The 71,430-nt window shown below is 38.0% G+C and overlaps 5 protein-coding genes across 6 annotated transcripts; 3 read left to right on the plus strand and 2 right to left on the minus strand.

Moving 5' to 3' along the window:
- The first annotated feature begins 8,406 nt into the window (after window positions 1–8,406).
- LOC145765568 (uncharacterized) lies at window positions 8,407–9,593 on the plus strand. Its single transcript, XM_082577402.1, has 2 exons — window positions 8,407–8,580; window positions 8,656–9,593. Exons 1-2 carry the CDS (start codon window positions 8,492–8,494, stop codon window positions 9,590–9,592), a joined length of 1,026 nt encoding a protein of 341 aa, XP_082433528.1. The 5' UTR covers window positions 8,407–8,491; the 3' UTR covers window position 9,593.
- Window positions 9,594–9,657: 64 nt separating this feature from the next.
- Window positions 9,658–14,230, plus strand: LOC145764389 (uncharacterized). The gene is made up of 5 exons (XM_082576006.1): window positions 9,658–9,850; window positions 9,930–10,092; window positions 10,178–10,430; window positions 11,165–11,345; window positions 11,784–14,230. Exons 1-5 carry the CDS (start codon window positions 9,658–9,660, stop codon window positions 11,984–11,986), a joined length of 993 nt encoding a protein of 330 aa, XP_082432132.1. The 3' UTR covers window positions 11,987–14,230.
- A 6,888-nt stretch (window positions 14,231–21,118) lies between these two features.
- On the minus strand, window positions 21,119–36,537 carry LOC145765321 (testicular spindle-associated protein SHCBP1L-like). Its single transcript, XM_082577123.1, has 14 exons — window positions 36,393–36,537; window positions 34,780–34,923; window positions 31,472–31,588; window positions 28,500–28,768; window positions 28,028–28,165; window positions 27,773–27,830; window positions 26,392–26,510; window positions 25,884–26,021; window positions 25,268–25,389; window positions 24,974–25,080; window positions 24,157–24,300; window positions 23,858–23,992; window positions 23,190–23,376; window positions 21,119–22,566 (listed from the first exon to the last, which is right to left on the minus strand). Exons 1-14 carry the CDS (start codon window positions 36,489–36,491, stop codon window positions 22,496–22,498), a joined length of 1,848 nt encoding a protein of 615 aa, XP_082433249.1. The 5' UTR covers window positions 36,492–36,537; the 3' UTR covers window positions 21,119–22,495.
- A 4,385-nt stretch (window positions 36,538–40,922) lies between these two features.
- On the minus strand, window positions 40,923–48,928 carry LOC145764884 (growth arrest-specific protein 2-like). 2 transcript variants are annotated; one of them, XM_082576579.1, is made up of 8 exons: window positions 48,671–48,928; window positions 47,070–47,261; window positions 45,904–46,053; window positions 45,342–45,405; window positions 44,629–44,700; window positions 44,544–44,595; window positions 43,432–43,554; window positions 40,923–42,811 (listed from the first exon to the last, which is right to left on the minus strand). In XM_082576579.1, the coding sequence occupies exons 1-8, from the start codon at window positions 48,852–48,854 to the stop codon at window positions 42,536–42,538; spliced, it is 1,113 nt and encodes a 370-aa protein (XP_082432705.1). In that variant the 5' UTR covers window positions 48,855–48,928; the 3' UTR covers window positions 40,923–42,535. The 2 variants fall into 2 exon arrangements, with proteins under 2 accessions (XP_082432705.1, XP_082432704.1); XM_082576578.1 differs by having other exon boundaries at window positions 44,544–44,700.
- A 3,228-nt stretch (window positions 48,929–52,156) lies between these two features.
- LOC145786826 (ER degradation-enhancing alpha-mannosidase-like protein 3) lies at window positions 52,157–62,738 on the plus strand. Its single transcript, XM_082598570.1, has 18 exons — window positions 52,157–52,343; window positions 52,658–52,804; window positions 53,265–53,417; window positions 53,915–54,068; window positions 54,373–54,478; window positions 55,115–55,232; window positions 55,335–55,446; window positions 56,301–56,417; window positions 56,721–56,888; window positions 57,319–57,414; window positions 57,661–57,864; window positions 58,083–58,225; window positions 58,461–58,653; window positions 59,241–59,405; window positions 60,734–60,899; window positions 61,471–61,659; window positions 61,921–61,986; window positions 62,408–62,738. Exons 1-18 carry the CDS (start codon window positions 52,213–52,215, stop codon window positions 62,596–62,598), a joined length of 2,619 nt encoding a protein of 872 aa, XP_082454696.1. The 5' UTR covers window positions 52,157–52,212; the 3' UTR covers window positions 62,599–62,738.
- Window positions 62,739–71,430: the final 8,692 nt, after the last annotated feature.

Consider the following 71,430-nt stretch of genomic DNA (forward strand, 5'->3'; position numbering starts at 1 on the left):
CCGCTCGACGAAGCTTTTTACCAAAACAATGCAAACACAAAGCGATCAGTTTCGAGTGTTCATTACAAGCCGCCCACAGTTTGAAGCGATCGGTGATAGTGCCTCCACCAAATATGCTGTAGCTTTCTCATTTCTGCTCGGATTCTAACAATTTTACTATCGTTGGATGGCATTATGCTTCATCTACCCGAATGGATTAATTGCCAATCTAAAGTATGCATTGTATTTATGTAGCATTAACTTAAACTTTACTATTTTGTACCAATTCTCCGCAACTTATTTTTTACAATAAAAATACCAAACCAACACAAATTAAAAGAGTATGTCTTGGTTTAATCATATGTTAACTTTCACATTCATATTTAATCAACAAAACGAGCAATCGTTGTTCAAACGTAACCGCTCGACGAAGCTTTTTTCCAATGCATTTTTCAAGGCGATTCGATCGTGGTTCAGTATACGCCGCCCACAGTTTGCTGTGATCGATGAATACTGCCTCCACCAAATATGCTGTAGCTTTCTCATTTCTGCTCGGATTCTAACAATTTTACTATCGTTGGATGGTATTATGCTTCATCTACCCGAATAGATTAATTGCCAATCCAAAGTAGGCATTATATGTATGTAGCGTTAACTTAAACTTTACTATTTTGTACCAACTTTCCACAATTCATTTTTTACAATAAAAATACCAAACCAACACAAATTAAAAGAGTATGTCTTGGTTTATTCATATGTTAACTTTCACATTTATATCTAATCAACAAAACGAGCAATCGTTGTTCAAACGTAACCGCTCGACGAAGCTTTTTTCCAATGCATTTTTCAAGGCGATTCGATCGTGGTTCAGTATAAGCCGCCCACAGTTTGCAGTGATCGATGAATACTGCCTCCACCAAATATGCTGTAGCTTTCTCATTTCTGCTCGGATTTTAACAATTTTCCTATCGTTGGATGGCATTATGTTTCATCTACCCGAATGGATTAATTGCCAGTCTAAAGTATGCATTATATTTATGTAGCGCTAACTTAAACTTTACTATTTTGTACCAATTCTCAGCAACTCATTTTTTACAATAAAAATACCAAATCAACACAAATTAAAAGAGTATGTCTTGCTTTATTACCCTAACAACTTTCACGTTTATATGTTATCTAAAAAACGAGAAATCGTTGTTCAAACGTAACCGCTCGACGAAGCTTTTTACCAAAACAATGCAAACACAAAGCGATCAGTTTCGAGTGTTCATTACAAGCCGCCCACAGTTTGAAGCGATCGATGAATACTGCCTCCACCAAATATGCTGTAGCTTTCTCATTTCTGCTCGGATTTTAACAATTTTCCTATCGTTGGATGGCATTATGCTTCATCTACCCGAATGGATTAATTGCCAATCTAAAGTAGGCACTATATTTATGTAGCGCTAACTTAAACTTTACTATTTTGTACCAATTCTCAGCAATTCATTTTTTACAATAAAAATACCAAACCAACACAAATTAAAAGAGTAGCCTATGTCTTGCTTTATTCAAATGTTAACTTTCACATTTATATCTAATCCACAAAACGAGAAATCGTGGTTCAAACGTAGCCGCTCGATGAAGCTTTTTTGACAATTTTACTGACGTTGGAAAGCACGATACTGCATCTACCCGAATCAATTTGCTGCATGTCCATTGTCCAAGGCAGTAGCGTAGTTAGGGGGGAGGATAAAGGGCGATGGCCTCCCCCTAATGATCAGGTAAAAAAATAAAATACAAATTTTGCAAAAAAAAAAAGTTGTAGCGCAATAATTGCTTGGATGATTCATCCTAGCGCGGGGGCGGGGTATACTTTTTGCAATGTAATTTATCAACAGTTTTTCTTCCTTTTCTTGACAATTGCATGGCACAAATTCACGATAGATTCAATGAGCACTGCTCAGCTTTTAAAGTCAGCACATTTCTGCCTTCATTGATTCATGAAGATGAGGACTGCACGATCGACGAGATTTTCGACTTCTACCATGGAATGCTGGATGTTGAACCAAGCAATTGCTTTGCAGCTACTATTGAATTGCGAAGATGGAGAGCGAATTGGCTTGCAGTTTCTGTGGATAAACGACCTGCGACTCTTGTGGATGCGTATCAAGCGGCTGAACAACTCGGCACTTATCCGATTATCCATAAATTATTACTTCGAATCTTTGCTACGCTTCCAGTTACAACTGCCTCCAATGAGCGATGTTTCAGTTCACTAAAGTACCTGAAAAATTATTACCGCACGACCATGACCGAGCCACGTTTGGATGGTCTAGCTCAGATGTATTTAAATAAGGATATTGTACTCGAGCATGATGCAGTCATTGATATATTTGCCAAGCACAGCCATCGCATTAAACTGTAAATTGTCATTGCGAATCGCAGAGAATGTTCAAAAGGTATTCGAGGTCGGGAGGACTAACTTATTGTTTATGTTCTGAAGTGTTTCATATCTTTTGTTGGTTCATTGATCGGAACAGTAACTTACTTCTGCGGATTCGCTCTTGATTTTGGACCCTCTCTCCCCTTATCTGACAGTTTCAGCTAACCCCCTCCCCCCGTTCTGACGCATCATATGACATTTTGATATACCCCACCCCTATTTAAAGGCTCAAACAAGTCTAATTTCAACCCAAGTAGAATAAATTTAAACCAATTAACTGCCATTTTCATCAAGTTTGAGCTTTCTGTGTACTACCGTTGACTACCCCGTGTGTACTACCCCCAGACCCCCATTGGACTCCAGCCGCCGATTCAGCCGCTGCGCGGCTGACTGACACAATGTCTTGGCCTCCCCCTAACAAAATTTCTAAATACGCCACTGGTCCAAGGTATACAGCACATTTATCTAACGCTAATTTAAACTTTACTATTATAACATCAATTACTCCAAAAGTGATATGACATTTGGACAACACCATGAACTCCAAACAGACTTAAGCAATGATATCCATATGCAGACAATAGGCAAAAAGTGTTTACTAATTCCTTTTAATTGAATCTTGCTTGAACATTTTTAATTATTCCAGACATGTTGGATCAATGTGCTTGGCCTACGCAGTTTTTGAAGTCAAGATTCAGTTGGTCAAGCAAAAATAGTAGGCTACACATTTAGCCAAACGCAGCAGCACCACTTTTCAAGATTAAACAATAGAAACCCGTTAATGATGCAGAAATCAGTAGTCTTAACAGCATCAAATTTTACGTCTTGAAGCAGTTTAACATCGCCTGTCGTAATACGAGAAGTAGAATGGGGTGACTTTGGTCCAGTTATGAGACACCGCTTACTTTAATTTTACAATGGTTTTGGGAGAAAACTTTAATTAACTCATATTGAGGGCTATCAAGAGCCCTTACATGTTACCAAGTTTGAAGTCATTTGGTCCATGCGTAGAGTTAGAAAAAAAAAAAAACTATAAGTGGTTTTCACTCCAGTGTTTTAAAAAAACTATAAGCAGTAATCTTTTTTCAAGACATGCTCATTGCCAACCCCAAAAAGGGGTGTCACTGGCCCCTTTCAGAGTTTTTAAAATACTTTCAACAATCAGCACTCGTGATTACGTATCAAATATCAAGTTAATCGAACGAAAATGTACCACTAGTATATGGCCTGGCACCTGGTTTCCGTTTGTATTTCCTATAGGCATGTCAATTTTTGAAATATTAATCTGCACTCCATCAAGCCAAAATTGATGAAAATGGATCACTAACACAACTAAAATCCTGTAATAAACGACAAAAAGTGGATTAACATCATACAAAAGTGGCCAAAGTCACACCATATTTTCTACATGTCAAGGGATGACTATACAAATACATAAATGACTACATAAACGACTAACGTAAACTACATAAACGACTACATAAATGTAATGCCTACTTTAGATTGGCAATTAATCCATTCGAGTAGATGAAGCATAATGCCATCCAACGATAGTAAAATTGTTAGAATCCGAGCAGAAATGAAAAAGCTACAGCATATTTGGTGGAGGCAGTATTCATCGATCACAGCAAACTGTGGGCGGCTTATACTGAACCACGATCGAATCGCCTTGAAAAATGCATTGGAAAAAAGCTTCGTCGAGCGGTTACGTTTGAACAACGATTTCTCGTTTTGTGGATAACATATAAACGTGAAAGTTGTTAGGTTAATAAAACAAGACATACTCTTTTAATTTGTGTTGATTTGGTATTTTTATTGTAAAAATTGAATTGCTGAGAATTGTTACAAAATAGTAAAATTTAAGTTAGCGCTACATAAATATAGTGCCTACTTTAGATTGGCAATTAATTCATTCGGGTAGATGAAGCATAATGCCATCCAACGATAGTAAAATTGTTAGAATCCGAGCAGAAATGAGAAAGCTACAGCATATTTGGTGGAGGCACTATTCACCGATCGCATCAAACTGTGGGCGGCTTGTAATGAACACTCGAAACTGATCGCTTTGTGTTTGCATTGTTTTGGTAAAAAGCTTCGTCGAGCGGTTACGTTTGAACAACGATTGCTCGTTTTGTGGATTAGATATAAATGTGAAAGTTAACATATGAATAAACCAAGACATACTCTTTTAATTTGTGTTGGTTTGGTATTTTTATTGTAATAAATGAATTGCTGAGAATTGGTACAAAATAGTAAAGTTTAAACCATCAGTTAATGGCTCCAGTGTTTATTTGTGAATTAGGGTTAACTGATTCGTATAGATGAAGCATAATGCCATCCAACGATAGTAAAATTGTTAGAATCCGAGCAGAAATGAGAAAGCTACAGCATATTTGGTGGAGGCACTATTCACCGATCACATCAAACTGTGGGCGGCTTATGCTGGACCACGATCGAATCGCCTTGAAAAATGCATTGGAAAAAAGCTTAGTCGAGCGGTTACGTTTGAACAACGATTGTTCGTTTTGTGGATTAGATATAAATGTGAAAGTTAACATATGAATAAACCAAGACATACTCTTTTAATTTGTGTTGGTTTGGTATTTTTATTGTAAAAAATGAATTGCGGAAAGTTGGTACATAATAGTAAAGTTTAAGTTAACGCTACATAAATGTAATGCCTACTTTAGATTGGCAATTAATCCATTCGGGTAGATGAAGCATAATACCATCCAACGATAGTAAAATTGTTAGAATCCGAGCAGAAATGAGAAAGCTACAGCATATTTGGTGGAGGCAGTATTCATCGATCACAGCAAACTGTGGGCGGCTCATACTGAACCACGATCGAATCGCCTTGAAAAATGCATTGGAAAAAAGCTTCGTTGGGCGGTTACGTTTGAACAACGATTTTTCATTTTGTAGATAACATATAAACGTGAAAGTTGTTAGGTTAATAAAGCAAGACACACTCTTTTAATTTGTGATGGTTTGGTATTTTTATTGTAAAAATTGAATTGCTGAGAATTGGTACAAAATAGTAAAGTTTAAGTTAGCGCTAGGTCAATATAATGCATACTTTAAACTTGCAACTAATTTAATCGGATAGATGCAGTATCGTGCTTTCCAACGATGGTAAAACTGTTAAAGTCCGAGCAGAAATGAGAAAGCTACAACACATTTGGTGGAGGCAGTATTCATCGATCACTGCAAACTGTGGGCGGCTTATAGGCTACTGAACCACGATCGAATCGCCTTGAAAAATGCATTGGAAAAAAGCTTCGTCGAGCGGTTACGTTTGAACAACGATTGCTCGTTTTGTGGATTAGATATAGCCTAAATGTGAAAGTTAACATATGAATAAACCAAGACATACTCTTTTAATTTGTGTTGGTTTGGTATTTTTATTGTAAAAAATGAATTGCTGAGAATTGGTACAAAATAGTAAAGTTTAAGTTAGCGCTACATAAATGTAATGCCTACTTTAGACTGACAATTAATCCATTCGGGTAGATGAGCCATTATGCTTTCCAACGACAGGAAAGTTGTTAAAATCCAAAATCCGAGCAGAAATGAGAAAGCTAGGAGGCACTGTTCCCGACAATTTTCACCAAATCAAACGTCATATAGAAACCGTTCGAGTCTACTGAATATTACGTCATGGAAGTTGCTAGAAAATGTGCCAAAATTGCACCATCGTTCATAGACTTGTGTCAAACCTGTTTGGACTTGTTTGGGCCTGTTTAAACAGGAAATATTACATCAGCTTTAAACACCTGTTGGAATGACTTCATAATTGTCTTTCATTATTGCGTCACAGTACTGCATACGTGAATTTGAGATATTGCTATCTATTCTGGTCATTCGTAAAATGATTGTTTGAAAGTTGGCCGCACATTTAACTGTTGGCTTAGTGCTTGCTAGCTGGACAAAGGTTCCGTCTTTTATCCAAGTAATCTGTTCTGTAGTGACAGTTTTCAGTGGTGTACGCGTTGCACCCCCTCGTTTTCGGTAGCCGTGGGCTAATTTTTACAGAAATACACTTTTTGAAAAGAAGTTCAAGTGTGTGTTTCTTCGGTCATTATATGCAGACGAAAGGATCCGGGAACTTTAAGTTACCATTTTCCCACGAAGAAATTATAGTTTACCGCTGTGACCAGGCACTATTCACTACAAATATTAAAAAATCAATAGCCTTTCCGCTTTTACTTCTGTTCCGCGTTTTTGCACCCTTTTTAAAAGTAGTTGCGTTTTTTTGCATGACGTCACACATTTTAATGACGTCACTGACCAAGGCGGCCGATGCTAAACCAGCACCAAATATTTTACTCTCCTACAGCTATGGTCTTCAGTGCTCTCACTTTCAAAGAAATTCACTTGTTTTTGAAATTTTAAAGACTTTTAACATTCACTAACGCCATTGGCTGTCATTTTTGTACATTATGCATATAAATGATCGTGTATTTATGATACTAGTGTTTTTTTTGTGAATCTAGTGTTTTTTTCGGTCAAATCTAGTACTTTTCCGTGACAGGGGAGTGGCAACATTGATGGTCATGTAATGTTTACTAGCTCAGGTGTTAGGTAGAATGGACCATGGTGAAGATAGTGAAGTATTAGCTGAATGTTAAGTCATTGGTTTCTGAAGAGGTTAATTTAGGGCTGTAACTACCTCTTGGGTAGGCGGAGCAATGCATCAGGGGTGCCGTAAAGTCTCGACTATTATAAATAAGACTTCTGCCTCAAGTGTCAGAATTATGGCCATCGGTTGATTATAACTTTTGAAGTGTCTGTAAGCTATACACATAGGAGCTGGTTTGCACAGTGTTACTTTATTTATATCAACTGCATCACCTGTTTAAGGGGTAGCCTAACATCATTTGTAAAAGCCACTTTTAGGTTGCATAAAGCAGATGACTATGGTACCGTATGTAAACAAGCTCATAATATCAAGCTGCTGACGTTTTCCTTCAACTTCCTCATAAATAAAAATTCCATCTAAATTTTAGTTGAACAAGCATGTCAAGGAGAAAACATGAGCATGTGTTTTACAAGCCCTACCACTTGTTAAAAAGTAGAAAACAACGCCGTATTTGGGAGAAAATCATTCTGCAAGATTCTTCAATCGGACCTGATTCTGAACCCATTTCAGAAAATTTGGAGACTGGTGATGGTGTTGATTTGATTGTATGTGACTCTGGAACACAGACAGATGAAACTGAAATGATCACTGATTCACAAGCATTTGTTGAAAATAATCATTACTCTGAGGATTATGCTTCTCAAGGTGATAGTTCCTTCATGTGTGTGAGTCACTCTGACAATCACCATCCTGGTGATAATATATCTATAAAGGATGTTTTCAAACAATGGGCCCTAACTGAAGTAAATGTACCCAAAACAGCAGTTACAAGGTTGTTGAAGAAATTAAGTGGTATACAAGGTTTAAATTTACCTAAATGTTATAAAACACTGCTTCCAGATCCAAAACTGGCTTATGTACCTATGCTTATGGGAAAATATGTTCATTTTCCAAACTGGATGCAAAGCTTAAAGAATATACTGTTGCATTTTTACAAAGACACTGAAGGGTCAGTGCCTTATACTTTGCTAATAAATATTGATGGCCTTCCGCTGTTTACTCACACACCCGACTTTAAGATTTATCCCATCCTTGTTTCGATATATAAGCTGCAAATGAGACCAGTATGTGTTGGTATTTATTCTACTGAGAAAAGTAGCAATAGGGAAATGCCAGGTACGGATATTTTTATGAAACAGTTTTTACTTGATTTAAAAACTTTGCATTGCAAGCCCATCTCTGGGGAGAAGATTACATTTATCATGGAAAATAAAGGTGTTTATATTTGTGATGCACCTGCACGTTCATCACTGAAAAATGTCAAAGGTCATTCTGGATATAGCAGCTGTGAACGATGTACCATACATGGTAAATATCATGACACCTCACATCATATTTGTTTTATTGGCAATGACTGCCAACGGCGTTCAAGTTCAGATTTTGTATCACAAACTGACAAAAAGCATCACAGAGGCTGTTCAGTTTTAACTGCATTTGGTGTTGACATGATAAGAGGCTTTGTGTTGGACTACATGCACTTGACCTGTCTTGGGGTCATGAAGCGCTTGATGATTCATTGGAAAGGAGTTCGTTGGTAAGTTGAAGGTATTTGCTGCATATTATGTTTGATATGAATTTCATTTTAAAGCAGTTTATGCTGACATTTTAGGCAACTGTCTGGGAGATGGGCAGCCAATACCATTGTGGAGTTCAACAGACAACTGAAAATCATTCAATCGTATGTTCCTAAAGAATTCAATCGGCGAATGAGACCACTCTCAGAAATAGCCTACTGGAAAGCTGCTGAATATAGGATGTTCATACTTTACTTCGGTTGTGTAATATTAAAGTTCAAAGGTGTTCCTAGAAAGAATTACAATCATTTTTTGAAGTTATGTTTGGCAATGCGAATGCTACTATCGGATTCCACCACCGATGAGTCTGTGGAGGTTTGCGATAAACTTCTCCGTGAGTTTTGTAGTGATTCTGTTCAGCTTTATGGGAAAGGTTTCTTAACTTATAATGTGCATAGCTTAATACATTTGCCTATGGATTTCAAATTTTACGGCTCCCTTGATCATGTGAGTGCATTTCCATATGAAAGCTATTTAGGGCTCTTGAAAAATAGTGTCCGTTCAGGTTTTCAACCCCTTCACCAGGTTGCTGCTTTCGCTTATCACAGCAATGAAAATCTTGTTACATATGCAGTTGTACAAAATCAGGATCAAATGTGTGGAGTTTGGGATCATCATGATAGTGATGTAGATGCTGCAAGTGCTGATCAAGAGGTTCATTACAAAAAAGCTAGGTTGTTCACTAATGGTGTGATTGTTGTGGGTTCTTTTGCAAACTCTGCAATAAAAATAAATGATGTAATTGCCAAGGTTGTTGATATTGTAAAGTGTAATGAATATTGTTATTTCGTTGTTCAGAAGTACACAAAAGTGAAAGATTTCTTTAAATACCCACTTAGTTCTTCTAAGGTCGGTATACATTTAGTTTCAAAGCTGAATGAGAACACTGAGAAAGTGGTTTTCGATGACGGTATTATCAAATGTGTAATTTTGCCATTCAAAAAGAAATTTGTTGCCATTGAAATGTTGTAACGTTATGACCAATTGTTTTTGTTTATAGGTTTTCATGTATATAAGTAAACAAGGTAAAATAAGTCATGAAAGCTTTTGTTGGTGTGAGTGGAAAACATCGGGGGAGATACTGGAATGATGTAATATCGAAAAAGTGGTTGCTAGGTGATGATAAGTGTAGATGGCCACCCAGTGGTGATGTGCAAGATCTTGTAAAACAACAAGTGGAACCTGATTTATCCTGGGAAGTCTGCGATGTTAGAATCATTTGCCAAGCACGTATGTTCTGCATTCATGTCTAGTGTGTTGATTGCTCTGGTGGATTTAAACTTACATTTACGCTACCAAATTACCACAGGAACCTACGAAAAATGCCAGAAGAAGGCGTATGAATATTGTTCTAGTTCAGGATCAAGCAGTGAGATTGAGACAGAAAGTGAGTCAGCTGCCGGAGAAAAGCAGACGTTTGTTCCTCCTCCATTGAAACGAACGGACAGCTGCCGATTAACTTCACCAAAAACGTAAGTGATATGCAGGTGTTTGGTGTGCTTGGCCAGTGGCCACTAAGCGAATTGACATAATTGCTGTATTATTCTTTTTGTGCAGGTCGTTTGTGAAGCCAGCTTCTCCAGCTCCAAAACGCTTCAGACCTATAGATCATGTTCCAGCTACTAATGCAACAGTAATGTATAAACTGTTAGAGCTACAAAACTCTTTCAACAGAGTAGAAAAAGAAGTCGCCACTGTGAAACATCTGCTCCTGGAGAACGTCGGCAAAATATTGCCAAAAAGTGACATTACATTGTTCAAACCAGCAAGGACGTTACTGGATCTAGACAAACTTCTCGATGAAGTCAAGGTAAGTGAAATATTGAGTCTGATGGAGTTAAAAAGAAAAGGTCACAAGTCATGTATTACTTTATTATTTTTAATATAAACAGGTAAATATCCGTTTGGCCTTTTTTGTATTATTTTGGCTTTAAGACCTTTTTATAGTCTGGCAACTTTGATGTCGGTAATTGTAAATGCAAAAGGATCAATTTATATGATTTTACCACTGTTTTACCAACAATGGAACTAAAAAAATATATGTAAATTAGCTTCTAAAGTCTATCTCATGGAATCAGATATCTACACAAACTACTTGTTTGTAAGGTAAAAAAAAAAAATCACGTAAAAAGTTCAGGGGAGCAATTTTCCATTATAATTTTCAATCCTTTTCTTCGGACTGAGAAAACCTTGATTGGTTATTCCTGATAGTTTCGCATACTTGTAGAGGCTCTTGATGCAGGGCCGGTTACCGAGATTGGCAGAGTGAAGTTTTCCGATTGCTGAAGTGTTGTTGCCTGGGAATTGTTTACTTTAAATGTGCAAGAACTATTTAAGCTACATTAAAATTTCTTCAAAATTTGCCGCGCATTAGCTAAAGTTACTATAGTAAGCCTGTTACTTTTTTTTAAAACCTGACGATGACCAGTTTAGGGCATAAAAGAAAAAAGTTCTCCCCTTCCCCATTTTTTCTTTCTGGCTATGCTCTTGATTATAGCTGCCTTCTACTGGTAGGTTATCTGAGTAAAAGTGCGTTTTGTGTAGGATGTGACGCTGATTGCTAGCCGAGTAAAGTGCTCCACTCTTCCACTTACAATCAAATATTTCCTGAAAACGTTTATGAGTACCGAACTGATTCGACAGTTTACTTGGACTGGAATGACCGATAAGAAAATAAAAGGGAAAGAAAGTTTTAAAGACCATGCTATTAGCACATACTTGCAAGGTGATTTTGTTTTCAGTCTAGCTTATGAGTTTAATGTAATGAGTAAAAGAGCCCTGCAGCATAATCCTTTCTTTCACTATTCTTTAATTATTATTTAGTTCATATGTGTCTGTAGAATCTGTTTGCTATCTTCTGTTTGAGATTTATGTTGCAGCAGGGCCGCCACGACAAGCAGATAGCTTAGGCCCTAACTCATTCCAGAGGCTGTCTATCACTCCACCACTGAAACGATTTAGCTGTGTCTAAGTTTCTTGCTCAACGGCAAAACAAGAGTTAACTGGCTAGACGTGGAACCACGCTCCCTTCGATCAGCAAGGTGATGCTTTCGCCACTCGTGTCGACTGTTTAATTATTAAACTACTGACAATTGCATTATAGCAAAAAGGTAATTGTAACTTGCAAGATATTAATAAAAGTTTTTTTTTTGTAATCAATCAGAAACCCTGAAGGAGATATACGGGAAAAGCTTCTCGAAAAGTGACGACATAAAACCTCACGTGCAGTCAATCATAAAGAACTCCCTCGATTGGGATGGGGGGAGAGAATCAAGGCGAATAAAGAGTAGAGACTCAGAAGATGCGGCAAGCTGCAGTAGTCCTAACAGCAGTGACACTGTGGAAGCAATCGAATCTGACGAGTAAACAGTTCATAAACAGTTGCCATGGGTCAATGCACACATCAGACAACACACATTTTGGTGCAAAGAAAGTTTTAACGGTTTTGGGTTATTTTGATGCCGCTGAATCCGAAAATAACCTTGGTTTTTGCGAATTGGCTCTAATTTTTGAGATATTCCATGGTTTTGCTCCAAAAAATGTTAAAAATATGCAAATTTTTACATTGGTATTCTCTTTATGCTATAACTTTGATGAGACCTTGTCTGTCTTTACAAGCATGTTCAATGTCCATACCTTATTCTTTCATTTTTCATGCGATTCTGTGAAATATGACAATTGTTATTGCAGAGAGCCTTCTATAGGCAAATCATGTTTTATGCAAAAATTAGACAATATAGCAGCAAAGAACAGATTTTCGTTTGCAAAAACAGGTGGCGTCAATCAAAGCACAATCACTACTTTTAGTAATAAGTTTATCGAAGTACATTTCGTAAATTGTTAAAGCACATTAATCCATCATATGCGAAAAGATTAGTCGATGTTTACAAATTTTCTTTTGTAAGACTTTCTGATTGTGATGTGGCCAAACAGTCACGTTGGAGACTCCAAAAGTAGTCAGCAATCATGTTGACATCCCACCTGCCCTGGTACCGCTTTTCCATGACCTTAATGTCCTAGTGGAACCTTTCTCCGTGCTCTTCACTAAGATCATCAAGATTTGCAGGAAAACGATCTAAGTGGCTGAAGAGATAGTGAACCTTGATACTCATCTTCACACCTAATTCTTTGAACTTGGAAAGCATATCTTCCACCAATTCTTAGTAATTTTCAGCTTTTTTGTTTCCAAGGAATTTCTGTATAAGTAAAACAAACGATTGCCATGCAGCAGACTCCTTGTCTGTCATAGACTGCACAAAACGTGCATCTTTTATGAGTTTGCGGATCTGAGAGCCATCAAAAATGCCTGCTTTCAGCTTTTTGTTGGTCAAAGCAGGAAATGCTCTGTAAATATAGTTGAAGCCGTCGCCAGTCGTAGGCAAGGCTTTCAGAAACTGCTTCATCAAACCTAGTTTGGTGTGTAGTGGTGAAATCATGATTTTTCTCTCTGGCAACTAAAGGTTCATTGATGATGTTAGCTTCACCAACTCTCGTGGAATCTCTAGATGGCCACCCTTTTTTCACCCAGTGATAATTACGAGCTCGGCTGTCCCACAAGCAGATGAAACATGGATATTTTGTATAGCCGCTTTGCTGGCCAAGCAAAAAATTTACCATTTTCAAGTCTACACAAATTAACAATTGGTGAGAGTCGTAATCCAGTTTCTGTAATACCGTTTTAATGTTAATGTACTCTTATTTTAGTTTTGTTGAATGACCAATTGGGAGAGATGCATATCTGTTACCGTTATACAACAATACACACTTTAAAGTTCTTTTCAAACTGTCTATGAACAAGCGCCACTCTTGAGTTCTATATATTGTGGTACTTCCATTTTAAGCAGAAGCCCTTTGATGTCTTTGCAGTAAACAATTCATCTTCTTGGCAAAAATATGGAAGTAATTCTTTTTCTCTCGCATGGTAAAATGTTATAGAAGCTCCGGTTCCAAGACAGTTTTTGTCTTTGAATCGGGATGCCAAAATTTCTTCTGCTTATTTCGATAGGTTGAGATCCCTTATGAGATCACTTAGCTCCTCCTGTTTGAATGTCTCTGGAATAGCTGAACTATTTTCAAATACACTTCCACCTCTGTAACTTGCGGAGCTCTCTACCTCTTCATGAAACTCATCGTATTCCATAGCTATGTCAGGTAAATCACTAAATTCAGGCACAGCAGATTCTAAATCTGGGTAATCCAAGTGCTTTTTTTGTGACGATTAAACCCCTGTACGTCTACCAAACAGAAGTAGCAGTCATTGAAATGGCTTTTTGATTAAGATTTTTAAGTGTACCTTTAGTCCACTTTCTCAGTCTTTCTACACATGCTTTGCAGACATTATGAGGTGTTCATGGCTTATCTTGGTCACCAAGTTTTACTTTAAAACTTAGCAAATGTTAAAATTAACAAACTGTCTCTAGCTAAAATTTGAAAATATCTCAAAATCTAGAGCCAATTCAAAGAAACCGGTGTTAATTTCGGATTCAGTGGCCCAAAGTTTCCCAGAAACCGTTAAAATATCTTCGGCACTCAAAAGAAAACATTTTTTTGTTGGCCAGTGAAGTGGACATTTGTTGTGTTATTTTTCATTTTCTGATTAAAAGTGTGTGTATGTAAAAAGTGAGTGGTGGCGCAGCGTCGGCTGCGAGGCGTCTGGATGAAGGTTCGGCTCATGTGTAGGAACTGGTAGGATATTGCATGGCGATTAGTAGGCTCATCCGCGCGTGAGTAGTTCGGTCACCCACTGGTGGGCCGCTGAACTTTTCCGAAAGCGACCCAATCGTTGGCCACGGATTATCGAGTGGCTGCGGGTCGGCTGCCACGGGTGGCTACGGCACGGAGCCACCCGTGCTGCGAACGTGGCCCGCCCCTAAATTTCTGTCTGGGATATGCAACAGCAAACAGTAGCTGGAAGCAGTGAAGAGACATGTATTTATTGAGTCAGCTGCTATACCGTTTCGGATGCCACGCAGGCTCACCCCTCTACCGCGCAGCTGATGATAATTGAATTTGAACTATTTTTTAATGATAGCTGCTTAGAGTAAACTTCAATTAAGCTGGTAAGCAAATATTGACTTGGTGTAAAACGGGTAAACTCGAAGTAACGAAAGCAAACATTGACTTAACACTGCATGATCGGTTTACGATTTACACTAATTATGCAAACTTGTATTACCTAGTATACAGCAAACAAAAACGTCATACGAAAATGGCGCATGTTTGTTTTATTTTACGGCTCACACTAGGAATAATTTTTGTATTTTTTTAGTAAAATAAAAAAAGCATGCTCTATTTTTCGTGCTCCTTTTTGTATATTGCATTTATGACACAATTTGTTTGTGCGGCTGGCGTAAACCGATCTTATGTTTCTTTGTTTTACTCGTCCGACGAAACAAAAACTAAACAAAAATTGAATAAAGAATTAATTGGACTTCACATGAAATATTAATTAATGTTTTAATTTTTTGCAATAAAAATTTAAGTCAAAAGCAATACCTTATGTAAGAGTAGAACGAAAATAGCGTCGAAATTAGTTTGAAATTTAAAAGGAACAATGAATGAACATGAAAGAAATCGGCCAATGGAGTTAACTGGCAGCCTAGCTAATAGCTGCGTAAACATTCATGCAAGTTATACTGAAATAAAGTACATCGTTTACACATTCACACATAGGCCTATTAGCCTACATGGCTATAATGCCATAAGTAGTTTACTGAAAGTAGCTTTTGCATTCAGTATACATACAGCAGAGTAACAACAAGCGAAGAATTCGCTCTGTCAAAACAATAATTGTTTTGACATACTATAAAGTACTATAAAGTATAAAGTAAATGTGATCATACTATAAAGAAGTCGATAGCTTGGCTTGTTTTTGCATCGAAGGTAAAGTTGTGACAGCTGGTAGTCTTGAAGCTGTCGCCCTTTGGGTAGATACTTTATTGTGTGCTCGTACTTCCATCAATCGGACACGGAAATCAGCAAAAGAACACAAGACGGCAACTATAGTTATTGTGTGCGTGTAACAGGAGCATAAAGCAAGGAAAAGAGAGCTCACTGTGCCTGGTGTGATCAGAAACGTGAAAATCATGTACGCTAAATCAACTCCAATACACACTGCTGCACTAATGACAAGACGATTAAGCGTTTTTCTCATTGAGTTGTGTTTAAATTGTTTGTTTCCAAGATGCTTAAGAATTGGATATATCATCAGTCCTAATAATGACAGTTGAAAGACCATAGAAACTACGTAAAAAATGGGAGACATTAGTTTTATTAAGCGAAAAACTGTCTTTTTGTGATTCAACTTGCATCCGTGAAGGGTGGCTCTGTACTGAGTAAATCTGATTTGAAGAGTGGTGAAAATAACTTGAAAAATCACAATCCCTACCAATGTAATACTACTGATGATCTTGATCGGAATGGTAGACAAGCCTGTTTGGGAAGATGTTTTAACATAAAATTTCTTCTGCCTGTCCCACAATATCACGTAAGGCAAGAACCTGTTCAGACAAAAACAGACATATGACCACATAACGAACAGATTACAAACTGGATCAGTGGTAGGTCTGCTTTGTAGCAGCACTTGTATTGCTATTATTCGAAACAACAGAGTGACCACTGCTAAAGAGCAAATACAATTCGTCTTCCTCATGCTTTTTGTTGAGTTTTTGAATTGGTAACAAATCGTTGCCACTGTTAAATACACTGCTACAATCACCATAATTTCACTCATAATTTTTTCCAGAACCCCTGTCTTGTTTATGGCCTTAGAGGACGTCTTTAGAGTTGTAATAGTTTCAGAGTTGTTTTCCAGTAAAGTTGTGTATCCGAATGTTGCAGCACTTGTTGCAGAATTTATAGTAAGATTGTAGCCCATCTTTTAAAACTGAGTTTAGTTTTTCAACCTTGACAATGATAATTTTCTCCCAGACAAATTGAAAGAGTTTTTGTTTTCAGTTATTTTCTGTCACAAGTAATGAAGATAAACTGACAAACCAGCATCCGCTTCTCGCAATTAAAAGGTCCAACTTCAGAAGGAAGAAAAAAGGCTTATCTTTATTTTTCTTACGGCAAAAGGGGTGACTTATTATAAACTATAATGGTGTCTATTTGTTGCGTTGCATGCGCAATATAAACTACCTTTTAACTACATCGAAAACCATACGGTGGCTAGCAACAATTAGTTTTTATGGAGGCTATAATTGTTAATAGACCTACTTGTTTAATATTTGATTACGCTCAAGAATAATCATTATGGTCATGTTAAAAATGAAGGAATGAAATTTTAAAAGTAGCTTTGTCATAAGGGCAAGTTTTGAGAAAATCGAATACAAAGGTTGATTAAAAACTTCAATAAAACTCAGTCAGTTTCCTTTCTTGCTGTAAATTTTCAAATCCATTTAGTTTGGTTGTAGGCTAGGCCTACAAATCTTTTTTTAATGTTAACTCTAAAAAATCCACCAAACTGTGTCTTCGGCGCTTTGAAAATTCATCTAGTCGTTAGTATAGCAAGAGTTGACAGCGATAGACACGTGTTTTCTCAGCACGAAAGTAAGTAGTCAGGTACCGGTAGTAGCCTACTGACGTCAGGAAGATCGCTCCTTATCAACAGCTTTTTGTATTGCCACGTTTGATGCATCATAGTCTAATAAATCAGTTCATATGCTCTTTGTAATGGGTGACGTAAAAAAGCGTTCATCACCTAAAGTTGAATAACTTTTGAAATGATATATTGAATCTTTTTATTTTTCAGATTTACCAAAAAGAATTAATGTTCCAAACGTTTAGAAAATTTCAACTTCCAGGTGCCATGAACTACCGAGCAAAGGACATTTATAATTGGGGCCTATTTTCGGCTGAATTCTGTCCAGGCGGCTCAATTGCCATCCAAAGAACGGTTTGGATGTCGTGAAGTTCCTGCCCACACAATGATCTACTGATGGTTCAACAAGTTCCGAACTCATGGGACTGTTAATAACCTCAATCGTAAAGATACCAACAGACAATCACATTCTGGACGACCGGAATCATCAAGGACAGCACAGAACGTTGATGCAGTCCGAGACTGTTGTCCGCAGCCTACGCAAGTCTGTACGTCGACGAAGTCAGGAGTATGGAATGAACCGGGTATCTGTGCGGACAATTTTGATACACCTCAAACCCTTTTACCTCCCACACCTCAAACGAATCATTGACATGGTTACAGCAGCGTTGCCCTGACCGACTGATCAGCTACAGGTGTGGCCGGGAGTGGTGGTCGCATTCACCGGACTTGAACGCTCCAGATTTTTATCTGTGAGAATACCTTAAAGACAGGCCCCCAGACTACCCGTGATCTGAAGGCAGCAACCATAGCAGCAATAAGAGCAATCCCAAGAGAAGAGTGTGGGAGGGTCATCGAGAACTTTGCCCACCAGAGCCAAAAGGGGAGCTCTTTTAGAGCATATTTTTGAGCACTAGTTTAACAAAGAGTCTTTGTGGTACAAACTTTGCAAATGTCTGCTACATAGACCCTAATGCAACTGAATTTTTGTGATCATCTAAATAAAATTTTGAAAGTTATTGGATTTGTATTGATAAATGTTTGTTTTGCGTCACCGTAGCTTATTGATCTTAGCTTTAGAGATCACTTTTTTGTCAGGTTTCAAGTTTCCGGGCTGTATGTAGCCTAACCCAACAGTTAAAAGGATAGGCTACATTGGCCATAGACTTGTTTTGAGCAAAAAAAAACATTTTAATTTAAATATTGAACTTGCTCTAATACAGAACTCTTGCCGACCAAGAGATGTTATTCTTGTTATTTCATTTTCTTTGCTTGAGTCAGTTATAATTTTTTGACTAAAGCAAATTGGTCAATTTTTTCAATAGTTATTCCATTAGGCTACTCGCTTTATATTGAGTCGGGCGCTTTGCAAAAGAGAGATTGTAAACGTTAATTAGCCTCAAATAAAAATGTAATTATTCGCCTTGATACAGTTACGGTAGTAGAATCTTATTTCGTAGAACTTGATGGGTAACTTAATTATGATTTATTGGGGTCAATAACTCGGATGCTATTGCCCAGGTGTCAAGCTGTGACGTAGGGCTATTTTGTGATGTAAGTCAACCGTCAGTCATAAATGATTAATATGAGAAGTGTGTGACACAGTGGGAGTCCAACTGCAAGGAGGTAGCCTCATGTGATTTGGTAGAAGCAGATTATTCTAATTGAATACAGGCGCGTAGCCTAGTGACGTGCCCATACTTTAAGGTTTAAAAACTCGAAAAAAACTTATTGTAAAACAATAAAAGGTGTAAAATAGTCAATTTTGCTCACTAACTTTGTAATACGGGCTAACTTTGAAGCAGTTCTGCACAAACTGGTACCACACCAATTAATCAAACGATTTATGGAACCACATGGAGATTGGGCTAATTAGGTATCTCTGAGTGTGATTCTGACAAAAACCTCTCTGTCGTTCGACCAACTGTTTTGGAAACAAATTAAATATCCTTTTATGCTAATCATTATACGCTTTTTAGGTTAATCACTTTGAAGCGAACAGTAAATGCTTCAGAATATAGCCAAACAAAGAGGTTCGTGAATTATGCACACAGCAGTGTACGTTTATGCCAGGCAATAACCGGCTAATTTAACTTGCTTGTGTTAATTTTAAAAGTATAAGGCTTTCATTCTTAAACGCATGTAAGAGGAACCAGTTAGTAGCTTATACACGATTTAATTTTCGCATCCCGTACCACACAGATGCTCCTTATATTGATGTTTAATATTGAACAAAAAAGATAAGATACGAACTTCTATCCCGATGTACTGTATTCAAACCAGCATGTCTAAACAAAACCTTACCTATGTGTTAATAAGGAGCAGTAACGTTGACAGGGAGGTCTAGGGGTACTTTTGTGCCCAGAACTGTAACCTTTAAAAGGGGCCCGGGAACTAAAAGAAACCACAGCATATTCTTTGGATATAGCGCGATATAGTGTCTTGATTTGCGGGCCAAGGTTCCCACTCGTACCAGACCTAAATCATCCTCTAAACGGGCCGAATAAAGAAGGTTACAATGAGCAAGAAAACGCTGTAAATTTACGTAAATTCAATGTTTGTCGAAGTTCAGGTTAGCACAAAGCATTTTCATCATCAGTCGTTATCTCCGCCTGCGGCAGATTGTGCATCAACATGGCTTATTTGCTTCCAAGAGTGGCGATTTTGAGCCAACTCGCCCAGTGTCGTCAAGTTGAGTCCGGTCCATGATTGAATGTTGTCTGCCACGTTTTCTTTTTCCTTCTACTTTGCCTTCTGTGCAAACTTTGCTGATTCCGAATTGTGATCTTTTAGTGTGGCCGAACAGTTTTAAAACTTTTGATTTTATTATTGCTGCAATTGGATGTAGTTTTGTCATAGTTAGAAGATCTATTTTTGTGTGATCAAGTAACCTTTTGTTGGTCATGCTTCTCATGATGTGATTTTGGAAGGTAGTGAGTTTTTTCATTGTTGATGATGTCCAATTTACGCATTCTAGACCGTACAGCACGACTGGTAAAACGTAGGTGTTGAAAATTTTTGCTTTCAGTTTGACTGGGAGTCTATTGGATGTTAGAATCTTTTTGTTCTTTTCAAATGCTGCCCAGCCTAAGCCAATTCGGTGTTGCACTGCAGTCTTTCCATCGTTGGTTGCAGATAGTCGGTGGCCAAGATATATGAATTCTGGTACTTGTTCTATTTGTTTTCCAGAGAGTGAGTGTGTTGTTAGTTTTGTCGGTTGTCATACATTTGGTTTTGGACACATTTATTTGGAGGCCGTATTTAGCAGCATTTTTTGACAGAGCATCTAGGTATTCCTGCATTTTCAGTTTAGAATTATTCAAAATGGCCATATCGTCTGCGTAGCTTAAGTTGGATATTACATGACCGCCGATGGTGAATCCAGTTGTACACTTATTTTCTGTTTCTGAGATTATTGCAGCCGCTACGATGCAAAACAGGATAGCAGACAAGACATCTCCTTGCTTAACACCTTTTATAATATCAATTCGTCTGGTTGTTCCGATGTCTGTTTTGATTAGTGCTTTCGAGTCGTCGTACGTTGCTTTCAAGAGGTTGATGTATTTTTTGTTGATGGAAGTTTTATCCAGAAGTTGCCAAAGGTAGGGTAATTTAACACTGTCAAACGCTTTTTTGAAGTCAATAGACTTTTCTATGATTTGTTCCAGCGCTAAGATTTGCTCGATTGTTCCTCTTCCTGGTTGGTAGGCTGCTTGTGTAGGGGGGAGGGATGCAAAGCCTTTTACCAGCAGGTTATAACAATCTCGGTTCTTTTGGAAAACTCTGTCCATTGTAGACATGTGTTGTTGTCAGCGCTTCACAGGAAAGAAGACACTTTCAGCCCTTCCCAGACAGCAAAATCTGTCATTTTTAGATTGATTCCATGTCTACAGACGTTGAATCAATGTCAAAATGGCGGATTTTGCTGTCTAAGTTGGGGCTAAGCTAAAGCAGACTTGGTAAAAAACCATCTTTTATTCAGCTTATAAGAATAGCAGCAACCAAAGGAACTAATGAAAACTAAGAAAACAACCTAACAAATGAAAAAAGTAACAACTGAGCGAAAACGTTACGTTATTTTGCGTCGCACTAACGCCAAAAAAACGTAAACATTTTGTTGAAACAATCGGAGATAATATAAAACGCTTCGGAATCGTCACAGTTGAGAATGAGATGCTTCGAGTTTGGGATGGCTCCAACCATGTCCTAACTAGCAAATTCCGTTCTCTTTACATTAATTCAACGTCTGCAAACGTTAAATTAATGTAAAAAGAACGGAAATTGCTGTTTGGAAGGATAACGTACCAACAGTGGCAGAGAGATGAACCTGCACTGTTAAAAACTTTAACTTCAGTGTTATCTGAATGTATTGTGGTGGCAAGATTCCACGACCGGCAAATTAGTCCTTGCATTACATTGATTTAACGTCTGTAGTCGTTCAATCAAGGTGCAAAGGACTGATTTGCAGGATAGTAAAAAACTTACCAATTATAGCTGAGGAATGAAAGTAAGAAAAAAATTCCAACAATTTTGAGTAATGTTTTCAACAGTAATGAAACAAACACCTTCTTTCAAAATTAAGAAAATACTTCGAGTATGCAACTGTGACGTCAGAGTAGCCTTGAAGCAACGAATCGGATATTTCTTTCACAAAATGGCAACACTTCATTTTCTTGAATTTAATTTTCAATCAGAGATTTGAAAAGGTCCATTTTTACTCAAAAATTCATGGAGTTGATTTTTCTTGTTTCCATCTTCATTTTCTTGAATTCAATTTTCAATATGAAAACTTACTTTGAAAAAGTCCATTTTTACTAAAAAAAATTCATGAAATTGATTATTCCTTTAACCATCTTTGAGTTGATATTAAAAAACTTTTTAATTACGAAAAACGGCAATTGAGAAGAACACACCAAAACAAAAAATATAAAAACTTTCTAACATAAGAATACCGTACAGACGGCTGTAACATATACCGTAGGTAAGTGAGCACCACAGGGACCTTCACTGTGCGTGAGTTGATACAAAAAGGTTTACAGTGATTTTATATTGTTATTTGGCCATCAATAGCACTTGAAGTCAACTACAGTGGAATAGTTCGAATTTACAAAAAATGCATCTACAGTTTACACCTAAGGCTATAGTATTTACAGTACACAGTAGCTTTCAATACAGTCAATACATGACCTTAAAATAACGAAAAAAATAAAAGCTGGAGCTTTTTCAGAAGCTAAGATGCTGGGGTGTTCTCGAAAGAAACCTCAGCTAAAAGCCCTCCCAGCGGTCACAAGCAACCAAACACTCTTGTCAGAAAGGAACGGCTCCTTGAAGAATTATCCTTCCAGTTCTTCGATGGTATTGTTACTCATCTCGACATTGATGAACTTCTTGAGGGTGTCGTCAACTGAAAAGGATAGTCAGGAAGGTTAGGACCTCAACACACTGAGAAGTCGCCACTTCTAAGAGCGAAGTACCAAACAAACACAGATTCAAATTTAAGGAAGCATTTTTGTTGATGTTGGGTGGCATTGGTCGGTCCAAAGGTGTTGTTGATAATTTCTTATAACTTTTTTTTTAAAGCTTTGGTAGAGAGTTCATTGCATTTTTGAACCAGACAAGCAAAACAAAGTAACTTTAGCGGGTTTAACATAATGTATGACATACAAAACAAAATATCTAACATAACAAAGCAAACGTTTTCGACACGTACGTGTGCTTTTCAGTCCAGAGTCTCGTTACAGTTATAGTGTAAAGTCAAATTTATCTTACGATTTTTCATTTTATGTAGGCTATATTGCAGATTTAATTCCTGATGAGGACACACGCACGTGTCGAAAACGTTTGCTTCATTATGTTAGATATTTTGTTTTGTGCGTAATACATTATGTTAAACCCGCTAAGGTTACTTCGTTTTGCTTGCACTGCACGATACTAGCAAAGGTGGCAAGATTTACTAACTTCGCAATAGTTCATGGCTGGTCGAATTGGGTAAAGATGACTAGAAGAAAAATGAAATAAACTGCCCACCTTTTTCGTTCAAGCTTCTCATAACAGAGGCATCCCCGCCAACACTTCTGTCGATGTTTTCGCCGTCGTTCGAATAGCCTCCAATGTTCGAGAATCTAGAAGCTCTCTTGCGCCCCACAGTGATCCCATAGCCGCCTTCGCTGCAGATCCGGTTCCCGTGCAACCTGACCTTTGGTGGGTCCACAACCTGAGATGAATCGCCGTTTAAGCTGTTTTTCTTTGTGTTGTGGAAGCTACAAAAAGTATACAGCGATACGCGATGTGTAGGCCACTGCGTCAACGTGTTTACAACTCTTCTAGTTAAGTTTATTGCAAAAAATAGACATGCTGAAAACGAAGTCGATGCAACTCTTTAAATAGTTAAATGGCACTTCTAAACAATTTGGAAAAATTATGTTTAATATTATTTTGGTGATTCTGTGGCAAATTTGTCGTCCTGCCTATTACAGACAAAAAAGATCTCGACGTTTCCAGCATGCAAAATCCTCACAAAGAGACAGCTGACAAAATCACTGTTTAAACTGACTCGACGTTCACAGACATTCTATTAACGACTGAACGTCTAATACGAAACTAAAGTGATCGAAACATACCCAGACAGCAAATCCACCGCTTTTCACAAACGGTGGATTTGCTGTCTGGGCAAGCCCCACAAAAACGTGAATTACATGGAGATGGACTCCTCCTTTCCCAACTGGGGGTGCCGAATCGTCGCCTTCGAACTCAATCTCGTCAGCGTAGTTGTGGATGTGGTTGTTTTTGAGGTCAGCCGAGCAACCTGGCATCAACTCCACACCTGCCCCCTGCGATTAAACGTTGAAATGATGTTATTTTAAGTTTAAGAAACTTTTTATTGCAGTCGTTAGATTGTTTGCAGCAATAGGCGGCTGCAAATGACATCTGCCAATAGATACAAAGCTGCACAGCATCATTGCTAATGAAATTCTAAAGAAATGTTTGATCATACCTTCGCCCCAGTGATGCTGCTGTCTCTCATGGTCAGTCGCGCTCTTTCTCTCACGGTGATCCCCGTTCCGTCACACTTGAATGCACAATTGATTATTTGAGCATGACCGCTTTCCACCCGGAGAATGCCTTCGGTGTTGTCAGCCTGAAAATCAATATACAGTTGAGAACTTTCCTCCTGTCGAGGCTTATTCCTGCTTGTTGAAGGCTTCAATTAAGAGCAGAAAAGAATGGAGATGTATTCCCAGACAGCAAAATCCGAGAACAGGAAAGCAAGGGAAAATAAGTGAACGGAAAAGCAAGGAAGCTCATCTTCCAGTCCACCTCACATCGTGGCATTGAATACGTTGGCAACGCACAGTAGTGTGCTTTCATCGGTGTCGAACCGACATCCTTTTGAGGGTACATTGGACGCTCTCAATAATAATAACAATAATCGTGTTTTTATTTGCGCCCATTGCGATAACATACAGTACACTGCGATCACAGATGCAATACAACAGACGACAGGAAGCAGCGAAGTGACATATAGTCTTCGAGTCAGCTGCTCCCCTTATTTTGGCTTGCCATTAAGTGTCTTTGCCGAGACACAGCCGCGTGCTCTGGAGCGGTGTCGAACCCACGTCCTTTCGAACGTCGCGCAGACGTTCTTACCACTCGGCTACGCAGCCGACATCTCACTATAGGACTACGACATAATTGGCTACTCCTACTGAACACGTCATAATTGAAATAAATTGGCCTCTTACCTTATGTTTATTTGTCAATAAAATATAATAGTGATGTTCATTCGTGATTGAAACATTTCAATATCTCACCTGAGCAAAAGTTAGATTCTCCAACGTGACGTCAGCTGCAGAAATATTGACGAATAAATCGTCGTAAGGGATGGCTTCTATGATTATCTCGCCTCGTTCGCCTTCGCCTGATAGAAAGCATATAAACAACGTTGTTTTTTGCTTATTAAACGTATATACTCCATCGCAAAACAAATGCACAAATGTTTAAACCCATCAAAAATGCTCAACCTGATAGAAGAAAACACTTAAAAAAGCTTACGGTTCAACAAAGTTACCTCTCTACCAAAATTGTAAAAAAATGATCAGAATTACCTTTAATGGTCACCGACTCGGTTAGTTCGTGAAACCCTTCTCCACTGTAAAGGCCAGGGTATATAATGATGACGTCACTTTCATAGCACTGTTGCAGGGCTGACTCCGGAGTCTTGTGTTGTCTGAAGAGGGCAAGGATTGATCAAATAAAGTCTCATAGCTTCGGAAGTACATTTTAAATAATGGGTCGTTGAAAATACGACAATGTACCACTTCACCAGCACGTGCCCTATCGATACTTTTGTAAGTGGCAAGCGGACTGGAAACTCAGCGTAATTTTATAAGGTCGTTTGCATGATCCGATGTTAGAATCGAACTCACGTCCACTAACTTCGCCAATACGCAAATGTTGCTGTTCAACCTGGTATTGAAGGCTCGGTTCCTCATTGCAATACAAACTTATACGAAAGATAATACTTTCAAAGTTTCTTTTCGACACGTTACAACTGAACGTGGAACACCACCTTCAAATAAAAACCGATGAGCTCTTGGTTTTGGGCAATAAGAGAAAGTCGTCCTTTCAACATCTCTACCACATCTGGGTACCATAAGAGGTAAAATTATTTGCTATACAGTACGGTAGCTATATGGCTGGAAGACAAAAACCAGTACTCACTGCATGATTGCGTCATCGGCAAAACTCCGCAGCATGGCAGGGGTTAGCTTGTCCGCGACGATATGGATTACTGTGGCATTGTCCTCGCGAGGGCCTTTTGTGCGACGAAGAACCCGAGGAAAACATGGTCCCTCAGCCCTGCAAAAAGGGGTGGGTGTTCATATAACGACTAAGGTCGGTAAATTTCAAAGATAAAAGTATGTGAAGATAAGTTTATCTTGTTTTAACACAAAGAGCGCAATAAAGGACAAAAACCGCACTTTCAATGTAAGGGCGTAAAAACGACTTTATCCTATTTTTGTCAACGCACAAGTTTGCTGGATAACAGAAGACCTATTCATCAATTTTTAAAATGCAAGAAAAGGTTTAAAAGAAAGAACATTTATTTTACATGAACTTTACATTTATTTTACATGAACATTTATTTTACATGAATTTTTAAAATGTAAGAAAAGGTTTAAAAGAAAGAACATATTTTACATGACTTCAATTTTTTTTTTTTTCTTACCTCAACTGCAAAGTTTCCCATATTTGTAGCAAGCCGCTGAGCATCAGCACTTCGTAGTATTTTCTCCAGCACTCTACAGCTTCTGTGTTGGTCGGTTCTCCTTCGCTCTGTATGCGAGCCTGTCATGCGAAGGATTACGTAATTGCAGGGTTGGTTGATTTAAATCAAACAATAAAAATCAAAAAAATCAATTAAAAAAATCAAATGATTTTTTATTTGCTAAAATAAAAATAAATACATCAACAAACGTTTCACTGCTTCTCTGTAATACAAAAGTTATATTTAAATACTTAAGGCTATAGGCTATGCCTGTTTTGAAAGGCAACTTAGTTTACTTGGCAGTTCACAAACAGTGTTGTTCACAAAACATAGTTTTTGAGCGAGTTTTTTCCACTTTTGGTTTGGTTCAATCAGAAGTTCGAAATCGATTGGGCACTGCAAAAGCTGGCGAGCTTGTATTTATATACAAACTTCTCAATGCAAAATAAACTGCAATTTTGTGTCATCTGAACTTTTATTGTTTTGGTATGGTACGTCGGTAACATAATTATATTACACAGTTAAACTTTCTTTGCAAAAAGTCTGGTTGTAGGCTATGCATCAGTTGAGCAAAAAAGCAAAGTGATGTGTGCTCAAACGTAAGAAAAGATCTTAGTGTAGTGAGATGACAGTCTGAGACGTACCTCAATCTCGATATGCACATTATGATTTAGTATAAAGCAACATATCACACCTACTTAAAAATATGTGCAATAGACAGGCTAGCCTACAATATGATAATCAAAATTATTAAACACTTGCAAAGCAAAGCCTTTCTATCAACCAAGGGGTTAAAAATAATTCTGCTATCTTACTAAAATGATCTCTTCCCCCAAGTAGACTCGACGCTTTTTTATATAAAAAAAAATCAAAAAAATCTGATTTAAATCAAAAAAATCCGATTTAAATCATGATTTTTTCCAACCCTGCATAGTTGTAGAGATCACAATGAAAGCTAGTAAAGTTCTCATACGCATTGTTCCAGCTTTACCAAATTGCTAGGCACGAAACGAAGGCACCTATGCCTACAACACATTCAGTACGCGCATCGCATTCGACTTAATGCAGATGCAATAACATGGTGGATTCAATGCAGAAGTTTTTACAGTCGTTGTCGCATTCTACTATTCTAGCCAAATATTGCTTATGAGTTATAGAACTAAGTGACGAGATTACACTGTACAACACGAAAAACAATTTAACGCAAAAAACAAAGCGTTTCTGGCCATTTCCGGTGCGCTCAGCACGATTATGGACTCCAGTTTTTTTGAAATTTTAGTTTTTGACTTGAGATTCAACTTTCAACCAGAAAACACATGCCACCATTTGAGATATGGCCCACCTGGTAATCAAGAAGTTCCTTTCTTCGAACGAAATACTTCGCCATCGTTCGGTTATATCTGCGAAAAGAAATTGGCATGAAAGTGGGGTTTGAAAGCTTATTATTAGACAACAAAGCAGATTACATTTACAGAAATATTGTTCATGACTCCAGTCAAAAGATCAGTCCTTTTTCACATTGATTCAACGTCTGCAGGCGTTGAATCAATGTAAAAAAGGACTGATTTTTGACCGGAACAAAACTCAAGTAGAGTACCTTGCTACAAGTGGCGCCGGGATAAGGCCACCGACTACGTCATAATAAAGCCGAAGACGCGCGCGCAGATAAGCGTCAAAGGCGTGATCGCCTTCATCTTCGTCATCCCAGTCTCGGCGCAAGTGCTCGAAGAAAAACCTGAAGTAAAAATCTTTAAGCATTTTCACATGTGCGTCATTTACTTTGTACACTCTTTAATATCTCAAGTACATGATTTTGTAAGTTGAAGGCGAACTGTACGAAGGAGTGTTGTTGTGCTAATATCTCAAAGCGGGGCTTGCCAATCAGCAAAAGGATATTGAAGCGCTTTATTTTTGGTGTGGTTAAACATCAAGGAAACTCAGGCGTCATCGTCTAAAATAAATATTTTCATCTCTTTTAATGAAATGCTTTCTTTTACGCAAAAGGATAGAAACTAACGGTTTAAAGGTTAATTATCTCACAAACGTTGAATCATTGCCCAACACCTTACCTCGCGTTGTCAACCACCAAAGCAATAAATCTTTGCTTAACTTCCTCCTTGAGCTTGTTTTCCATGAAGGAATTTTCATTTTCATTGTCGTCTTCGCTGCTGCTGTCTTGATCGTCAATAATAGTGACTGGATAAAGCTCGATGATGTCCAGGGTGTAGTCTAGTTCATCGAGTTGGGCCTCTACAACCTCCCGTGGGATGGCGGGCTCACTACAAACCAATGGATCCACCAGGGAGACGTGAGCTTGGTCAGAGCAAACATCACTGACCTACAAAAGAATATTTTCCGTATAAACTCACCGATACAAAGACAAAAATTTACTTGATTTTTTTCTAATCTATTATGTTTGGCAGAGTTTAAGGTAAGTAGCTTTAGTTGCAATAATTTAGTAAGATATCAAGATCACGCAGCTGGTAACATCAACAATTCAACAATGTATGATTTACTACTGCAATTGATTATAAAAACGAAACGCTTGGCTGACTAGTGTACTGTAATTCGAAGTGAATCTAACAGGCAAATATTGGACCATGACTAGAGATGTACCGATACCAATATTTTGGCCGATACCGATCCCGATACCGATATCACTTTTTTAGGCCGATACCGATACTGATACCGATATTTTGGCCGATACTTTGGTGTTACAAAAAGAAGCAATTTTGGTATTTGCAAGGAATTATATCAAATGCTAAGTTTTACCTTACTTGCATAAAACTATTAAAAAAAGCTTTCAATTGGCATAATTCATTAAAGATTTAAGAATCCAATCTCAACCGCATTGTTGTGTCATAATAGTAGGTTTTAGTAATGAAAGGCCACCATAATTGAGGATTGGGGTATAAGGGAAGAAACATTACATCATAATTGGGGTTTCTGAAAAAAAAGTGTTTGCGCAAACTCTCCAAATAGGCTAATCATAATTGATAATAAGATGTAAAATGTAAACCAAGTGATTTGTGTAGTCGTACAAAAACTATTCGACAAGTAATGTGCAACTTAAGGGCTCTTGTCGTTTGGTTGAAAAACTTTTGCCAGGCCAAGACTACCCAGGTAGCAAAAACACACAATTCTGCATCGCTCTCACCCCGCCAAACACTCAAAAAACCCGTGCAACTCGGCTGCCCCTAGCAAGCCGGCTCCACCAGTCGGCGATTCAACTTCCACCCTTAGCCGCAACAAACTCACCAAGCCCAAACAATGTCGTGGCAGAATAAGTAGGCCCAAAAAGAAAACAATGGGACCACAAATCTTTTAGGCGGAGCAAGTCTTTTAGGCGCAGACAGTTAGGCGCCGGTCAAATAGGTGCGCACACTGTGGCATCTAGATATTTAGGTGCGGAGCACTGTGGCGCCCGTTCATTTAGGTGCTATTCCTAGTAAAGTCTGCAGATTGTATCAGCTTGGCAGGTAAGGCAATGCTTTTCACACAAAATGTTACCACAGAGTGCGCGCCTATCTGCCCGGCGCCTAACTGTCTGCACCTAAAAGACGTGGACCCAAGATAACAACCTCATTGCGAAGAAAGGAGCGTCCCCCCGGCCACCAGCACAAGGCTGAGCAGTGAGCACTCACCAGCACAGCGAGCTGCCGCGACCCGCCAACCACAACGGTGCAGCTTCCACACTAGCCATTTCAATTCTTGTCGATGTCAATTATTGCTACAAAACGGCTGCCGAGAAACATATAGTTGATTGGATGGTCTAAATGGCTAGCATGGAAGCTACACCGTTATGGCCAGCGAATCGCAACAGCCCGTCGCACCAGTGAGCGCCCAGCCCTGTGCCGACAGCGGGGAAGGACACTCCCCCCCACAATGAGGCCGCCATCCCAGGCGCAACAAGACCACTTATTGATTAGATCAGTGAAGATTCGCAGTCCCACCGACCCCACCCACTCCGCCACGACATTGTTCAAGCCTGGTGAGTCCACCACAACGAAAGGCGGAAACCAAACCATAAACTGACAGAACCAGCCCACCAAAACAACCAAGCCACACTGGTCCATCAAACGTGCAGCAACGCAAAAACGATGCAAAACTACACATCCCGCCACCTGGGTAGTCTTGGCCTGGTTTTATCCTCTGCTGAAAGTAAAAAAGAAACACAAATGATAAATATTGGAGAAATCGAGTCTCCTTCACAACTTAAGAATCAAACAACGCAAAACTGCTGAAGCAAAACGTTTTGTTTGAATGAAAGAATCACTGTAAGCAAACAATGCTTGAAGTCATGGGAGTGTGAGGTATCAAAAATTTGAACAGGTTGTTATTTTTCTACTTCAATGTGACGTTAGTTACTACTTTAAAAAATCTATTATATATCTTTGCTTCTGCAGAAAATCCGCAGCAAACGCCTTTTTTTTACATGTTTAGTATCGGCCACAGTATCGGCCAAATTTTGCCGATACCGATGCCGATACCGATACTCAAAAAATGGCCGATATCACCGATACCGATGCCGATACCGATATATCGGTACATCTCTAACCATGACATTTAATTGCGTAAGTGTATGTCATGTATGTGACGTCATAGCGGCGTTGGGCGATTGATGCGCTATTCCGAGTAAAATTTATTTTATTTTAAACATAAATGTTACTAAAATACTAGGCCTGTCTGGTAGGCATGCTTTTTACTTGTATAGGCCTATTAATAAAACAACTGTGTCTGTCACAAGACACTCAATAAAATACACTTTACTCGGAACGGTACCTGAATCACCAAGCACCACAGTGAAGACACCCACCTGACATGCAGCTTTGTGATTGCGTGCTCCAAATAATGCGCCTTTTCAGCAAACGTTACCATTTTGCATCATGACAACGTCTAGCATCAATCATCTAGCAACGTTAAAACGATCTAAAATGGTATTTTTGCTGGCTGAAAAGCAGTAGTCTTAGAAAACAAATTCAGTCGTTTGTCCGCAGATTTAACATCGCCGCAGATTGTCAGCTAGCAGAAAAGCACTCACTTCAACTAAAATATCAACAGTTCTACGAAAGTTTCCATTGTAAGGACCTTTCCATAAAGCAAGCCACTTCTTGTTCATAAGATTTTCTTCAAGATAGCAATGTACTCGACTTAATACCTACACCAAGAAAAAATAACTTGAAAGAGGCAAACCGCAAAAGCACAGCCCAAAATGCAGCAAGAATTTTAACACACAATGTATAAATCTTTGTTGAATAAAATCTGTCAAATAATTTATTTTTTTACTTCATGGTTAATTGAGCCTACATTGCCATATCTTATTAATCAAATTAATGAGCATTTCCTGTTTACACTCTGAACAAAAATTGAAACATACAGCAGAAAAAAAAGTAGGTTTGCTCAAGTCTTAAAATAAATCCTTGTAGCTATGTATGGTAGCTCATACATACAACTAAAAGTCCTAAAACAATTAAAATTATATAGTCCAACTGTTGTCTAACCCTCGTAATACGAGAAACAAAAGACATTAAATCGTATGAATAGATAGAGATAGCATGGTTTTGCAAAGCTGGTTTTCAGAAGTAGCACTAGTACAGACACAAACAAGTTTATGAAAGGAATTTCCAGGGGTGGAACTGTATAATTGTAATATTCAAAGAAAAAAATGTCATATGGTTGTAATAGAGTTCCTTAAAAAATGCAAGTGAGTGAAAAGATGATGATTAACTCATTTAACTGATACATTTAATCATAATTGTAAGTGTAAAATTTATAATTTTTCTTTTCAAATATTTATAGGCTAGCGTTCATCTCCGTGGCCATACCCAGTGCACTGAGGAGGCCGGAAGGCCAAAACGGTGAGCACTGTCTGGCGTTTGCAGTTACGGTATATAACAATATAGTGATTCCCCTAACCACGAACAGGGATCGGAATTTGTACTTTTTTCCGGCGGTCAAGCATGTCCTACCGGACTGGCCCTTTCAGCAGACATTTAATATCTCAACTGGACATATTTTTTGCATGTAGATTTTGCACAATCACACTACAGTATTGTGTAGTCGTGTTTGTAGAAGAAGATTTTCTACAACAGAATAACTCTGCAATGGTTGATGGCTTAATTAACCGACCCTGAAGTATACTGGAGCAGATCGCTTGCAAATAAATCAGTGCATTAATGACAGTCGTGTAATGACGCAATAAACACAATTGAAAACAACAATCCAAATTTCCTTATTACAAAAGCAACTACGATCACTTATTGCGTGGCTTTCGCGTTATAGAATCGTTGTGCCAAGCGATTACTGCCTCAGACATTCAGACAAATGTGTCTAACACCCTCCCTTCTGTGCAGAAATTCTATTTCTATCAGTATCAGCGTGAATAAGGTCGCCACATTCGCCTAAGGAACCCAGCTGAGACTTGCTTCTCTGTGACGTTTCTTTTTAAGAAACGATCAATGTAATGCAATAATCCTCATTGTTGAAAAGTTCAGACAACTTTATTACAAGGCAACATTGCAAGGCGTTGAAATAATGTAAAAATGGCTACTTTTGCCATCAGCTCATTAACCAGGCCACTCGAATGTGATCTTTAAAGCAATTGCCTCATTGCCTGTACTATTATTGTTTCAGCTCCGTATTTGTTCACGTTAAACAAGCAATTGTAACAATTCAAATTTAAAATATTATATTTTTGATGCATTAGCTCTATTTTTGTCAAGAATTTTGCAGCGGTCATTTATGATCGACCAATGAGTCGGCTTCGGCAGACATTCGCGGTCATTCCGGAGGTCATGTCAGCTGGATATTTCGAGGCCTGACAAAAATTTTTTCCGAAACACGAAATATTTTTCATCACCCACTTTTTAATTCTAAATATTTTTTTGGTGGTAATCCACTTCTAGCTACTTGCGTCTACCTTACAAAAAATTTATTTCAGTCGAAAACTCCATCAACTTTGCGCATACCGACGAAAATCGTGATTGAAAGCAATAATTTTCACGGATTTGGAAAAATCCCTAATGCGTATATAAATGCGCAGTTGGGGAAATTCAAAGATACAACAAATCTTTCAATTGCACTTGTCGTTTATTTTGAAATAAATTTACTTACATGGTTACTGGTTAGCTCCTGCATATCTACTGATTATTTTCACATAGTTTCATCCGAAAAAAAATCAAACCTTGGCGTAATGGATCTCGAAAACGCTTAGGCTATTCTAATCAACAGTGCTGAATCAGCACCCTCAAACAAGGTTGCCAGGTGCTAGTTGAAAAAATATGTAAAACTGACTCTAAAAATAAAGGGATTCAAACTATTAACTATGGTGGAAAAGTTTAAGTTAGCCTACTGCTAGTGCTTAACTGCTTAATGTATAAAAATTTTATTTGTGCATATTTTGGATAAGCGTGGGCCCCATAAATTTGCCCACTCCAAAGGCTACCACACTAGCCTGTATATGTATATTATACATGTTTAAATAAGTTTCTACATTCTCTAATGCATATGATATATCTGAGTTATATATATCTGCATCCCAGGCAAAGGCTACCTACTCTTCATTACACTTCCTCACCTTTTCTATGACCAGATCAAACGCGATTATAAATGCCAAAGCATGGTTGCGTTCAGGGTTGCCAGGTGGAGTTCGAAAAAACTACCAAACTAACGCGAAAAAACTGCCAAACTGTAACTAACTGCCAAACCACCTTAAAAAGGCCAAATTTCTGAAATTTGGCAGTAAAACTGCCAACACTGGTCACGTTTTTGCGCACTGTTAAAATTTCGCCACCGCGAAACTTACTATCGCCATCTAGCGGTTGCTGTTTTGAAGCTTTATTTGCCACATGACGCTAGGCTAGAATATTATTTTCTGATTGTATTGATGTTTCATTGGTCATTCTAAGCTCACTAGAAGAGAATTTACAGCAACGTAAGTGCAGACGGTCAGAAAGTTTTCAATTTGATTTTGGAAAAGATTTTGAGCTAGGTGAAACATTTGGTGATTGCTGAAATCTGAAAAGTGGTTTTGGTCTAATTTTTAGGGCAGAAATAAGGATAGCAATCTTCTTACCTGTGCTATTTCAGTTTTTAAGTTTAAACAAACATTAGCCTGTTTATTTTGAAATTCGTGTTTCGGGTTATTTTATTAATTATGCGTGGTTAGGGAAATCACCATAACTTAAATTCCAAAACCAAAAATTTTAAAACTGTACATGTGAAGACATAGGCCTATCCTGGACAATGGACATATGAGCAGACAACTTAATACATTCATTTTGCAGTGAATGAGCACAAAGCTTAAACATATTAAATGCAAATAAAATTGATCAACCAAAATATTTCTACCTGTGCCGGACGACATTCAGCAATTTTGACTTCTTTGCAATATATATCATAGCGCTCTTGACAAGATAGTTTTGGCAGTTGAACAAGGTGTGGTGAAGGAACTACTTGACAAGCTGATGGTATCTGGTTTGATGAGCATGGGACCTAAAACCAAAAATTTACAATGAAAAGAAGTGGAGTAAAAAAAAAACACAAAAAAAATCTTTTTTTTTGTATCCTGATACACAATATTATACCCATGGAGTTCAATAATGTTCACAGCAGTTTAATATTTCAAACCAATGTACAATTGGTTCTCAACTGGTTGTCAGTGACACCAAAAGGTTGGTTGGTTCAAAACTTGAAGACAACGAAGAGAATGTGGTTCATCACTCTTTGTCATCAAAATAGAGTAGATTGAAATGCTATATATTTGCTTGAACGTTCATATATGATTTTGTTTCTGGTGGAAATCATTCAATATTTAGCTTTAATTGTTCTAATTTTCTTGATTTCTGATTCATTCCTTCAATCTATAGACAAACTTAGTCTGCTTCATCGTGATGACAAGATTTTGCAGGAAGTATGATGAAAACGTGCTATGTCACACTTGCTTCCCACAACCTCCCTAACGTTTTCATAACATTTTGTAACCTTACAAACTGACCAAACTGACGGTTTTTGTTGAACCTTGGGTCAACAAAAACAACATGTAAAATAATTCATAAAATAGTTAGCTGTAATTCTATGTCACCTATTTGAATAGATGTATGTTGTATATATATATAATAACTTGGAGAATGCATTGATTATATACTTTTCTTTTCATTGAGATCGGTAATTTACTTTTAAATATTGAGCTCGCTCTTCCAAACGCCTGCAAACCAAGTGTAATTCTTCTTATAATTTCTTCTTCTTTATCAGGTGATGTAGTTACTATTTGGCCAAGGTATGTGTGGTATATGGCCAAGGTATTTGGTCAATGCATTCTCCCAACAATGACATACGGAGCAGAAACATGGAACTTAACGAAAGCACTAACACTCAAACTACGCACTGGGCAAAGATCACATGAAAAAGTACTCTTAGGCATTACATGGAAAGACAGGAAACCAGCCAAATGGATACGACAACAAACACAAATCAAAGATATCATTCAAACAATAAAAAGTTTAAAGTGGAATTGGGCAGGACATATCATGCGAACAACTGACAACAGATGGACAAGAAAAGCTACTGACTGGATACCGCTTGACAATAAACGCAAAAGAGGGAAACAAAAAACAAGATGGCGAGACAAACTCTACCAATTCGACAAACACTGGACACAAACGTGCAAAGACAAACAAAATTATGAAGATATGGGGAAGGCCTTCATCCTGCAGTGGAACAACAATGGCTGACAATGATGATGATGATAATAACTGGAAACCATAACATGTGACATATCGTAAATTGCCACATCTTGTCTTGCACAAAAACATAAATACAGATAGCGTACTGTACTTAATTTCTTAGAGAAGATAAGCGTAAAACTGCTTGTTTATTGAGTAGCGTTCAATAAAGGAAAGATTGCGCAGTTAAAGAGATAAACTTCACCATGATTGAGTACGGTATCACACACATAAGCTTACCTGACCAAGGTCAATAGTCTCGATTCCTTCTTCAATTGACTGTTGTGCCATTGAAACACCTGTAATTTCAATTTTGGGATTGTCTTTTTTTAATGACATTGATGCGAACCAAAATGTACACCTTTGAAAGAGAAAATACCTACAAAACCTATGATAATACGCAAATTAAACAATATTTAAGCATTGCATAAACTGGGTGCAACCTAGTTCGTACCCTGAAAAGATCGAGAGAAAAAATTAAAAAAGCCGAAGTTGCTGATTGCAGTTTAATAGCACAAAGCCAAAGTCGCTGATCGAAGTTTCCGCTGATCGGAGTTTAGGGTTAGCGGAAACTGCGGAAAAATATTTGCAAAAACTTCGATCAACGAGGGTTAGGGTTAGAGAGCATCGATTACTTGATGGTTAGAGTTGGGGTAAGCGGAAACTGTGGTTAGCGATAACTGCGGAAAAATGTTTGCGGAAACTGTGATCAGCGAGGGTTAGAGCATAGATTACTCTATGGTTAGAGTTAGGGTAAAGGTTAGCGGAAACTGCAATCAGCGAGGGTTAGAGCATAGATTACTTTAAGGTTAGGGTAAGCGGAAACTGCGGTTAGCGGAAACTACAGAAATATGTTTGCGGAAACTGCGATCAGCGAGGGTTAGGGTTAGAGCATAGATTAGTCTATGGTCAGGGTTAGCGGAAAGTGCAGAAAAATGTTTGCGGAAACTGCGACCAGCGAGGGTTAGCGTTAGGGTTACGATTAGGGTTAGCGGAAACTGCAATCAGCAACTTCCTCTTTTTTTAATTTTTTTCTCTCGATCTTTTCAGGGTACGAACTGTTCAGGGTACGAACTAGGTTGCACAAAATCCACATAAAATGACGATGTGATAATAAATAATTGAAAAACCAACTTGATCAAGTTAAAAGCATTGAAATTCCAATAAACATGTAGCCTATCTTTACACCTACAAGGTAATGTACAAGTATCAATAGCCTACTTTGATAAATTTAATATGATCTATACAATAGGCTACAAGCCTAACCCACAGAAATTTTTTATCCTGGGCAAACATAAGCTCACAATTGCTCTTTCATCTACCAAAGATGCCTTAACTTAAACAACAATAGCCTAATTCTTTTATCAGCATTTGTTATTCTGTATATCTGCCTTTCATGGTGGTAAGTCAGCAGCTATCTTTGCGTTGTGAAATTAAATTGTTGGGGCATTATGATTGTTGCAACATCAGTATCAAGCTACTTCACCTTTGAAACCAAAGACGAAAACCTTAAAATCAAACAAACACTATTTAATTTTATCTTTTGAGGCCAGTCCACTGCCAACTGTCCAAGCTGAGGCCACAAAATTACCCCGCGAAGCTCAAACCTTTGCTGTAGTTTTGACCATAATTTTTTCCACTTCAGTTGCTTTCAAATTTACCGTTGATGCGTCACAAAAGATAAAATATTCATTACAAGTAGTGTTTCTTTTATAAAGAAACTTTTTTTTTCTGTAAAGGGCAGCATAAAGTTCAAAATAGTAAATTTTATTTAAAATGTTATGAATATTTTGTTTTTAAGCAAAATTAATGTAGTTGGTATGTTTTTATTTTCAAATGATTTTCTTTAATAAAAATTAAGCTTTTTTTGTTTTGTCGTTGCTCCTAGTTTGCTCCTAGTTTGTTTGTAGATTCTAGTTATGGTGCTATTTTATTTGCATTGTCTATATTTTGTACCGTATACTTTTCTCGCAACAGACAAAATAAAAGGTTTCTCTCTCTCTCTCTCTCTCTCTCCTGGCTAATAGTTCAATTCAATTTCAAATTTTTTTCTTTGTCGGAAAACAACAGCAAAGATAAAGTAACAAATAGTGAACGTGAATAAAACCAACAAAAGAAAAAAGGTGGCGAAACCACCAAAGTTTAATACGTGCATGCGATGCAGATTTCAAGGTTCAGTGGATGAAAGTAAATTAAGCACGGCCACCAAACCTGGTTGGTTGGTTTAGAATATTTATCCTCGGACTGACAAAGCCTTGGTAGGTTATTCCTGGTAATTTTGCATACTTGTAGAAGTTTTTGACGCAGGGCCGGTTACCGAGATGAACGGAGTGAAATTTCCGATTATTGAAGTTTTGTTGCCGGGGAATTGTTCAAGTCAAGTTATTTTGTTTCAACAGCGCCGTATAGGCCTAGGCTATCAACAACAAGCAGAGTAAATGTAATTGTCAAAACAATGCATTCCCCTGAATGCATTGTACAACTGTTGGTTAGATTATGGCGCAATCAGAATTGTAGCGAAAGATCATAAGCAGTCATCTAGTCAGCCACCATCCCATAACAATAGGCTAAATCTAACTACACATTCATACACACAGGTGTTCAGAGGCAGGTACACTACTTCAATGAATAAAAAGGGTTTGCCCCTGAGATTGACAAACAACTGTTGTTGGCTTGAATCTCTATTCTCAAACTGAGTAAGCCGAGGTAAATGGAGAGCAGTCCTTAGAATGCGTTGCTAAAGTGCAGACCTCGTGAGTCGAACCAGCGCCGCTTGATCTTAAAACTTCTGCGTTCACGAAGTCACGCGCTAACCAACCATGTTCAGTCGTCCACACACACCTAAAACAACTGGTGTGCCAGTTGATGAAGCCATGCGGGGACGACTAAACATGAAGTTCAGCTTAGTTTCTTTTATTTCTGACCATCACAGCAAAAACAATAGCCTACACGTCTCATTCACTCACGAGCTTGACACCACACAATCACGCACGAAATCAGCTTTGACGGCTTCCAGGCTACAGGAGAAACATCTTCTCAAAACCGGTACAAGCGTTCATTTTATCGGGACAGAGAGACCAAATTGAGAAATTACTTCCACTCGGACGGCCAACTTGTTTAGACTGCGCAGATGCTAAGGGGCTTTTTCTTTCTACGGTTGGTTGGTTTTGAATCTTTATCCACGGACTGACAAAGCCTTGATAGGTTATTACTGGTAGTTTCGCATACTTAGGGCTAGAGACTCTTGACGCAGGGCCGGTTACCGAGATTGACAGAGTGAAGTTTTGCGATTGTTGAAGTGTTGTTGCCGGGTAATTATTCAATTCACTAAGTGCCGCTGAACGGAGAACAGTCCTGAATGCGTTGCTCAAGCGCACATCCCGAGAACGGGCTTACCTGCATATCATTTAAGTGGCTGGAGACTTCTTACTGATAGCTCGAAAAGAAGCCTAAAGAGTGTCTTGCTCCATAATGGGAACAAGCATGGATCCATACTTATAGGACACCGTGTCTTCCTGAAAGAGAGTCATGCAAACATCAAAGTTGTGCTAGAAAGCTTTACATAGCCTACTGCAGTAGGCTACGAGTTGTTGATCTGGGTAGACCTTAAAATGGTTAATTTTCTATTAGGACAACAAAGAGGTCACACCATATGTTCTTGCTTTTTATGCTATCGAAATAGCAGAGCCAACGAAGAACATTGGGTAGAAAAAAATGGCCACCAAGAAATAAGATGTAATCTAGGGATTTTCCGATCCGCTGCTTGATCAGAAAAAGATCCCTCTACCACCATTGCACATCAAACTTGGTCTAATGAAGCAGTTTGTCAAAACACTTGATTGTTCTGGGGACTGTTTTGACCACGTATGGTGAATATGTCTTGGCCTTAGCTATGAGAAGAAAAAAAGCAGAGATATTTGATGGCCTTCAGATTAGAACGTTGCTTAAGGATGAGCACTTTGCGACTATCATGGCTACAGTCGAGCTTGAAATGCATCTGCTAATGTGGTTTATAACTTCCTTGGGAATAAGAAAGCTGCAAAGAGATGGATCAGGAGCTTCTCATCAGCCTGCACAAACTTGGGAGAAGGTGTAGTAGTAGTCCAGTTTTAATCCGGTGATGTCCCCGTTACCGAGGGTGACCGGATTCACCTCCAAGTGCCGCAATCGCCTTCACACCATGCCTCCACATCGATCTGTCTAACGCGTCCTCTCTTGCCAAGCCCACCTTGCTGCTTTCCTCCTCAACTTGCCTTTTTCACGCTCATACACGGTAGGATGAGCATAAAAGTTTACTACTTGCACAGCAGCTGCCTAAGCGAGTTCCCAGAAAACCTTGGGGACGTAAATGAGGAGCAGGAAAAGCGTTTCCGTCAGGGCAACAATACGATGGAAAAACCTTACCAAGGTCGATGAAACTGTAACATGATGGCAAATTACTGCTGGGGTTCGATGATAGATGTCCTTTATGCAGTTCATAAGAGATCAGCTACAAAAAGAAAATTTTTGATATCTTAACGTGATTGCGTTTGTTTGTATCAAGATATGCTCTGGATTTTTACAGCACCATACATCGTTTCTTCCGCTACCAAATACATTATTTAAAATTAGTTTGTATGTGGCAGGACAGCGAAAATAATCTCTGTTTAAAGTTTTTTTTAGTTTAAATAAAAATATGAAAGCAAAAATTTGAACACCAAGATTAATTCAAGCAAGGCTGCTTGCTTGTTTCCGTCATACCAAGGTCATAACAACAAAACAGTCAGTGTGTCGAAGGTATAGCCTTTATTCAACATACTGAAGGCTACCTACACATAAAGGCCAAAAGACACCACGACCACGAGTCCACGACCAAACCAAGTTTGGCTCACCCCAAGCAACAAATATGAATACTTGAATAGGCATTTTTTCACGCTGAAGGCTACGAAAAAAAATTTAAGTACGCAAATAGCAAACGCTTTGCATTGTCACTCCCAAATTCCCAAGTACCAATTAAGTAGGTCACAAGAGGCTGACGAAAACACAAAAGCTCTTACAATAAATGACAACATTGTTCACGTGCGGTACAAATAAACTAATAGAAAATAAAATGTATCACAGTCCACATTGAAGAATTAGTAGCTTTAAAAATCAAGTCAAGTTTGTCAAATTTCCTTTCAACACGTTGATCAAACCGCTTGAGAAGTTCGGTCAATGTTAAAAGACAAACTCTTCCAGTTAAAATTCACAGTAATAAGCGTGATATGAATAGGAGCAATCCGGTAAATGTTACATTGTTACAACATAAATTAAAACACGCACCGTCGGCGACACATGCAACTTTGAGTAAACCACATTGCAAGGAACATAGCTTTCAATGGGAATTGGGCAAATATACGACATTCACAACGCAAAGATGAAGACAGACTCAAAATAAAAAAAAAAACAATCGAAGTGCAGAATGCACAATGCATTGTATCTTTGTTAAAAAGTAAAATAACAATATCATATGCTCAAAGAATAGACAAGCTTCAACAGAAATGCATCATACAGCTCCTAGTAGCCTGCTGCTCAGCTGCTTTCCAGTCAGTAAATCAGTCCTGCTATATACTGTTCGACATATGCGAAAGTTCAATCAATAAAAAAGAAGTGATTTGCTGGCTGGGTAACGGCCTAAGATTTCACAACATAAAATTACCATCAAGCATGAAAAATGCAGCAAATTAAACCAAAACGCTTCAAACGAAAATTATGCGCAATCTTGGATTGCGTTGAGGCCGATTGTAGTTCACAGTGTAAGAGTCTATGCAGTCTATTAGCTTCTACCAATCAGCTGGTAAAAATATCGTTATTTTGACATATATTCAACGCTTGCAGACATTGAACCAATGTACAAAACACTGACTTTGATAGCTGAGCCACAAAGTTCAATTATATGTGCGATTGGATCATTTCGTTTCAATATGAAGTGTAGTAACATTTATGCCACAAAAGATGACACGTAAATAATAAAATTGTCAACAATGCTACTTTATAACAATGAAATTCCGTAATAAAATACAGCACAAACTCATTCTCACCAACGCGTCGTGCAACAACTATGGAGTGACATATCCTTATGAGACCATGGGATGCAACAAAGCAGTAAAAACCACTTTTGAAGCCTTTCCCGTAGCATGTTAAGATGTGCTTGAACGGTATGCGTTACAAATTCATTGGTTACATGGTGTGTGTCAACAGTGAGCCATGAAAGTTGCAATTTTTTAAAGATACCAAGCTTTAGAACTAAGATACTGTATGTAGAAACTCCATACAAGTTTTTTTCCAGTATCGAAAGCCCTTTTGAAATCGTATCAGACACAGAACATGCAATAAAGCAACAAGATGACTATGCTCGAAGTCTGTTAATTCATGGCTGAATGAGGCCTTCTCGCAAGAGGCACGAAGTACCCTTTGTTACTTCGAATCAATTCCAATGCCGCTCTCGAGGAAGGTCTTGCTCTTGAGCCCGAATGAGCAGATTGCCTCCTTGAAGAAGCGATGTCTTGTGACAGAGTGTCACAAATCTCTTTGGCAGTGATTTTGGGGATGAAGTGTGTAGGGTCGTGCTTGATCAAGTAGTGCTCCAGTGTGTCCCATCCTCCTCCTACTCTCACCATCACGTGGCGTCCGCGGAGCATCTGAGATGAAGAATCCATAAACGACAACAAAACAAGGTTAAAAAAAACATGAGTATGACAACTTCACTGTGATTTTAAATCTTTTTTCTACTAAAATGTGAGCCTTGTTGACATGTTAAAAATTATCTTCAGTTTTCCCTATTTTTTTTTGCTGTTGCAAGAAGAAAGTCCCAACAATGTCAACCGCTCAATGGCGTCAACAACAATTGTTTTTAACTTTTATAACTATACACAACTAAAAGTAATAACAAAGTTCTGGAATTGGCAAAAACGGAAAGGAGATTAATAACAACAGTTAGAAGGGTCCAGATGCAATTTGTAGGTCACATTCACAGACATGGAGAAATTACCACTATAGGGCATGATACAAGGAAAAAGAAGCGGAGATCGGCAAAGATTAACTTTTTTAAACAGCTTGAACCAATGGGCCACAAACACAACAATCAAAACTAACGATTTTATACGAATGTAAAATGACAGACAAGTTTGGAAGACATTGATCGTCAACGTCTGCATCAGATTAAGGACATAATCATCAATTATAATTGATACATAATTGTACACAATGTAGTGATATATCTGTAAATCGCAGAAAAATTTAAAAAACTTGTTTTTCTTACGCGCACAAAAATTAGTTTTCCCTCGATTCGGTATCTTCCTTCGCCGACCCTTTCAATCTCAACCTGTCCATCAAACGGAGGCCCGTCAACAATGCGGTGAACGGCATCATCCAGCTTTAGAACCTGCAATGTGGGGAAAGAATCGTTAAAACCAAGGCAGACACGGAAACATGAGAAGTCATGTTCTTTAACCAACAAAATGAAAATCGAAGTCCTTTGAAAAACGAAAGAACAAATAAAAAACTGACAAGGAACTGTTGAATTGACTGCTGATAGGAAATGGGTAAACTTTGCATTGATGAACATGAAATGGTGGCCTTGTACTTGATACCAAGCATCCGGAGTGAGAAGACCTCATTATTCTATGTCTTAAAGGGATAGTAAAGGAAAAACCTGACTTGGCGATTTTCCACGTTCTTTGTGTTTAACTTGCTACCATAAAACGATTTTCAATAAAATTTTGCCCCATTGCGGTCTGATCAGCATTCCGCGCGTACTTTTGTCAGAGCTTTCAAAACCAGAATGGGCCTGAGCAGCGAAGCGTGCGACTGTACAGTCTACGTAATAAAAGACGAGCAATCAGCTGATCACGCAACAGTTGTTACTGCCGGCGATTTAACTGTAGGCTATGTATGTATGTACATCAAAACATCAGATTTCAACGTCGAAACATCAGACAGTTTGCTCAAAACCTCAGATCTGATGTTAAAACATCAGATGCTGTAACGTGGCTTTTGTTATTGCTGTCTTTTGTGACGTATTCTCGAGCTGTGTTTGCACTTTTTGATCATTTTGAAAAAAAATGAAACATTGGACTTTGGGCTTTGCCAGCGCCATTGAAAACAAATTTTTTTTTAGGTAATTTTTTTGAAATGTATTCTTGAATGTTCAGTTTACGCATTTTGATGCTTAATTTCCGTTTGAAAATTTCATTTAGTATGCCTTTAAAGACTAACAGACTGGCCGGTTTCTTTCTCTTGGCCGCTTATCCCTCATCTACTACGCACACTCAGCTTATTACACCCATAGATGAGCGTTAGAGTTTCAGCAACCAGCTTAAGCCGTAAATCAACTACAAAACTATGAGTTAAGTTTGGATTTGACTAAGCAACCTTGGCTCGGGCTTTCAAGTTATTCGACAGCGGAGGCTGATGGGAGTTGTTGCTGGCAACACCGTTGGACTGCGCTTCATTCAACAATCCATATTTTCTTTCTTCCTGCTCAATCTCCTCTTCAAGCTGCACAAGTTCAGGAGCAACCACGCCATGCCTGAAACAAAGAAAGTCTGGATGAAATTGTGCGTCGAATAAAGCATTTTAAACTACTTAGTTCAGAATCGTTCTATTTTCTAAACAGGTGTATTGCAAAGAGCTGTCTTAAATGCACTGACAGATGAATTTATGAGTTGGCGTATAGCAACGGTTAATAACTTATGAGGAATACGTGTATGAGGAATACGTGTATGTGTACAGTACTTTCTAGATTATTCATAAATTGAATACCGTACAGTATATTCTTTTTAAACCAAATTTGACACTTTGTTCATTGGTCTTGTACAACACACTTAACATATTTTTCAAGTAAGGCAACTCAATCCTTTCCTTGTCTGCAGACGTTGAATCAATGTAAGAAAAATGTGATTTGATGGATGAGGGATAGGTTTGTTCAACCCCTCCCTATAAATGACTAAGACCTCAAACATGGTGCCCAGTGTCAGGTTTGCATGTTGCAAGTCATACCCACAAAGAGTAAAAACGACAAAGTTTATCCAATCACTTTTTCTGTGAAGATATTTTCTGTCAGTTTGTTATTGTGTCTCCCCGGCCAGCAAATCAGTTTTTTTTTTCATTGACTGAACGTTGAATCAATCCAAAAAACAACTGGTTTGTTGGTTGGGTCGGTTACCACACCTTGACGCTATTCTTCCAACATCCAGAAGACAAAGAACCACATTTCTTGGTTGCTTTTGTAAAACTAAAACAAACAATACAGACACAATATAACAATGGTTCATTACGCAAAGGACAACGTCTTTTATTGAAAAAGCAATGGGGAGGGATATTACAAGCAAGCAGAAAAAAATGGAACTACAAAATAATAAAACAACATGATCAAAAATATGCACCCACGATATTTTCATCTGTTATAGTTTATATAGTTATATACTTCACTGTGTAGATTCTGTGAATCTACACAGTGAAGTAAGCAACGATCATGCTGCTAAAAGCGAAACTCAATCAATTGCATAATTATATACAATTGAAGCTCAAGACACAAATTAAAATGATTCCTTGGCGAAAAAAACTGTAACCTACTTTTTAATGTAAAAAGGAATGAATTAAAGGTAAGCAATTAACTGATCATCTATGAGTTTCCTATCTAAATGGAGTTGAACAATATACATGTTTAAAGTCATTTGGCAATGACAACATAAGAAATATTTGATTGCTTCTAGTTGGCTGGCAAACTCACCTAAACATTCCGACTCAAACATGCAAGCTTCGTCCACGCCAATTTGGCGGCACCATGATATAAAGTTAGCAGCGTTGTCTCGAGCCAAAAACGAAGATGGTTGGGCAAATGGTTTGTACTTTGGAGGAGGGGGTAGTGGTTCAACATGTTCTGAATAAACATGCGTTGGTCAGAGTCAATCAAAACAACTGGTGCTGTAGAGTTTTTTAAGTTTAAAGAAACCATAATGCAGATCAAATGTTTTACTTTTACATGATGTACAACTGCAGAACACATTACTGCCAACTGATGAAATTATATAAAAGAAACTATATACCGGTACCTAAGTTTTAAACTTGTAAAAACATTATCAATTTAAAAAAAAACGTTAAGTATCGTACACTAAATATCTTTGCAGATTTATACAAAAAAAAACAAACATAAAATGGCACATCTGAAAACATACTACATTTAGTGTATATGCAGTTACTATACTATACTGTATATAATATACTGTACTTTAAAAGAGTCAGTATGACATATGACTTAGTTATACTATAATTGTGCACAGTCCAGTGTGCACACGCATTCAGATAGTTTTACTTAAATCTAGTTTTAACATATATTCAATCGCCATCTCTGCTTGAAGCAGATTGAGCACATCAATATGGGTTATGTTTCCTTGAACCACGGTTTTTAGCTAGCTTACCCAGTGTCGTCATTTTAACATACTGCTTTGCAAAAAAGGCTATATTTTTGTTGCTTCAATAGAAACCAACAAATGATGCTTTTTTTACCAAACTACAATTTACATGCAGTCTTCTTCTTGCTTATGAGGCAGCAATTCAGGCAACATCTCCCAATTGTTGCAACCAGAGTAATGTCTTCATATCAGGGTCTATGAGATCCACATGTTCTGCAGGTCGAAACACTGGACAGTGATTAATGATGTGCTGTGCTGTTTGACAGTCACCACAAACACAGGCTGGTGAGTCACACAAACTCCAGGTAAACATATTGTGCTTGAAGCGACCAACACCAGTACGGAGGCGATTCAGAATCACCCATTCGAGTCAAAAACGAAGATAGTTGGGCAAATGGATTGTACTTTGGAGGAGGGGGTAGTGGTTCAACATGTTCTGAATAAATATTCAAATGACATGCAGTGCTAAGTCATTAATACACACCTTTCCAAGAGATACTTTGTACCGAAACAGGCCTTCCTCCATGATGGTTAGCTGCAGTGACGTGTGCACTCTTAGGCCTGTTTTTATGTTTAGGGGCTTTTTCTTTTGAGTCACAAATAATGTGAGCAAGTTCACACAAAACTGCTCCAGTTTGTAAAACTTCAAACAGGTTTTTCTCGTTCATCGTTTTACCTGAAATTGGAACAAAAAATGTACTTGCTTTTGAGCTGCTGGACATTGTTACAGCCCACAGAACTAAAAACGATAAAACAATTGTAATTGACTAGATGTGCAATTGTGCATGTTATTAACATTTAACAGAAAATAGTTTTGTTGTAGGTAAGCTTCAATTCCATCTCAGCTAAGTCAATTTTGTACTTTTTTAGCCATTAATTGCATTTTAATCTTTTATATAATAGGCCTATACAATAATGTTTAAAGTGGGATAGTTTAGATTTGATATATATGATATTATAAGGCAATGAAAAGGCTATGGTATAATTCTGAAGTTTTTTAGTTCATTGTTCCAATTACATCGTTTACAATTACATTGGTTCCCAACCTTTTTAGGCTTACGGCACCCTTCAGAAGATAAAAATCTTTTGTGGTACCATAAGGCAGACCAATAATCTTCTACCTCGAATGCAGCCAGTTGTTGTAATAAACCTTAATCGTTTCATATCAAAGACTTTAAAAAGTAGTATTCATAGTTTCTCTGCTTGATTTCTGCTCTCTGTTTGACTATCATCAGTCGTTATCTCTGCCTGCGGCAGATTGCGCATCAACATGGCTTATTTGCTTCCAAGAGTGGCGATTTTGAGCCAACACGCCCAGTGTCGTCAAGTGGAGTCCGGTCCATGATTGAATGTTGTCTTGCCATCGTTTTGGTTGTCTGCCACGTTTTCTTTTTCCTTCTACTTTACCTTCTGTGCAAACTTTGCTGATTCCGAATTGTGATCTTTTAGTGTGGCCAAACAGTTTTAAAACTTTTGATTTTATTATTGCTGCAATTGTTTGACTAACATGTGTTTGTGTTAATCTCTGTTTGACTAACATGTCAAGAAATCTTCCAATTTAATAGGAAATGAAATGCTTAGAAACAACATTTTGATAAAAAAATAGAAATAAAGCCATCTTTTCGAAGTCAGTGAGTTATTATAATATACCGGTACTGCTCTTCTCGTAGCAGACAAGATGAGCAAAAACTTATCTATGAACATTGAACAGCATTCTCCCACTGAACTACAATCAGCACAACTTGTACAGACACTGACATCACAAAGCCACAACAATCTTAGAATGCCACACTATAAATTTATGAAAACAAAACAACATTATATATACGCCATATATGCCACGGTATGGCAAAAATTGTCCTTAACCTCCGTCCAGCGGCACAGGTGCATTTGTAACTGTTGCGTTTTTAAGTTGCAGTAACTTTTTTACTGGAAGCCGTTTTTGACCTGAAATTTCTGACATACCGTACCAGAATCTATATTTTTAAGTTAGATTGCTTTGAAAAACTCATACATTTAAAATTATGAACATGCTATGCACTATGCAGACATTTAAATAATAAGCTAATGCAAGATGTTACCCACCTGTCAGCTTGGAAAGCCAATCAGCCAGATCCTCTTTCAATGGAATCAGTGCTTTTCTTTGCTGTTCAATTATATTTGCGGTTATATGAGCACTTTCATCTTGAACTGGATCATTTATATCCCCTTCTTCAAATAAAGAGAAATTATATGGATTTTTATTTCCAAACATTCGGTAGTTCTCCATGATTCACCATCTACCCAAGTAAACACTTTAAACTTGAATCTCAATTCCTATCAAGTAACATTTGATCAAACATATCTACAATGAAACTATACATAGTGTTGACGTCTTGACGATACTTGATGATGCATCTTTTGAATACACATTTAATGTATGTTGTAAACAACACTTTTGAGATAATACAAACAACGGAGCTGGTATACAAGTCCCCCCCCCCCCCCCCTTGGTAACTCATGAGTCATGACAAAGAGGAATTGACCAAAACATGTGGATTGAAGTGTGTGAACAGTAAATCAAAGGTAAAGTACCGTAGTTTCACCCTTTATGTTTGGTCGAGTCCTGTCTTTGTCATGAGTTACCACCAGGGGGGGGGGGGGACGTGTATACCAGCTCCCAAACAACATTATATTGCAGTTTTTACAAATTGATTTAAAAGTATTTTCAAGCAACACCTTCAAATGTCAGAATCAGATTGACAATGATAAAATTAACATCCTAATTCGGAACAGAAAAAAATGCATTTCATTAAAGAATAGTGAACATCTAAAATTTGATTCAAAACTATTTGTTTGATCATTAGGCATGCATTCATCAGATTCTACACTAGTAACGTCTGGTCTGACACGGCTATTATCCTAATTTCTACCATTGTCCAGGCAACAGGTTACTTGAAATTGAATAAGTACTTCAAATTGAATAAGTACATTTGAAACAAAGTTTTATAAACAGGTGCCTTCCTTCCAGCAGTCAAGCATTTCTTTCTGGGTGGACTCAGGCGTAGTCTCAAAGATACGATTAATAAACTGACTGTTCTGCTTTGGTATCATGCACGTTATAACATCCGCGTTTTGTCGCTTCTACCTTTTTGTAGACCTTTGCTATGTTTGGCATATATTGTTTTTTTTTCGTTGTGATGGTCAGAAATAAAAACAAACTGAACTGAACATTAATGTTAAACAAGAAAAACACTCATTTACATTCTATTCAATTTGTTTGTCAAATTATACAGTCACATTGCGCTAGTTTCATGCAGCCTAACAGGTACCACTGAGAGTCACTCAGCCATTTCTTTTATGACAGAACAATAGGCCTAGGCTATACCTTTTTTTTAAATTGTGATTATTTTTGTATTGTAATACTGTTACTGAAAATGTTTTTACTCGTAGCCTTGAACTATTTAGGCTATTGGCTTGAACTTTTCTTGGTTGCACTGAAGTTTAAACGCCCTTGCTACAAGAGTTTATTGATTTCAAAAGTTTTTCCTATTTTTAATCACCCGGAATAAAGTTTATATTTGATTAAAACGACAGGACTTCACTTAAGGATCGCAGCAGCACATGATTTTCTTTTTTCTTTCATTAATATTACTGAAAATCAGCCTATCTTGTTTCAACGTAATTTGCCGATGCTTGACATTTGTCACATTAAGAACTGGGAAGCAGCTGACTCGATGACTGATATAGTCTTTCGCTGCTTCCTGTCTGTTGTGGTATTTAGATAGCTATGGTACTATTTTATTCGTATTGTTTATAATTGTACCGTACTATTGTCGCAACAGACGAAATAAAAGGTTTCTCTCTCTCTCTCTCTCTCTCTCTCTAACACTGGTCCAAATACAGATCTTTGCAGGGCACCACACGTGATGTTTTTATGCGGTGCGAAAAAAATCAAAATTTCTAGTAGAAAAGTTGATTTTCTTCTCACCTTGGAAGGAATCCAGTTCTGTTGAATGTGTCGAAGTTTTGTTGATTGCAGCCTACTTTGTGTTGGAGCAATTTCGTACTTTTTGAGAAAGAACAACCCTTTAAACATTTTTAAAAACATGTTTAGTCTTTACTGTCACTTTGCGGACATCATTTTCTAGAGATAAAGTCAACAGGCGTCGCTAAAAATTTGACGTAAGTTGAGTTTGACTTTGACAAAAGAAAGGGCTATGTTGCCCATATAACGAACAAAAAATAAGTTTTGGTAATATTCTCAAACATAAGTTTTGATAAATATTAAGTTTTGGTAAATATTCTCAAACATTAGTTTATTGGCACAGGTACAGACAGAGCAAATGTAATCAGGCAATTTCATAAGCGTCCGCTTAGTACAGGGGTGGGAAGTCTTATGTGGGAGAGCCATAGAACTGTTATGAAATACTTAAACACTGAATACAAGTAACATGTAGTGGTGGCTGGTGTGTTGTGAAAGTGGGCCACGTCTTCGAAGAAGAGACAGCTAGCGGGGGACCAGAAAAATTATTTGCATTTAATTACCGGTAGGTGCATTGTGAGCGTATTTTCAGCTCTAAATTGTGATGAAAGGTTGAGATAAAACTTTTAAATGTTAAAGGTTAGAATTATCGGCTAGCCAGACGCCATCATCCCTTGGCTTAGCATAGCCTATGGGATATAAGATAATTTGGAGCTGATTTTCTTATAAAATTATCAGAGCTGGAATACAAGTCTCCCCCCCCCCCTCTTGGTAACTCATGACAAAGAGGAATTGACCAAAACATGTGGATTAAAGTGTGTGGACAGTATAATAAAGTAAAGGTAAAGTAGTTTCACCCTTTATGTTTGGTCGAGTCCTGTCTTTGTCATAAGTTACTAAGGGTGGGGACTTGTATACCAGCTCCGATAATTTATAAGAAAATCTTTTACTGATATTTTCGACTGTTTTTGATAGAATTAAAGTTGTTGCTAAACTGATAAATGCTTTGGTATAAGTGCCGGTATAAACAGTAATATCATGTGGCGTGGTGTGAAATAGTCAGGTTGTACGTACATCTCCACTTAGTTAAGTGATCAGATTTCCATTTGAGAGCCGATTGGGTTATTTCTTTAGACTTGCTTTGTCAAGGCATAACTGCCTGCTCACTGGTGTACGATGCTTTGGTGCAGCCATGTTCTGTTGCAGTCAGATCGCTTTTTCTATTCATTTTTCACCTTATTGTTGAGGTCATGCCAATGTATAGACCCATACTCTTGATAGGTAGGCTATTGAGCTGACATCCTTTCTTGCATTGTGCTGATTCTGTCACCTCTTGGCCACACAGTCGACAGGTTACCTTGGGTGCAACCTATTTATATTTCAGTGGGGACAAAATAGGTTGCATCCGGTTACTTTTCATATATACAATATTATACATTATTGAAGTTATATAGGCCGATTTTTAAGTGATTGTTTCATAAAGTTTAACTTGGTATAGTGGTTTATTTTTATTTTATTTGTTTGCTTTAGACATACGCATATATACTACACATCAAATATGTCAAGGCAATAGTGAATGAAAAAATATAACAAAAAACTAAGTTTGTTCAGTGTCTTAAGCTTTGCATGCTCAAAAATAAAAGAAAGGTGCTTGACCTCTTCCATGGAGAAGATTAAACTTTTCTCTTTCTGCCTAAAATGGCAGTTTCTGTGGTGCTTTTTAACTTTGCTTACCATTTGCAATCCAGTATGGGGGCCAAAAAATATGACAGCAACAAATCGTCTGGAGCTTAGGTAAGCAAGGTGTTGTTATAATTTTGTGTGGAGGTTTTGTGTTTATTTGTTGTGAATGTTATTGTTAGCTTAAACCAATACGGTACATTAAGTTGAGTGAAAAGATCTTCGATATATATACTGGTACATTAGTTAGACTGTAAATTGTTGCATTTCTAGACCTCTGTTGTGTTTAGCGTATATTGTTTTTCATTGTGATGCTCAGAAACAAAAACTACCTAACTGAACTCACTCAATGGAGGTGGTGTCATTGATACTACAACTTTAGCAAATGCTGTATCTGCTGCTGTTCATATATGTTCATTTCTTTTCAGAGACAAAGTCTTGGAAATGTTTAACCATGCATACAGAGCATACATGGACAATGCTTACCCTGCTGATGAGCTTATGCCTATAGCTTGCAAAGGAAGGATACGGGGTGTGACCCCATCAAGAGGAGATGTTGATGATGCACTGGGAAAGTCAGTTTGTATTTTGTTGGTATACAAAATAAATCATGGCATGCTTTTGTACTGTGACAGATATACTGATTCTACTTTATTTATCTTTTTTTTTAGCAACCAAAATTGAATGTTTACATCAAATTTTAAGTTGCGTGAGAAAATAATAAAATTAGCCTATGATGTATATTGAATTTCTGACTGATATAGTAGCCTATCTTGAAACAGTCCAAATATTTACGATACTTAGTTAGTGTAGCTTAGAAAAATTATATTTTGCTTGATGTAATGACACAAACCAGTAATCTTTGGCTTTTCTTCATAAACTATTCACTTGCTTCTCTTGCTGTTTTGATTCTATCAATATACCGTACCGTACTGGTATTTTTATCTACCACCGTCCACCATATTACAAACTTTTTCAAAATACAACTTATTATGTTAAAATTTTTATCTGTTATTTAAAAAATAAAAACTGCAGCTTTTCACTTACTCTGGTGGACACCCTTGACACACTGGCAATACTTGGGCTTTATGATGAATTTGAAGAAGCTGTGAAGAAGGTTAGCCGCGACGTAACATTTGATGCTGATTTAACAGTATCAGTGTTTGAGACGAACATACGGATGCTAGGGTAAGCTGTGTTCCATGCTTTTGTTGTTATCATAAAAGAAGGTTAGAAGTATGTATGGATCTTATAATTGACAAGAAAAAAAAACGTATGCAAACGTTAGTAGTAATATAAATACCGGTGCTTCATAAATAGTTTTTAATAAGTGCTACTTTTTTACACATAATTATATAAACAATAAATACAGATTATACTACAAAAAGTGCTCGATGCCAAGCAAAAATCCAAGCAGAGCAAATTACATTAAATATAGTTACTACTCTCTAAAACCTCTACAGCCTGTATCAGTGTGTCACCCTAAAAGGAGGATCATCAGAAAGTTCTTATTCAAATAGAATTATATTGGATTAAGGATCTTCTGATTATCCCCCTTTTAGGGCGCAACAGGCTGTAGAGGTTTGAGAGACTAGTAACTATATTTGATGCAATTACATATACATTGATCAGTGCAACTACAATAAGAAACGTATTTTGACTGCTGATGTACATTTTTTGTGCAGAGGCCTTCTTGGTGGACACTCCGCAGCATTAGAATTGCAAGAAGTACATGGCCGTATGACTTGGTATAATGGATCACTCCTGCGTTTAGCCAAGGACTTGGGTGATAGGCTTTTGCCTGCATTCAATACTTCTTCAGGGATGCCTCTGAGCAGGGTAAAGTTTTAAGAACTGGTTAATACTGTATAAAACTTCCAACATGTGTGAAGTAACTGGGTTAATGTAATTCTTGTCGCACAGTGTCTGACTATGAACCCCATCAAAGGTTTTATACACACATTAATTGTAACTTTTTAACGTAAAAACATCATACCTTCGTAGTGTTACCAATAGGGCTAGATAGTCTGATGCTTTAGATTGACTTTTATTAGTGGATTAAAAGTGATGACAACTGTTTGTACTGTAGCTTTTGCATATATTGATTGTTTGTTGAAATTTATTTCAACTGCGACTCTTTCAGATTAATCTTCTCACTGGTGCTGTACGTCGTTTCAAGGATAGGGACACGTGCACAGCTTGTGCAGGGACCATGATACTAGAGATGGCCGCCTTGTCTAGGTTTACAGGTACAGTACTTCACCTTAAGTATGTCATTACGTGATAATTTCGTGGCTTAAATATGCCATTTTATTGTGTTTGCTGTTTTTGTTGAAGCTAGTAGTTGTTTCGATCTCCATAAATGCGCTGCTCATTTTTGAGGACTCAAGATTTATATACATACGGTACCTAAGAAGCCAGTTTTTCAACTCAAAATTATAAGATCGTCCATTTCCCAACTTCGTCATTCTTTGGATAAGGAGCACTCTTCTTTCAGTCAAACCTGCTTAGTTGTCTTAAGCGAACGCTTTTAAAACCATTATGATTTAAAAGACAATTTATCAAAACAGCCTGTCCTAATTCATTCAGCTCATTTATGTTCATATGTAAGAAATTTTTTTGTATTTGAAGTTTTTAAATTGGAAAACTATTTTAAACCAAAATGCTTTGATTAAGCAAAGCATGACTAAGAACAGGAGCCAGTCAGTTAGCAAATCCGAACTTTTAGAAAATGGCCTTAAAAAAGTGAAAACTAAATTTCCTCTGCAGACGTTGATTCAATGTGAAAATGACAAATTTGCTGTCTGGGAAGCATATTGTGTTTTTTTTCAATCACTGTATAATGATAAGAAAGACCATTTCCAACTCCCAGTATTTGCCACCAGGTGACGCTGTATACGAAACCCACGCCCGGGCGGCCATGGATTATTTATGGTCGAGGCGCCAAAGGTCGTCGGACTTAATGGGCACTGTGCTCAATGTGGAAAACGGAGAGTGGATCAGGTTAGAAGAATGTAACTTTTGCTGTTTTGTTTCGTCACAAGTTATTTGTCCTACATTTGTTGGGCGGTCTGTGCCGGTTTTATTCGGAAATCATTTTTACAGAAAAGAAAGTGGAATAGGCGCCGGCATCGACTCGTATTACGAATATCTTCTCAAAGCTTACATATTACTTGGCGACGAGGTTTTTCTGGAACGGTTCAACACTCATTATCAGGTAGTCAGTTGATCGAACTTTTCTTCTTTCACATCGTTTCAACGCCGCCATATGTAGAAACGTAGTAAATATTTCCAAATGTTTTACGATACGGGAATGTTCCATTCTCAGCAGTGGTTTTCAACCAGCTCACTGGCCGAGTGGTTATCGCATTTGGCGCTGGTGCTGGTAGATCTGAGTTGGATTCTAGGTCAGGTCACACTGAAGACTTTAAAAACGGAACCGATTGTGTTCTTTCTTTCATGACGCAGTGCGGATAAGTCGAGTTATAATGTGATGATATCGTAAATCTGATACAAAATTGAAAATAAGCGTTGTCGCTAAAAGACCTTAGCAGTTGTTGAACGACAATAAAGAAACCATGTAACATTATTATTACCACTCAGTGGTTTTCATTTTTCTCTTCATGTGCCACGTTGGATCTCTTCAATGTGACTTTAGTGTGATTCTGATTTTTTCGCTTTTACTCTACGATTGATGACATTGTTTTTGAATTACACAAAACATACTGCTACGTGCGCTTTATCCATTTCAATGCTACATTAGGGATTTTAGATAATAGGTGTGCATAACTGCATCCGTTTTTGGCTAATGCGCCACACTAGAAGGGTCACGTTTTCTTGTGATTTACAAAATATTGTACTATTTATGAGTTATACAAGAATGTTGAAGTTTGTTTTTAAGTAGCCTACGTAATTAATTTTTTGTTGTTGAAAGCAAGCTTGTAGCAAAGCGTCAAATTTGCGACCTCTAATGTAGTTGGAATAGCGAAGCTGCGCGTCCCTTAATGTAACGTCCCAATGCTGCATACGCTTTTCGTTTGTGGTTTTGAAGCTGTTTTCCTAAATTAACAGGCTATCAAGCAATATTGCTCCCAAGGTGCACTCATGATCGACGTCCTCATGCACAAGCCCACCACCTCAGCCAGGAACTTTGTCGACGCTCTCTCCGCTTTCTGGCCTGGCCTGCAGGTAATGGAGGCTGAAACAGTTGTCTATCTTGTCATTCCATTCCACATCTTTAAATGTACTTTGTCGGCTACATAGCCAAGTCGTAAGAACCTTGGTACGGCACTCGAAAGGGCACCGGTTCGATACCGCTCAAGAGCATGCTGTGTCTTTGGCAAGACACTTGAAGGCATGCCTGAAGCTGAACATGAACATTAGCTTCCTTGCTTTCCCATACACATAATCTAAATCTTCCACTACCGGGCGTAAGCCTGGATACGACAAAAAAGATGCATCTTTACTTAATTGTGATATGTGCTGGTTCAGGTCCTCAAAGGGGATGTGAAGTCGGCCATAGAAACCCATGAGCTCTTGTACCAGGTGTTCACCCGTCACACTTTCTTACCTGAAGCTTTCACCACCAACTTTGACATTCATTGGGGCCAGTACCCTCTTCGGCCCGAGTTTGCAGAAAGCACGTACCTCTTATACAAGGTTTGTTGATTTTTGCCTAAAGTTGTGTTTATTCTATTGTAGTCTGTAGAGTTAAGTAACAGCACACGTCCAACCGTAAATTTTCATCTCAAGGGACACTTTACAAGGTGCTTCATGTAATGCAAATAGAAGTTTGCGCATCTGTATGTACGGTACGTGTAAGCTTACATTTGTACTTTGGTGTCTATGGATTCATTCTCTGCGTGGGAATAGGATTAAGGATTTAAATATTGGAAAGGATGAAATTGAAAACTCATCAGCGACTTTTCGTTGTGCAATTAAGGCGATATAGCATAAGGTTTGATTTTTTTTCTGTTTTTAACGTAGTAAGGCGTCTACAGTATTGTGAAAAACACACTTGTTATATTAAAATTGATTTAATTTTATCATATTCTAAAATTGTGTCTCTAACTTGATCTACTGGCTATAGGCCACGGGCGACCCTTATTACATTGAAGTAGGCAAGACGATTGTGGAGAACTTGGAAAGCAAGGCCAGAGTCGACTGCGGATTTGCCGGAATAAAAGTGAGATATTTTATTTTGTCTTTACACACGTAAGTAACGGACAAGTTACTTATATTTACGTTAAATCAAATATAGTTATTACTCTCTAAACCCTTGACACCCTGTTTCACCTAAAAGGAGGATCATCAGAATTACGTTATGTGTATAAAGAATTAAAGATGTATGTCTGATGTATCAAAAAAAAAAAACAACCAAACTCCATGCGGATGGATCCTCCTTGATCATCAGAGACTTATTCTCTTCCAGGACGTTAGGACCTTCAAGCATGAGGACAGGATGGATTCCTATTTTCTCGCGGAGATGTTCAAGTATCTTTACCTCCTCTTCACTCCGGACTCTGCGGATCTCGGAATCGACATTGAGAACTATGTCCTTACAACCGAGGCCCATCTCCTCCCGTTGAAACTTTCTCTGCGAAATAATTTTAAAGGGAATGTCTCCTTCGAAGAGGTTTGTGTTAGCTCAAAAGATCTGAATTAACTTTACATTTTCTATGCTATATATCTCGCAGCAGCCAATAAACATCTATCTATCTATGCTCGAAATTTAAAATTAAAAAGTAAGTCCAATGAACCTATTTGCAGCACTCTGCTAAGGTCTCATGGTTAAACAAGTTGAATTTTTGAAAACAACTGTTATTAACAAGTTTGAAAATTTGTGACGTTCAGACTCGATCTCCTGTCAATGCTGAAGACAATTTTGAGCGATCCTGTGCCAAGTCTTTATATGTCCGTGGAGGAGACTTGAACGAAATTGAAGATTTGAGAAAGAGAAATAAAATTGAAACTGGTAGACCTTCACCCGCGGTGTGGTAAGTTTTCAATTATCTGACGTCAAAATACAAACTAACAATTTTTTTAGGAAACATCCCAGTTATAAAATCAGTCCATTTTTTACATTGATTTAACGTCTACAGATGTTGAATCAATACAAGAAGGGCTGATTTGCTGGCTGAAATAAACTCAAGCTGCAATAATTTAATCCTTTTATTTTGATTAGACCTGACACTGATGACAAACCTCATTTGTTTTCTACTTGACTTTCAGCCAAAACCAACAGAGTCAGAACAACTTTGTGTGGAACGGCGCAAGAACACTGCGCGCGTCTGAGTTCATGCCCGACAACAAGGAGCATTTGGGCATACTTAAAAAGATGGGAATTAATATCGTGGTGCTGGCTGATGGAAAGATACAACTTGTGCAACAACAGAACGCCGCCACTTCCGTGAAAGATGCAACAGTAAGTGATTGGTCGGAATTCATAATATATTTTTCTGCTTTCGACTTTTAAATTTGTGCTTTTAGCCTTTTTCTAGGGTGGCTTTTTCTTTTAATTTTCTCGTGGGTTTGTGCAAAACGCAGCGTTTTTGAAAATTCTTCCGGAGAACTTCCACAATCCTACAGTGCTTTGAAACCACTGACAACTGAAGTTGTGCGCATGCGCAATTGCGCAGAAGAAAACAAGAATGAGCTCCAGTAACATTTTGACAAATTTCCACGTCAAATAACAAATTTCTTTATTGATGTTTCAGCAGCAACTATTCTTGATTGTTCAATTCAATTTAGTTTGCACATTTTTTGCGCACGTAGTGATGTTCCTAACTGGAAGACCATTTCATCTTTAAAGAAGAGTCGGTGATAATAATTACTCTTTTTCAGATAGCACTTCCGCGACGCCTTCTAAACATAGGCCAATGATTCTAAAACTCAGTTATAATATATAAATGAGTTTGCTTCTTTCTCCTTCAAGAAGAAGAACGAATCTGCTGAATTAAAATGGTTTTATCGTTTTTAATCAATTGAATGTTGATATTCGTTACCTTTCAGGAAGGGGCCATGTTTATGCATGAAATGATTGAATTGTCTAAGACGGCCGCTGAAGTCCCGGTAAAGCCCGTCCACGTGCAGCTGTTGAGCCACCCCTACATGGGGTCACTGGCCTTTCGTGCTTCCCCTGCTCAATTTGGACCTAGTTTTGAGAGCATCGCTTCGGTAACTACGTTTTTTTCTCATGATTTTGATGGTATTTTGTCTTTATCTGGGTACCGGTCTTGGAGATATCCTAGACAGCAAACCGAAGGTTTCTTACATTGACTCAACGTCGTAGACGTTGAATTATTGTAAAAAAACGGTTGCTTTGCTGTCTGGGTGGCTCTGCTCGAATGCTTTCATGCTGAATAACTTAACGCAAAAATTTAAAAAAAAATGTATATTTTTTGCCGAAACTGTTGTTTATTTTGTGAATTCTTCTTTGCAAGTTCATATTTTCTCCGGATTGACCAAATTCAAAGCTGCGCTACCCACAGAGCCGGCGTCATGCTTGGTGTGACTTGTTCAAACTGTGAAATCCTTTGCTTGGCTATTACGAAAACCTTAAGCAAATATACCATTTATTCAAGCAGTTTCACCTTGTGTGTCAGTCTTGAGACAAACTGTTTACTTTAGCATAGCAACGTGTGATGCAACTTAACGTTTTTGAAACGTAAAATTGCTTTAAGATCACAGCTTGTTTATGAACTGGTTCTGTTTACAAACTACTGTACCAACGTTTAAATTGTCTTAGCAGTGTCCCAGACAAAAACAGTCATTTTTACATTGATTCAACGTCTGCAGACGTTGAATCAATGTAAAAATGACGGGTTTTGCTGTCTGGGGTCACTTGGACATGAAGAGCGAATAAAAGCAATGTCTGGAAATGAAGATTGTGACAAATTTTGCCAAGGCATAATAGCCATTCGGTCACAAAGGTTCGTCTTTTAATTTCCCCAAAATGTAAGGCAGTATTGAGACGTAATAATACTGAGAGAAAGTTACTCTTTTTACATTGTTTTAACGTTTGGTGACATTGAAATAATGTCAGAAGTACGACTTTTCCAGATCTCTATTAAACTGTGTATGCGTTGTGTTCACAAGTCACAACCATGGGAATGAAAACTTTTAATATATTTGCCATGTACTCGTGCTACGTGAAAACTCGTTTACGTGATTAACTGTCTGGTTTGTTATATCCAGGCTTACGCTCAGTGGTTGAAGATTTTGATTAAGTGGACGGGAAGGCAAGGAAGCTAATCTCCGTGTCCATCTTTAGGCATGCTTTTATGTGTCTGCAAAGACTGCATGCTCTTGAGTGGTGTCGAACTGGTGCCCTTTCGAATGCCGTATCAGGGCTCTTACCATTTGGCTACTGTAGCTGAAAAAACTATCTAGTGAACTATTTATTGTCACTAAAATGCTTAACAAATTTCACTTTGTGTTGTTCAGAAGATCATTTTCAAGAGGAAGGTTTCAGAATAATAGTGATGGATTCTGTTTCCTTGCAGGTAGTCGGAGAGGTTGGAGTTGCCAACCCAATGGATGCATGCACTCCTCTTCTCAATGCTCCTAATCTCAAAGGAAAGATCGTTCTCACCAAGCGTGGACAATGCATGTTCATAAAGAAAGCCACGACTGTGGAGGAAGCGGGCGGAATAGCTGTCATTGTCATGGGTGAGTTATGCTGAACCGTCGATATTAAAGTTACCTACAATCTTGAAGGTTTCGGATGCAGGCGGTGTGGATGGCCTAAAAGAAAATGACAAGACTGTGTCGGCAAGGACATTGTGATTCCAGACATGATTAACAAACTTGTCTATGGCTTAGCTGGAAGCTTGGAGGTCGAAATTTGTTACAGCGATATATGCCCAAGAGGTGGTTTAGAGGTGTAGCTTTGGATCGTTTCTAGTCTGGCATCTTTTCCACAGCCGTTCCAACATGGTTTACCATGTATTGGCAGTGTCTATAATGCTCGTAAGCTTCCACACGTTTGCTCGAGAGCATGACGCCAACACGACGTTATAAAATACGTGTATATAACGTCATACGAAGCAACAGTCATCATTGATAGATAAGAATCAAGTTTTTGCTTTTTAATTAAAAGTGTGATTACTTCAATATAATTTAGATTTTGAAAAGTGCAATTAGTTGTAATATCCCTACTACACCTTTTATTTACCGCACTGTATATCAGTTTTCTGACACTTATTATAGTTGCTTAAACGTGTGCCATTTCTTCTACTAGATAACACGGACAGTTCATTCGAAACGAGTGCCCCCTTTCAAATGGCGGGGGATGACCACACGGAGAGTAGCATCCCTGCTGTCTTCCTCTTCGGCCAAGAAGGAACCGCTTTGAGGAATGCAGCTCTCGAAAATTGGGAAAAATATGAACCTTTACGACTTCTAATAAGTGGCCAGTTGAAAACTTTAAGTGAGAACTTTATTTGTGTGTTTTAACAAAAGATTTTTCTGAATTATATATTTTATACATTAAGTTGACAACTTTCCCAACAAGCTCATTTCAGTGCGAAGTCGAATACATTTTTATGTCTCTGCAATGCATGTTAATAATCTACCCTAGGGCTATGTGAGGAAGCTTTCAATCTATATTTAAAATTGTGATAGTACCAGGAGATTGTTTATCATTTTTTTTACCACTCTGATCCAGTTGTAACCGGTTTTGTTGTCACAGCTGAGCTCATTCTTGAAAATCACATTGCGGATAGAAATAAGAAACTCGAAGAAAAAATTGCAGAAGGTAAGTCGCAGTAGTATCTCACTGGGATATTTGTTCCAGGCTTTTCAACATGAGTGCCACGAGCAAAAGCCAAAGAGAACATAATGTGTAACACAAATCAACCATGTACTTGATATTGATTGTGCTGGTAAAAGAGCAAGTTTCACATTGATTGCGTTACTTAAAAACTCTTTGACTTTCATCACGTCTGAATTGTTTTGCTTGGTGGGCTAATTGAACTATCTGATACATTTTGAGTAAAACGTGCAAATCTTAAGAAGCACAACTATCAACCTCATATGCGTCGTTGTTAGCTGAATTCGTTATTATTATTATCAGTTATCGTATTAATATCTGGTAAGTAGTGTTGACTGTGTTGTTTAGCCTTTTTTTGCGATTTGATTTTGACAAATAAACTAATGGTGGTCACCTTTTGCTTTAGAAAAGCGACGAAAGCATCACCCAGAGAAATCCTCTTCGGAAACTGTAGACCCCAACATTGAGGAAGGCGATGATGAAGAAGAAGTAGAGGAAGAAGAAGAAGTACCTCAGAATCCATCAAGTACTGGCGAGAAATCAAATCGATCTTTGAATGATCAAGAAAGTCTTCATCAATCCAAAGACGAGTTATGATGCTTTGCGCTGTGTTACTGTAGTTTAGTGAAACTTCATATGGCCTCTACCTTTCCTGCACCAGAGTTACGCTTTTTTATGTCAATATTTATTGAATCAACGTAAAATTGAAAGCGTTTTCTCGACCAAGTCACGCTTTGCAAAACAACCACCATCAAATTTTTGACAAAGAGTTGTATTTTTTTAATAGAACAAAATTATTTATGTGTTTGCTGGCCCCGTGGAAGAGCCATGCTCTTCGGGTTTGGCGAGTGGTGTGATCCCAGACAGAAAAATCCGTCGTTTTTACATTGTTTCAGCATTTGCAGACGTTGAATCAATGTAAAAATGGCGGACTTTACTGTCTAGAATGTGGCACCAGGTCATGTGCTCTGTTTCCCTTTAACAATCACAACTTGTGAGAAACAAGCTGGTTTTGTTGCTTTCAACCCGAGCCAGCTTTTCCAATAAGCTCAGGTCAAAATGTCATTTTCAAAATAAACACTGGTTTCAACCATCTCATTCGAACTGGGAAACTGTCATGTTTTGTTTGCCTTTTTACTACGTGTAGTGCGGATTAGTAGCTTTTGTTCTTTGAGCTTCTTGTTCAGTTCTTTGCTTTATTGCCCTTGCACCAAATTGTTCATCGACGAGAAAGACAAGTTGAATTCGGTTTCAATGTCATCAATTTTTCATTGAATCAATGTAAAAAAACGACTGATTTGCTGTGTGGCATGCTGTGTTTGTTTGAAAAAGTATTCTCAAAAGGAACTGTGTCCTAATATTTTCAATTTTGCACTGCGCCTCTAGGTAGCGGTCGTGAGTTATATGAAACGAGTCACATTCTTTATTGGGTCAAAGCGTAATCCACGGTAGGATTGTTTTCACATAAATACACCAATGGTTTTTCACATACAGTATTTTCCTTACATTAGCATAGCTCAATGATGTCTTGAGTATGATTAAAGTAAGCTGCAAAAGAACTCCATCTAAATTGATTTCATGTCCACTATTAACCTATGTACTTGAACCAACTTTCTAACTGAATGCCATTTCTCCAAATGTGAACAGACACCACTTCCTACCCTGACAGCAAAACCCATCACTTTTACATTGATTCAACGTCTGCAGACGTTGAATCAATGTAAAAGTGACGGATTTTACTGTCTGGGTGAGCAGAAGGCGCAGAGACTAATGTTACTACTCTGTCTCGTTCTCGCGTCCTCTGCTCAACCACTGGCTTGCTCGCATTGTTTCATCAACTCTTCAAATACTGAACCTAGTGCGGTATTTTGCTTGTTAGAGTTTTACCATTTTATATGTTTCGGAATTTTAGGCCGATGTCGTTTAGCGTAAAGTGATGTAGATAATTGCAAACAATTACAACATTTCCGGCTGTTAAAATCAATCGTTTTACATCTATTCAATGTCTGTTGATGCTCTACATTGAAAAGAATCGATTTTGACGACAGATCTATTTAGCTTATGATGGTTTTCATGCAGCATAATCGCATCGTTGGTTTGATGCAATTCTAACGTAAGCATAAAGCAAGCTTGGCTACTGCACTTGTATTTTGTTTCAGTGCGTTGTTTTTAATAACCTGACATTTAGGCAATGTTGATTTAACGTCTTTCATCATTGAAAACATGTCTTGTAATTCCTTGCTTACTTCACCTTTTTTTGTACACAGACGTATCATTTTGGCGTAACTTTACAGCATCTCAGTCGCAAGTAGAAGATAGCCCAGCCAGCACGTTTGTTCTTTTATGTTGTTTTAACATCCGCCTAGCGTGTGCAGACGTTGAATCACTGCAAAAAGGAACTTATTTGCCGGCTGGATTAAGCACTCCCTGTTTCCGGCCAACAAAATTTCAATGTTGTTTTCGTTGTTTCACAAGACGTCGATTTTGGCAACTTGCTGAAAGGTGAGGTACACCACATGACACATCTGCCAACCTTGCAAAAACCAGTTGTCACATTTTGCAGAAATTTCCAGGTTTTTCTAACTTTGGGCGAACGTTTAAATAAATTTTTCTAAAAGTTAGATTTTTACGCTTTCTTTATTCTTTTCCCCAGATGACACAATAGGTTTTAACATTCTCACATGTTGCAAAACAAAGAAAATTTGATTTCGAAGATTTTAGTCAGACTGTTAATTTTCAATAACAGTCTGATTTTGCGTATTTCAACTTACTTTTTCTCATTTGCTACTGCTTCCCCAAGGCAACAAAAAAGTTTTTTGTCATTAGGAAACCGCAAAAAGTAAAAACATCTCAAAAAATGTCAGTCAAGCACTAGCAGTAGCTGTAATCAAAATCTGCAAAATGTGACAAATCAGGCCGCATCTCTAGGTGGCCATGATTCAACCTTGTAAACATCAGGACTGATTTTGTTGGTTGTGATTTCAAAATAAGGGCTACTATTTTCCTTGACAGTTTGAATTTTTCAACAAAACTACGTAATCCAATGAAAACAATGCCCCTGCTTTAAAGCTTAAGCCGTCAAAGCAGAACATACCTTTCTAAACTGTATCTCAATGATTTTCTTTTTCCTGACGATTTCAGCTCTGGTCCAATGACTGCCGTCGCCTTGCTGATGTTTGTTCTTCGTCGCGTTTTTTGCACCTTTCAGGTCCCACTTGCAATTGGTCATGCTCCATCCAGCTTGCAAATCTGTCCTTTTTTACATGGACATAAAATGATAAAAGGTCTGATTTACTAGTCGGCCAGTACCCAGACAGCAATTCAGTCGTTTTGTACATTGATTCAACGTCTGCAGACGTCTGATGTATGCTGTTTGGGTAATAGCTCACTTAGCTTGAGGTAGAGTGTGCTTTTGTCCTTATGTGAGCAACAATATCTTTAATTAATTTAATTTATTGCATACATTCTCTGCATGAGCGTGAATGCAGATTATGCGCAATTGAAATATCATTTGATGCCATTTTCTTATTTTTCTTCCATCTATTGATAATTTTTCTTTGTCAACCTACGGTAGGCTATTAGATAAATCCCCCCTCCCCCCACCAAGGCGTTGTAGGTATTTAAATAGTCGTTCATACAACTCACAAGCCACACCCAATTTGAATGTTGTTCAATTGGCTTATCTTGTGTTGAATTTCACGTTTGTTCTAGCATTCTTCGCGTCACTTAGAGAACTTCGCCTAACAATGGCTGGAGATACTAAGCATTATTTTTAATTCTTTTCAGTGTTTGGGGCCTTGTAACGTCGTCTTCATCACAAATATTTTGTGATTTTCTCTTTGCATTCTTAGAACAATAATATTAAGTTACATTGGTAAAACCAAAAGATAACACGAAATGGACTTGTCCCAGACAGAGAATCAGTCGTTTTGTACATTAATTCAACGTCTGCAGACCCTGAATCACTGTAAAACACGATTGCTTTTCTATCTGGAGTAGCGCAAGAAAGCAACACCTTTCGGTATAATATCCCTCGTTTTTACATGGATTCAATGTCTGAAGAGGTTAAATCAACGTAAAAACGACGAATATTTCTGAGTCCTGTTACTTTGGTGCATTCTCCAAGGAAGGGGAGATTGCCCTCTCGTTTTTTGCCAGTTACGCCCTTTTTTAACACATCAACTTTCTGAGCATGTTCAATGACATTGAATCATGGCTTATATAAGCGACTCTGTCATCTTGCAGATGTGTGCATTTCCAGTCAGAAGAATCCCTTGGTTTTACATTGATTCGACGTCCATGGAGTTTGAGTCAATGTAAAAGACGGATTTTGCTGCCTGGGTATATGCAAGATGGCTTTTCTTGACTAGCATCAAGTGCAATAGTGATTTTGTTGGTACATTGTTTTTTGCGTGGGAAATGCATGGTTTATGTATGTTTTCAACTACCCAGACAATAATTTAACCGGTTTTTACATTGAATCAACGTCTGCAGACGTTGATTTAATGCAAAAAAAACCGCGTTTCATTGCTGTCTGGATAGGTCTTCATAATAGAATTCTTCGCATGAAAATTATTTTTATGACGAAAAGCGTTTGTTGTTGAGTGACTTCTCAGCTTACGAAAGCTGTCGTTCTAATATTGTTGCGACGTCAGGCGATACGAAAGCGACACAAAACGTTCTAATAGACCTACGTGGTTTTCCTCATAGCAATGTTTCTTTATTATTGCTCTCCCTCATTTTTCGTTTGCTCTGGTTCTTCGTTATCATTTGTTTCTTTGTTTTAGAGACAAAGGGTCGTGGCCCCTGATTCTCCTGTGTGGCCCCATTCTTCGGGGCCTAATGCTGAATCAATGACAATATACCAGATTTCATAAAGAGCGGCATTTGTGGTGCATTGAAGCGTTTTGCATAGTTGCTCGTCTCAATTTTATTCTTAACCCTGTTTGAACCGAACACTCTAGTTCTTGTGTTAGCTTTAGAAAAAATTTTTACTCAACTTTAGTTTACGCTTTGTCGTTCAAACTGACAATTTTAACATCCAAATTGTGTTTATTTGATGTCTAGATACGTTGCTGTGACGTCCAAACCCTATGTTCGTTGATGATAGCGCAATGATGTCACCGAAAATAAACTCCTCAACTTTGAATATTTTGCGTCATATTTCAACTAAAGATCAAGATAGAGATTCTCACCTGGACTTTGTGGCTCCCTTGCGCGTCTTTTCACTATCACTAGGACGCCATATACTCAATCTAGGACTTTAAGAGCCTGTTCAAATATTCTATGACTCCCTTGGAGGTTATCGAAACTGTGATTTTACTGAGTATTGTAGGTTGACGATATGCGTTATATTTGGTGTGACCGAGGTGAACATGCAAGGCAGTGATGTCATGGGATGTTTGAACAGTCCTTTTTATAATCAATCTGTAGAAATGTTATAAAAAATCGCTCATTGCCAAGTGGTTGAGCATTGAGACTAATTATTGCGTCGAACAAGACAGACTGCAAATATAGTAGAATTTGTCACCTCGCGTAGATTAGAAAAAAAGCGGCGAACTGACGAATTATACAAACAGGTCAAAACTATAACGGCTACTACCGAGACCGACGAATAAGACGAACTGGTGATTTCTTCTGTAACTCAAAGCCAAGGCGCAGTATTGGTACACGTTATCAAACGAGCAAATGCGTGGGAATGCAAGATGAGACTGCTTGAAGAAATTTTTTAAAAAGAATCAATCAATGGCTGAGTCAGTCCAAAGCCAAGCGATAAGAATTTCACTAGAAAGACAACTCGCAAAAGATAAAATGCGCTTGCTTTAAAAATTAATGCGAATTTTTTAAGTTGGCTATTTCCCAACCTACAGCAAAGTTTGTTTCAGTATTTTCATACGTTTTGTTTTTGTCAGAAGTTCCTGAAGAAAAGTGTGTTCTGACTAATGACACGACGTTATCATGAGATACCTTAGCACAATGGGTAATTGGGTAACGTGCCATGAACGTCATTGACAATCGAGTTCTTTTTAAAATCACTGAATTGTGCATAACTTTTTTACAATTTATCATCAGGTCGTCCTTTTTTAGTATTTCCTGAAATTTCTTGCAAGCAATAGACACTCAAACTCCCAATTGTTAGCGACAGGTAATAGGCTACTTTGCGTTTACTGTATTGTTAGCCTATACTTCAGGTAGGCCTACTATGTTGCACATTTTAGTTTATTTTTTTCTGACTATCACAACGAAAACAATGTATGCCAAACAAAGCAGAGATCTGAACAAAGATAAAAGCGACTAAACTCGAGACCGCAACAGAATAATCAGTTTAAAAGCTAGCACGGTCGCAACATCTCCCAATGATTTTAAAATTTAGAAGACGAAGAGATAAGGACTACCATAGATGAAATTTTCAAAATTTATATAAGTAAAAGAACAAAAAATAGACAGTTGCTATGTGGATCGTCCTTGGTGTACTATCAAGAGTGCTGATGGTCGTGAGGGGCATCCTCTTGATGCATTTAGTTTATCATGGAGAAGAACAAGGCAGACAAAGAAATCCTATCACGGACGAAGCCATTTCAAAATGCAACGCATCAGGCCTGCGAAACCAACAAAAACGGAACAGTAAACAGTAGGCTATTAGTCAAAACGACATGGAAATATAAACAGATCGTTGTGGCTGTGAGCCTGTAGCCAATCCAGGTTGTTTTGTTTTCTTATCCATGTAGTAAAGGAGCCTAAGTCACGTAGATACAATTAATACATAGTCGGCCAATTGCATCTAGCTCAGTCGTGACCGTAAATAGTGAGCATGCAATCCGTGCATGCACTGACAGTATAAGTGCAGCAAGTGTTTTTAAACTCAATCCATGAAAAATAATCCATAATTGTAATTGATGTAGGCCAGTGCTCTTCAACCTTTTTTGGTTTGGTGAACCCTTAAAGTTGTTGTGACGAACTCATGCACCCTGTTTACTTAAAAGGTAAACTGAGGTAAAAGCGATATAAAAAATCTGAGCCGCACCATAAAATTGACTGCTTACAGCAAAAACCTAACGCTTACAGGAAAGCCTTTTGTTCGAGTTATTCTCTTCTTGCATTTAGCTATTATTTATGATTAATCAATACAAATCTATTCAAGTAATGCTGAAATTAAATATTTAGCTACAATATTTAGCTATACTGACTATAGACATATACAACCAAGCAACCACACGGCATTTAACATAATCCATTAAAATTGAACATAAACTATAAGCTACAAACGTTTTCGGCCATACACATACGTGTGGTTGCTTGGTTGTATATGTCTGTGGTTGAAGAAAGTGACCTCTTTACCAAAATTGTATACTGACTATAGCTACAAATTACCATTACTAGCTGCAAAGCAAACCGTAGCTACAAAGGTAAAGTGTTGCGTCTCCTTGTTGCAACTATTCGGTTTTTGATTATTGCACCACAATGGTTTAATTGTGACACGAACTAGTACAAAAAAGTATCACGTGAGCTAGAGCGCAGAGATAAAAGAGCCGCATGCGGCTCCGGATCCGCAGGTTGCCGACCGCTGATAGTCCTTCAGTTGCTGCAAAATGACTTGAAACTTACATCTTTTTTCTAATATCCTGAAAGTCAAATATTAATGGTTCATTTTTCCTCACAGAAAGTTTTTGTTAAAAGTATCTGGTTTAGTGTGACAAGTTTGTGATGCACCCGTGTATACCTTTTCGTACTGGTGCACCCCATGCATATTTTGGTGCACCCTAGGGTGCACCGTGCGCACCGGTTGAAGAGCGCTGATGTAGGCTACGCACGTAAATACATGTTACCTAAATAATGATACGATGATCCGCCAAGTGTCAAATAAAAATAGTGGTTAACGTAGGCTATGTTTTAAAACCAAAAATATAGATTTTGAATGATTTTTAACAGTCATGATACGTTGCATAAGCATCACTAATAGCCTACAATACAGCAGCTAGTAATTTAACTTTAGACAACTCTCTCTGGAAGAAGTGTTAGCGTAGTCTGTGCGGGTTGCCAATTCGAAATACGGTAAATTCTACTGTGCTTCGTAGACAGAGAAGTAAAGTTTTATTGTAAGGGAAGCTGTTTGAAATGAAAAGAAACTGCACAAGAGAAAAACTATGTCAAAATCATCTTGCATCACCATTCGCCTTTTGTAAATTAATGTGATATTAGTTATTCGCTTCTTAAGAAGACACAAAACCGCTGATTGATTGTGGTGAACTCTCTGCTTTGATTTATTTATCTTTATGAAAGTGATTCATCAAGCAAATCCCCAGGCAACAAATCAGTCCTTATTTACACCGATTCATCGTCTGTATACGTTAAATTAATGTAAAGTAGACTGATTTGCTGACAGGGTCTGTAATCAATAAAGATTAAAAAGTTTGGAAACAATAATTGTCGTCATGTGATTGCGATGAATGCACGTACGGTTTCATAAACATGCCGTCACTTTATTAAGGCCTACTTTGAAAACAATAAGCTATAAATAGGCTATTGGCATTTTAGACGCAATCTTTCATTGTCAGTAATCAATAGGTTTCGGTTCTGCACAGCTCGAGCTCACCCTTCCACCGGTTTTTCTTCGCAGTTTGTTTGCTAACAGTAGAAATGCAACAATGTGCAGTCTTACTCAATATAATATTGTAAATTGCACCACCTTAAGCTACACCACCAATTCTTTTTTTAGAAGGAGCGGTCTTCCTGGCATCAATACTACCTGACAACTAACTAGCCTATACACCAGCGAGCATTGCGTTTCGCTAACCATAGGCCTACCGTGTAGTCTTCACAATAGCCATCAAGAGTTTTCAAAAACATGGGCTTCTCGGCAGTCGAGTATCGCTGTCAATTCTTGCTCGACTGCCGAGAAACACATTAAGACTTTTTTCGATACAAAACAAAATCAAAACAACAAATTTTCTTTTGAAACAATATATTGTTTCAAACAACTCTTGCAGGAGGGGAATCCTCTGCAGTCATCGATTTCAAAATCTTCCTTCCAGAACCATCAGGGAAAAGGGATTGTTTGGTTGAAGAAGCCACTTTGTCTCTTGGTCAATGGCAGTGGAACTCAACCATCTTCTCCATTCCAAGATCTCTACTCCCTCAAAAGAGCACCTTCGTCGACTGAAATCAAGACACCCATTCGTGCCAGTCGCTCAACGTCTGATCAACGAAGCTGATGGACAAAACATCTCTGCGGCTAATTGGGTGGATAACAAATGGAAGTCAAAATCCACCAGACTTTATTCGTTCATCCCCGATCTTGACACCTGACACTACGAAGATAGGCGTGGGGTGCGCCTCAACCGCCTCCGTACGGGCGTCGCGCTTTTCCGCTCAACCATGCACCAATGGGGATTGGCTTCTTTCTCTTCTTGCGAATGTGGTGCTGTGGAA

This window comes from Aplidium turbinatum, chromosome 2 (assembly GCF_918807975.1).
Source record: "Aplidium turbinatum chromosome 2, kaAplTurb1.1, whole genome shotgun sequence".
Classification (NCBI taxonomy): Eukaryota; Metazoa; Chordata; class Ascidiacea; order Aplousobranchia; family Polyclinidae; genus Aplidium; species Aplidium turbinatum.

Excerpts from the sequence above, each read along its gene's own strand:
- LOC145764389 (XM_082576006.1), top strand. The coding sequence starts at position 9,658 with ATGAAAGCTTTTGTTGGTGTGAGTGGAAAACATCGGGGGAGATACTGG. Across the intron at positions 10,093-10,177 it reads CGATTAACTTCACCAAAAAC|GTCGTTTGTGAAGCCAGCTT; the intron begins GTAAGTGATATG and ends CTTTTTGTGCAG. Across the intron at positions 10,431-11,164 it reads AACTTCTCGATGAAGTCAAG|GATGTGACGCTGATTGCTAG; the intron begins GTAAGTGAAATA and ends CGTTTTGTGTAG.
- LOC145786826 (XM_082598570.1), top strand. The coding sequence starts at position 52,213 with ATGGAGAAGATTAAACTTTTCTCTTTCTGCCTAAAATGGCAGTTTCTG. Across the intron at positions 54,479-55,114 it reads CGCCTTGTCTAGGTTTACAG|GTGACGCTGTATACGAAACC; the intron begins GTACAGTACTTC and ends ATTTGCCACCAG. Across the intron at positions 55,233-55,334 it reads GAAAACGGAGAGTGGATCAG|AAAAGAAAGTGGAATAGGCG; the intron begins GTTAGAAGAATG and ends TCATTTTTACAG.
- LOC145765321 (XM_082577123.1), bottom strand. The coding sequence starts at position 36,491 with ATGTCATTAAAAAAAGACAATCCCAAAATTGAAATTACAGGTGTTTCA. Across the intron at positions 34,924-36,392 it reads AGACTATTGACCTTGGTCAG|GTCCCATGCTCATCAAACCA; the intron begins GTAAGCTTATGT and ends TTTTGGTTTTAG. Across the intron at positions 24,301-24,973 it reads AGAATCTAACTTTTGCTCAG|GCTGACAACACCGAAGGCAT; the intron begins GTGAGATATTGA and ends ATTGATTTTCAG.
- LOC145765568 (XM_082577402.1), top strand. The coding sequence starts at position 8,492 with ATGATAAGAGGCTTTGTGTTGGACTACATGCACTTGACCTGTCTTGGG. Across the intron at positions 8,581-8,655 it reads CATTGGAAAGGAGTTCGTTG|GCAACTGTCTGGGAGATGGG; the intron begins GTAAGTTGAAGG and ends CTGACATTTTAG.
- LOC145764884 (XM_082576578.1), bottom strand. The coding sequence starts at position 48,854 with ATGGAGAACTACCGAATGTTTGGAAATAAAAATCCATATAATTTCTCT. Across the intron at positions 46,054-47,069 it reads ACAAAGTATCTCTTGGAAAG|AACATGTTGAACCACTACCC; the intron begins GTGTGTATTAAT and ends ATGTTTATTCAG. Across the intron at positions 45,406-45,903 it reads GTTTGAGTCGGAATGTTTAG|TTTTACAAAAGCAACCAAGA; the intron begins GTGAGTTTGCCA and ends TGTTTGTTTTAG.